The following is a 72,089-nucleotide window of genomic DNA, read 5'->3' as shown; positions in this document are numbered from 1 at the left end:
GGACTGAAATCTCTCCTGTGACAGCTGCAAGGCTCCAACTACCTTACAACATTTTTTTGATTGAAAAAAAAAATCTATGAACAGGGAAATCACATGCTTCAAAAATAATGCTTCTAGAAATGTATGCAAGACAAATGGAAATGTTTGTCCAGACAAGGATATGCATAAATGGTCATAACAGCTTTATTCATAATCAATTGTGAGTCTGTGAGTTTACTTCAAAATCCAAAGTTTAGCTGCGTGTGGGAATGCATGCCTGTAATCCTAGCTCTCAGGAGGCTGAGGAAGGTTGATCAAGAGTTCAAGACCAGTCTGAGCTACATAGCAATACCTTGTCTAAAAACAAGCCATTTCTCTTGGAACTATCTGCAGGTTTCCATATTGGCACTAGGGTGGACTCTTCTGATTAGTATTGGGACAGCTGGTACTCACGAAGGTCTAGGGATGCCCAAAGCACTGCCTGAGCCTGGTGTTTGCAGACAGCTGTATCATCCAGGAGTAGCAAGAGCCTCACCAGAAGGCTCAGCATCAGGTGGTGTTTTCGAATTTTCTGGCCTTAGGTCCAGATCCAGTGTTCATTGTCTGGTTATCAGTGTCAGCTTGCTGATCTCTAGTTCTTCATAGCATATCAACACCATATGTTAAGTGACAGTCTGAACTAACACCAGGAATTGTCTAACAACAGAGCAGGGCCTTGATCTTTGATCTCTCTAAGGCTGGAGAAATGCGGGGGGGGGGGGGGGGGGGCGGCGGGGACAGGAGTAGTGCACCGTAATGGAAGTCTTAGCGCTTCTCTAGAATAGCCACTTGTGGGTACAGTGACACAGCAGTGGTGGCTGTAGAGGCTGCTGGGGAGCAACTGCTTACATCAGACTATGAACAAGTGGAAAACAGGCTAATTAGGCAGGCAAGGAGTTAGCCCCAGCCCTGGTTTCTCCCAGAACGCAATAGCAAAAGGTCACTGCAGCTCACGGGCGCTGGACTCCGCGATGGATGTTCCCAGGCCTGGCTCCGCCGTGGCTGCCGCCAGCCGCTCTCCCCCCACCTCCTGGAGACTCAGCTCTTGCACCTGGAACCAGGACACTTGGAAATCAGACTCAGAGATGCTCAGCGAGCAACTCATTCTCGATCGCATAGCTCTCTGCTGTCAGGAAGTCCTTCCCCGGGCTTCCAGTGCACCACAAAACGGATGTCTCTGATCCCGGGACCGGCGAGGGCCTGCAGACCTCGGACATCCCTGTCTGCCCTCCACCAGTCCTCTCTCCGGCTGCTACGCCCAAGCCGCCTTCTCCAGGGAGAGAAGCAAAGCCACTGAAGGCAGACCGTGAGGACACAGACGGCCGTGTGGCCGGATCGTGCAGCTGCCCCACGCACTGCCGGAGCCGGCAGCGGGGCATCCCGACCCGGCCCTCCGCGGCCGCGCGCGCGGATGCTGACCCCTGGTGGCCACTCTCGGGATCGCAGCGCGCTGTCTGCTCTAAGGAACTGTGGGGACCCCGAGACCCAGACCAGGACTCTGGGGAAGGTCTGGGCTGTCAGAGCAGCACCTGCCCTCCAGACAGTGGGCCTGGAGAGGAGGTGGAAGAAGGCAGGGTCGGAGGCACTGGGCATCAGAGGCCCTGAGCTCCATCCAGTCTTGTCCCCTTAGTCACCCAGAAACAAGGATGGCTGTGCTGGCAAATGCGATCAGCTCCTCCTGTTTCTAGAAAGGAGGTAAGAGCAAAGTAAACGCCCTCGTAGCCCTCGAGAGCCCACCTGAGCCTCCAAAGACTCCCTCCATCAGGCCTCTTCCTCAGCACCAGCGCATCCCAAAGCCGACCTGGAAGCCCCACATGTTGGATTGATGGGGACTGGTTGCCGTAGGCTCATTAGGTAGGGTCTAATCCAGAGAATCAGCGGAGTTCTCCTTAAAATGCAATGCAGGCTGTAGTGCCACTAAATCAAGGGTTGTTAGATGGGGAGAGTATTTCAGAGTATGCAGGTGGGCAGTTCTATATGTAATCACGGCTATCAATCATCAGAGGGAGGCAGAGGCAAAGGATTAACGACAGAGGAGAAACCAAGTCATCTTGCAGGGAGAGAAGAGAGGGAAGGAGAGGGGGTGGGGGGTGGCGGGGATTTTCTCTGTAGCCCCAAATCTCTGTTGACTGTTGTCTGATTTTGGCCCCATGAAACTGATTTCAGACTTCGGATCCCTAGAACTGTTGAGAGAATGTAATAAGTGTTGTTTATAGGCAACAGAGTTTGTGACAATTATTTTGTGTGAATGTTAACTTTGTTTGTTAAGTTCTTTAAAAAATTATCTTTAAGTAATTGAACAAAGGGGTTTCAATGAGTTTTATTTGGCAATAAAAAGGAGCTAATCACTTTGGGGGGGACGTTGTCACAAAAGCAGGTCAAGTGAAGGCAGCCAAATCCAAAAGCCCACATCTTGTATAATTCAATTTATTAAGAAATGGTAAGAGACAAATCTATGGAAATATCACCCACTATCTGGAGCTGGGGATATATGGAATTGGGGGTTGGCTACAATAGATAGGGGAAACCTTTCTGGATTATGATGGTTGCATAATATATTTGAAACAGACAAATTTTGTGATACAGAAATTACACAAGTTTGATTAGGATTTGAATGTCCCGGCATTTTGCACTTTAAGAGTAGTTCTTTTAAAAGATTTTAAAAAACCTCAAGTATGGTAAGTCAGATGACAGACTGGGTTTGGGGACAATTGGCCAATGCTCCTTTGTCCACCACCAGGTCCCCAGCTGTGTCTTGTGCCTTGTATTCAGGGAAGCCAAGAAAACAAAACTGCATGCGGCTCACTTCCGATCTGGGCCAGGGCTCCGAGGCGAAGTCAGTCTGTGCGCCTGATTGCTGCAGTTTGTGCAACAGCAATCTTGGCCCAATCAATGTCTGGAGTTGCTCTAGGCAGACCTGGTTTCCTCACCACCACCATCACCATCACCATCACCACCACCATCACCATCACCATCACCACCACCACCACCCTCCTCCTTCTTCTACCCCTATGGCTCAGTCTGAATAAACCGTTGAGATCTGAGGCCTTGCATGTTTCCCCCAAAAAGGCCCTGCCCCCAGCCCACTGAGCTCTTCCTAGCTGCATCCAGCCAAGATCCTGAGGACCTTTCAGATGAGTTCCCTATCCTCAAGCTGTACTTCACAGGGGGTAAGGAAAGTTCCCCCTACTCCTGGGCATTCACTGAAATGAATGCATCTAGACAGAGTAATGAAGAGGTGACATACAATGTATCCATGTGCACAGAACATCCCACAAAGATGACTGCCCAGGAACCCAGTGAGATTCAGAAACTTCCTGACCCTTCCCTATGGGGGAGGGGGAAGTGGTGGAATGTGGGCAATTCCAAGGGGTTCATGAAGGATTTTCAAGGGAATGGAATAGAGCCAAAGAACAGACAAAAGTGTATAAATTATTGTCTCTACAAGTTGACCAAAGACCAAGCACTAACAACTGTGACAGGGCTGTGTGGTACAGCGATGCTGCTCTGGTGTCCTAATCTTCTCCGGTTAAAGGTATCTATCTCTGGGAGGAGATCAAAGGCAACTGCATTCCTTTCAGCAATACAACTTGAACGTTAGGTAGATAAAGGAAATTCAGAGGAAAGCCTCCCCCATCATCTGCTGATTCCCAAGTGCCTTTAATGTACAAGTCAGCATACCAGGGCATTAGACCTTGGGGTGACATTATTCCCTGGACTCCTTCCATTTCAAGTAAATGAGTTCCTTCTAAGGAACCGGCAGGCCTCCACCTCACACTGTGGATGGGACAGTCCCACTTCCCAAACTTGAGACCCAGGCCACCTGCCTCTCGTTTTTCCTCTCAATCTACTTTACAAATTTCTCCAGCTACAACCTTCATAGGACATAGCACCTGCTCCCTAACTGTATTCATCCCCCACATGCTGAGCACCGTCTAGTAAAAACAAGTGTATCTATCACGGGCTAGAATCGAATTCAGACTCGTGCATCTCATGAAATACCAAGTGAGAGCAGAGGGCAGAGGAGGGATGATCTCACCCACTTGCAAATGGTAAAGGGCCCAGCATTAAGGGCAAGTTTTAAAAGGAAGAGCTACATTTTTTTTTTCTAATACCAAAGGTTTCTTCCACTGAGGGTTAAGCTGTAGGTCTCTCAACAGCAGCCTACCAGAGACTATGGTCAAAAGAGACTCAGAAGATGGAATCTATCCATAAACACTAATTCAAAGTCTAATAAAATACAACTAGGAAGGAAAGAAGGAAGGAAGGAAGGGAGGGAGGGAGGGAGGGAGGATGAGGAATAAGCTTTTCTCACCCTTCACCCAGTGCTAAGTGAAGAAGACTTAAGTGCTGAGGACGGAGACCAGAAGTTTCCTGAGGCATGTTAACAGTTCCTCGGGCTGTCTCATTCTCTCAACTTTGTGAGTTGGTGTCATCTGCTCCCTGCTTCCTGCTCCCCAGGGGAATTCTTGGGGACTGTATTCATGAGTGGATGTGTCAGGGACACAAGACATCTACTGCACCCCATTGCTATGATCCCAGGCTGAGTCCGTGCAAAGCACACAGCCTGCTCCCAGGTGGTCAGGAGCCACACATAGGCCAACCATAGAGGCTGACCCACAGGCTGGGAGTCAATCTTTCTCCTCCTAAATATCCAGTGTCTCCATCACTTGGAGGCACAGTGACTTTGCCACCTCCATCAAGGAACCCTCTGTCCCACCCTCCTTTATAGACGGGCATCCAGGAGGTGGCAGCTCCCACCAGAGCCGCTCATTGCCCCAACCACCCCTGCTATTCTGTGCTTGGATAAACCTTGCAGCACACCTCAGCACGTAGCTGAGATGGGGTCCAAAAGGAAGGAGTTTCTAGAATGTCCAAAAGCAGAGGCTGTCAGCGGGTACTCTGTGGCACTGAATTCTCTCACCAAGCATTTTCATTTCTTTTCTTTTTTTTTTTTTTCCTGGTCCTGGAGTTTGAACTCTGGGCCTAGGTGCTGACCCTGGGCTCCTTTTGCTCAAGGCTAGTGCTCTACTACTTGCACCATAGCACTACTTCCAGCTTTTTCTGTGATTATTTGAAGATAAGAGGCTCACAGACTTTCCTGCCAAGGCTGTCTTTAAACTGTGTTCCTCAGACCTCAGGCTCCTGAGTAGCTAGGGTTACAGACATAAAAGCCAGAGGTACCCAGAAGAATTTGCCTTCTTAATGTAGGCTCTCGTCACAAGCCCCATGAATCTAATAAGTGAGCCTAACATGACACAGAAACTCTACTCCTAGGTCTGGGCAGTTAAAAGATAGCACAGATCCTAAAATACAAGGGCAACCAAGTTGACAGGCTTATGTCTCTTTGCTTAATACGTTTTCTAAAGTTTCTTCAGGGCCAGGTTCCCATGGCTCATAACTGTAATACTAGCTATCCAGGAGTCTAAGATCTGACAATCAAGATTCAAAGCCGGTCCAGGCAGTAAAGTGTATGATATGAGATGCTTATCTCCAATTAGCCACCAAAAAGCCGAAAGTGGAGCTGTGGCTCAAATGGTAGAACACCAGCCTTGAATGAAAGAACTAAAAGGCAGAGACCAGGTCCTGAGTATAAGCAAACACATGCAGAAAAATTTCTTCAGAGAAAGGATACCAGGATAAGGGATAGTGGGGGGAAACAAGAGAAGGTAATGGAGGAGTGAATATGATCAAAGTACATTATATATATACATTAAAATGTCATAATAAACCCATTATTTTGTACAATAAAAAAGCATTTTCAGAGATTAACTCTTATTCCCCTATCCCTAGCGTTTTGTTGTGCTTGTTTTTTTCTTTTTTTGCCAGTCCTGGGTATTGGACTCAAGGCCTGAGCACTGTCCCTGGCTTCTTTTTGCTCAAGGCTAGCACTCTGCCACTTGAGCCGCAGTGCCACTTCTGGCCATTTTCTGTGTATGTGGTGCTGGGGAATTGAACCCAGGGCTTCATGTATACAAGGCAAGCACTCTTGCCATTAGGCCATATCCCCAGCCCCCTGTGCTTGTTTTTCTAAACCTAGGTCTCCTAACTTTTTAAAAAAAGTTTGTTCTTTTAATTTTATTTCTTTTTTGATTATGTAGTGCTGGGGAGTCAAACCCAGAGCTAATGCATGCTAGGCAAGCACTCTACCACTAAGCCACATTCCCAGACCCATGCCTGTTTTTCTTTTAGGAGTGCTTGTTTCTGTTTAAGAGTATAGAAAAATGAACTCACTGTTAACATTTTATCAAAAGCCAAAGCCTGACTTAGGAAAAATGAACCTGAAAATGTAAGGTCTTTTCACCAACTTTTGCCACCTGGTTCCTTCAAAACTCTATTGTTGCACATAGAGGTAACTTTGGAAAATGCCTGGCATCCTTTGGGAGGAAGAATCTGAGTTGTCTAAGACAGTGAATAGAATACTTTAATTTTGTGCATATCAAAAGTAACTATGAAAGTTAAGGCATGTGCTCAAAGGCTAGTTGGGTTCCAGAATATATTTGATTAATAGGTAGCTTACTGCGGATGCAAGTTGTCTGGAAACTATTTTTAAAGCAAAAGCCACAGATGCCAGATTTCTGTAATTTCACAATGACTGCTTCAGGCTTGTTCCACTCTAATTCTTGTAACTGCTTTAATCTGGACATTTGGGAAGGCAAGAGACAGGGGAGAATGTGCAAAAATTATAGACTGTCAGCTTCAAGTAGGCCTCTAACCATAAGAAATTCAATTATTAGCTGGACAAATAACTACAGGTTGATGCCTGTAATCCTAGCTACTCATGAGGCTGAGATCAGAGAATCACAGTTCAAAGCTAGCCTGGGCAGAGAAGTTCACTAGACTTCAGTCTCAAATTAACCAGCAAAACCAGGGTTTGAGGTGTGCTTCAAGTGGCAGAGTACCAGTTGAATGATTAAGCAAGCTGAGCGAGCATGGAGCACTGAATTCACACCCAGTACCATCAAAAAAATTAAAAACTTTAAAAATAATGATAAGTAAGGAGACAAACAAACAACTCACAAATAGCACTGCAAGACCACTTACCTGTTGGAGAGTGAGAGGGAGAGGGCCTGGGAGAGGGAGAGGGAGAGGGAGAGGGAAAAGAAAGGAAGGACGGGAAAGAAGCCAGAGTCATAAAAGCAGCCCAAGGAGACAAGTGGTCAAGATCAATCAGGAGTAGCAGCCTAAAGCTTGCAAAAGAAAAGTCAGTATGATGGCAAATTAGTCCACAATAGACCCCAACCAAGTTCTTAGAGCAGTTATTGGCTTTGGAACTTTGGGCCAGAGGCATCAGAATAAGAGCTTGACCCTGACATACTCAGGGTCCAGGTCTTAGAGGAGATATTCCAGAAACTTAGAAGACCTTGGAGTGGCAGGGCATCCACGTGGCAGGGGGTGGGGTGTGGTCTTCACACTCCTTTAGCAGCCATGGAGCTGGGAGCTCCTATTGTTGACACATGCTGGTCCATCACCACAGAGCTCCAGGCCGGCCTCACATGTATTCCCATCTACAAACAGAACACAGGGAAGCAACATATGCCCATCAACGTCACTTCCCCTGTCCCTCCTCCCACATGACCTTCCAGGCAATTCCAAAGCCAGTTGCCTGCCTTGCTTGTCTCTGTGCTCTTTGCTGAGCACACCAGTTCCCTGCTCAGGGCCTTGGTGCTATCAGGAAGCCTCTTCTCATGGCTCCATGTCTTTTCAATGAGGCCTTCCTTCACCCATTTATATAGACTATACTCATCCCTCACTCAGCAGGTAAATTTCTTTGTTGATTTCTCTCCACAGATCAATTGCTCTATAAATTATCAATCTCAAAAGTCCCTAAGGGAAGCCAAGCACCAGTGGCTTGTATTCATGCCTGTATTCCTAGCTACTCAGGAGGTTGAAATCTGAGGATCAATGTTCAAAACCAGACCCAATAGGAAAAATTGGTGAGCCTCTCAGAGCCATGGACCAGCATTGGGGGACTTTGCCTGCTTTACAAATCCTGGTTGAATTTTGCTTAGTCTTCCAAGATTGGTACGCACCTATGGCCACCAGCAGCCAAGAACCCCATGTGTACCATCCAGAAAGGGGCGTCTCTGCTCCATCTCCAGGTTACCAGGACATCCTTCATGAGGAGGCTTGGCTTGTCAAACAGGGAACCCAGCCCCCTCCTGCAGACATTAAGTGTACCCAGAAATTGTACACGACAGTCATTTTTTTTCTGGAATACTTTAGAAGGGAAGAGAAGAAAATAATCTAAACATGTTAAATCATTTGTAGAGACTCTAAGCCTAGACAATTTAGTTATGAATCTACACTATTGACATAATAATATAGCTGTTTAGATCCAAGTCTCTCCTATCCAGTAATAGATCTCAGTTTGTGTCTGTATAAAAGTAGGGATCTCACATGGAAAGTTCACTCAAGAAGAAGATTTTAAATTGTTTTCTGGCTGGGACATTGGCCACAACTATGGTGTCTTATCAGGTTCTTCCCCTCTATTTGCTGCAAAGGTAGGAAAAATTGTGTGCTTTTGTTTTGTTTTGTTGTTCCAGTCCTGGAAACTCAGGGCCTGGGCATTGTCCCTAAGCTTATTTTTGATTAAGGCTAATGTTCTACCACTTGAGCCATGGCTCCAATTCTGGTTTTTTGGTGGTTAACTGGATATAAGAGTCCCATGGACTTTCTAGCCTGGGCCAGCTTTGAACTGTGATCCTCAGATCACAGCCTCTGGAGCAGCAAGGATTACAGGTGTGATACATATATATGTGTGTATGTGTGTGTACAGACATATATGTATTTATATATAGTTATATGTAATTATATATTTATAGTATATAACAATATAATATTTATATGGTATGTGTGATATGTCAGATATTATATATAATTATATATTATATGTATATTATATAATATGTATTTTATAATATATAATATATTTTTATATATTTAATACTCTAGTTTTATTTTTGTTTTTGCCAGTCCTGGGCCTTGAACTCAGGGCCCGAGCACTGTCCTTGGCTTCTTTTTTTTTTGCTCAAGGCTAGCATTCTGCCACTTGAGCCACAGTACCACTTCTAGCCATTTTCTATATTTGTGGTGCTGGGGAATTGAACCCAGGGCTTCATGTATACGAGGCAGGCACTTTTGCCACTAGGCCATATTCCCAGCCCCAATACTCTAGTTTTAACACTTATGGTTTTGCTTCCTCCTCCTTTTATTTCAGGTCCTTGGATTGTAATATGAATTTAACTTTTTCTTCCCACATGAAATAACCACGTTAATACATTGTGAATAAATCAACCAAACCTCCAGAAAACACACTTTTCCATTCTAGTCAGCCTGTCCTCATCACTTTGTTTTTTTTTTGTTTTTTTTTTTTTTTTTTTTTTTTTTTTGGCCAGTCCTGGGCCTTGGACTCAGGGCCTGAGCACTGTCCCTGGCTTCTTCCCGCTCAAGGCTAGCACTCTGCCACTTGAGCCACAGCGCCGCTTCTGGCCGTTTTCTGTATATGTGGTGCTGGTGAATCGAACCTAGGGCCTCGTGTATCCGAGGCAGGCACTCTTGCCACTAGGCTATATCCCCAGCCCTGTCCTCATCACTTTGAAGGGAGCCGTTTGGTTATGTTGTAAGATCTGCAAGCAAAATCAAAGGTCCCCACTGTGTGTGACTGACTTTGTTCCTATTCTAATTGGTTAAGAATCAACTCACCCCTCACCCAAGATTAGAAGCTCTGGAGAGCACAAAGAATATCGCTAAAATCCACCAAGGAGTCTCAATTTAGGAAGAAAACTGTTTCTTCTCTCTGTTAAGACTGTTTTCTTCTGAACAAAGAATTTCTTCAGGAACAAAAGTTTAAAGTTAACTAATTCCAGGAAAGAACAGAGTGGGCACTTACTTATCAGTGACAAGTCAAGTCAGGTCTTCCTGACAAAAAGCACAAAACTTCATTGTCTTGTTTCTGCTTTCAGCTTTGACTTACTTTGGCATCTGTTGAGAATGTCTTTGTTAGTCATAAAAGAAAAAAAGGAAGGCTACCACCCACACATTCTAGGAGGTCCATCCCACTTTCCACCTGGAGTCATAGTTGCGTACTACTTAATTATTGTTATGTTGTAGGGACATAGGGTTTGTACCTTTGTTTAAAAAGAGTAGCATTTCTACCATCTTTTAGTAATTACAAAGGAGTAAGTGAAGCAGATGATCCTCTAATTTGTTTACTCTTGTTAAGGGTTTGTATTTCTAATTTTTATTACAACCCTGTGGTAAACATGCTTGTATTTGAGTTTCTTAGATATTTCAAAGATCTCTAGAAGTAGACCAACAGCTGGGTGCTGTTGGTCACGCCTATAATCCTAACTACTCATAAGGCAGAGCTCTGAGGATTGAGATTCAAAGCCAGCATTGGCAGGAAAGTCCATGAGACTCTTCTCTCCAATTAACCAGCAGAAAATCGGAAGTGGAGCTGTGGCTCAAAGTGGTAGAGCTTTAGCTTTGAGCAAAAAAGCTCAGGGACAGTACCCAGGACCTGAGTTCAAGCTTCACAACCAAGAAAAAAAATGGGGGGGGGGGATTTAAAAGACATTTGTTTGGAACTTTTAGTATCCCTGGTGTTGCTTTCAAAACATACATGACACTATTAATAACTTATAATAGCTACTTATAACAACTATTTAATAGCTGTATCACATCCATGCCTTGCTCTAAAATCTCATGTCTCCCCCAAGGGAGGGAATTCCCCGTCCCTCCAAGAGTCCACTACTTAGTCTCCAGCAAAAAGATGATAAAAGGATGGATTTATTGGGGAATTAAAAAGCGTCCAGCCAGGGACTTGGGACCAGCCCAGGCTTGGGAGCTGAAACTGCGACCCTGAGCAGCCTTCCTGGCCAGGTTATAAAGGCAAACATCACATGGTCAAACCTGCCACATGCAGGTGGCCAATGAGGTTACAACACTTACAGGGCATGCTAGATCACACGCAAGTGGCCAATGAAGTTACAGTCTGTCTCACAGTTTGTTTGAACCAACCTATCATTCTAGTTAAAATTGGTGCACAGATTTGGCGGGACTCACATGATGCAGGCAGATATGCCTACTCATGGGAGGGCACAGGTTTAACTTTGAACGTTCCTTGAACCTTGAACATTCCACAACTCAGATGGTCAAGCAGTTTACACAATCTTATCACAGTGAAGGGAAACTTCCCTGGATTTTGAGCAGACAGGGCATACTCCCAACCCTGAGGCTCAGGGGCAGGGGAGAGCTTAGTGAAGATGGAGTCAGCTATTGCTCTCTTTAACAGAGATGGAGTCAATCTGACACCCCTCAGCAGCGAATGATGGCCAGATCTGACCTCCATATTACTGAAGTAAAGTGGGGGTTCACTACAATAAAACGGGGTTCCCCCAAGGGAAGGATTCCTGGTTCCCCCAAGAATCCACCACACAGGGTCCAGCTGAAGAGTGAAGGTAAATCCGACTTTGAGGCAGCAGTGACTCCATTTTGAAACTGTAGCCATCTTGTTGTTTATGTTGAACTGTAAGAACTTGACTTGTTTGTGCTGAGACTGCTAAACTGTAAATTCCTTAAACAAAGCTATCTTAAAGCCTGCCAGGCCCAACTCTGTGCCTGTAACCTTAGGCCTGCACAAGCTCTGAGAAATGGCCATGCTAGCCAAAGATAAACAGGCACTGTGAGCCTACCCTGAACGCCAAAATACTCCGTCTAACAGGACAGGTTGTCAGGACCCAGACAACCAGAGACTGTTTTGATAACCTCTGTCCACCCTGGAATGTTGCCCCTGGCCCAGAGCCAATCAGATCTGTAAACACCTGGTTGCTGTACCTTTGTGGTTTTTGCCTTTATAAATCCTGTAAGATTTCAGCTTGGGGTCCTCCTCCCTATCTCCGCTGCGTTGGTGAATGGGACAAGGCCCAAGCTGCAGCCCGCCTGAATAAAGCCTTGCTTTTGCATTTTGGAATGTCTGGCTCTCAGTGGTCTTCTTGGAGGTTGTCTTGTGACATGGGCAAAACACAGCTACAAGATGATAAAAAGATGGATTTATTGGGGAAGTAAAAAGTGAACCGACCAGCCTTGGTCGCAGCCCAGACTCGGGAGCTGGAACTGCTGACCACCTGTGCAGGATCAGGGCCCAGACTCGGGAGCTGGAACCGCCTGCATGTGTGCAGCCCAGACTCGGGAGCTGGAACCGCGTGCCCATGTGGCCTTCCAGCCTAGTTATAAGGCAAACATCACAGCCAAACTTGCCATATGCAGGTGGCCAATGAGGATACAACATTTACAGGGCATGCTAGGCCGCACGCAGGTGGCCAATAGAGTTACAGTCTGTCTCATAGTATCTATTTGAACCAACCTATCATTCTAGTTGGAATTGGCGCATGGATTTGGCGGGGCTCACATGATGCAGGTGGATACGCCTACTCATAGGAGGGCACGGCTTTAACTTTGAATGTTCCTTGAAACCTCCATGCTTCAGGTGGTCAAGCAGTTTACACAATCTTATCACAGCAAAGGGGAACTTCCCTGGACAGGGTGGGGGAGATCTTAGTGAAGATGGAGTTGGCTTCTGCTCTAATCTGACCCGGAGTCAATCTGACACCCCTCCACAGTTAATGATGGCACTGGCCAGATCTGACCTCCCTATTACAATTACATCTCATATCAACTCAGCAATATAGATTCTATTATTATTCCCATTATGACTCCATCCCTAGGAGAGAAACTGGACACACAGAGCAGCTACAAACATTGTGCCAGATGTGTTTACACAAGGAAGAATAGCTCAGGGACCCAGAGTCAGCACAATTACTACTGTCTACTCCAGTGTGAGATTTTATCCTCTGAACTGTGAGGTGAGGAGGAATATGAGGTGTGTGGTCCCCCCATCCAAATGGCCTATGGCCCTTCCCCCAAACAGCTCTTCAACAGTCAGGATCCGGCAATAATGCAGGTGGTAAGAGTTGGGACAGTAATTAAAAAAAAAAATCAGGCCAGGTGCTGGTAGCTCGCACCTGTAATCCTCGCTACTCAGGAGGTTGAGATCTAAGGATCACAGTTAAAGCCATCCCCAGCAGGAAAATTCGCGAGACTCTTACCTCCAATTAACCACCAGGAAACTGGAAGTGTGGCTCAAAGTGGTAGAGCACTAGCTTAGAGCAAAAGAGCTCAGGGATAGGGACAGTGTCCAGTCCCTGGTTCAAGCCCCATGCTGACAAAAAAAATGGCCAAAAGCTATCCAGGCCTCCCAGCCCTGAACCACTGACACGTCGGGAGTGTTGATTTGGAAGCCCTGCCAGGTCAGGGAACATCGGGCTTGAGCCACCTACAGCTGGTTTACGACCAAGAACCACTCAACTTTATTTCCCCTCAACTTCTTGAAGTTTTGGAGTAAAGGTACAAGGCAGTATAGCAGAACAGAAGGCTCTGTCTTGTCTCCGGAGTGTCACAATTTGAATGACTTCCCCCTTGCTCATTTCCTCAAGAGGCCAAAGTTCCAGGTTGTTGGTGACAATGTAGACTTTGTACTCAAACATGCTTGATTGCCCGAGTCCCTCAATGTCACCGCCTCTCCAAGAGTTCCTCTCGCTGAGGTGTTGGCTGACTGCCACCACAGATACCAGTTTCCCAGAGGTCTGAGCCTATTGGAACTACTGGGGTACTACAGACACTGGCCCATGGGGAGATGTGGGGAGAAATGGGAGAACAGGGCTCACTGGAGAAGTAAACAAGATTAAGGGCACAGTGGTTGGTGTGCAGAAGAGTTCAACTTGGTTACTCACTCCTATCTGGGGAGCCTGAGGTGTGGAAGGGATGCACTTCCTGTCAGAAACAGGAAACACTTGTTTTCCTTAGAAGACTGTTCTCATCCCTCATGCCTGCTCTGCCCTCTTCCCCTGGTTTATTTAGAAGCGCATCCCACTACTTCACCCCATTACTGACTGCTTCCAAGTAGCTCTGACACACACTGAAGTACAGTTTGGGGTTTGGGGTTTGAGGCCAACCCCCATACACACAATCAAGGGCCCAGAAAGATGTTATCCATTCTGGGACAATCTTCTTTGCTTGAGGCCCCCCAAGATCCATGCCTGCTCTGAGTTCAAGCCCAACATCAACACAATCAATCAATCAATCAATCAACCAAACCAATGTTCAAAATGGCCTACTGAAATGTCAGGATTTGTGCTTGGGCTGGCAATACCCAAGCATCCCTCTCTAAACCCTTGCCAACACCGCCAGTTCTAGAATAGCCCATCCCCAGACTCCATGTTCCTAAAGATGGCAGCTGACAGTGGCCAACACCATTATAATCCTTGCTGGAGAGTTGGGTGTGGTTGGGCTAGTTCTCGTGTCAGGGAGAATAGGTATAATTCTTTGCCCTGGTTACCAGTGATCCCGTTTAGACAGGTTTCTGTGGCTTCTGATCCAGATGCATTCTGAGGCATTAGCTTCAAGGCAGCAGCAAGCAGCCTTATGCACCAGTCCCCAGGCCCAGGGACAGGCTGGGCTTCACCAGGGCCTTTCCTCACACTCAAGCAGAAAAACACATCCTCTAGGACAAACCTACCTGGGCAAGAGACAGTCTGATAGTCACTGTCAGCTGTGTTGTCCAAGACAGTGTTAAGAGGAACAAGTTCTGCTCTTTTAAGAGATGATTTCCACTTGGATGGTGCCTTGGAAGCCTCTGCCATCAAAAACACACTCAAGTCACACAGCCATCTAATATCCATGGGCAGGGGGTGTGTTCAACACTTGTTTTCTTACACATTATAGTGCTTTATGAGAAAAGACTCGCCCATTACCAAGCTGCCCAGCTCATGTGAGCACTTTTCTCCGATTTCTTACTCTAGGCACTTCTGGCCATCTAAATCAAGGGTTGTGATGGTCCATCCCCTCGGGCACTCTGAGGTCAGCGTTGACATTTGTTGATTCCTAGGCAGCAATCTAATTGGGAGCAATTCTAGGTGTAGGCCTTGGGCTCCCCACCAACCTCCAGGACAACACTAGCCCTGGGAAAATAAGGAAACTGCTCCTGCCTGCTGCTCTCCGAGAAACTTCCCTGATCTGTTTGTGAAGTAGAAAATAAAACAAGCAAAGGGCTGAGCAGGCTTCTCAGAACAAGAACCCACCACTATCCAGGTCTCTATGATGAAGATGAACTTTGAAAGAATAACTTTTCCAAAAACAAAAACAAAAAACCAACTTTTGATGCATGGTGCAAACAGAGATTTGAAGCCTTTTATATGACAGAAGCAAACATAGGAGACCAATGCTGGCCACCATCTGGGGAAAGAAAACTGGATCAGAGAGTATGTGTGTGTGTGTGGGGGGGGGGGGGTCAGATCTCTCAAGTCCCAAGTCAGCTTCTGCAGTTGGAGGATGGGGGACAGGAGCACAATCATCCTAAGTTCAACATGGCCTCCCACAGACTCTGTTAGAGGATTTTGAGCAAAAACAGCTTTGGATGCTAAAGACAGAAGAGGTAAATATCAGTGCTGACCCCTAAGGCTCTAGATGACCTCTTGAGGGTCCTTCCTATAGTTGGATTACTCTGGAGTCAGTCCTCAGATCCACACAACACCTTCCAAAGCCTCTGCACACACCTCCATTTCTCCCCAATATCCTCCAGGCCTACCCTCTCACTTCAGAAATGCTAATAAAAGTTGTGGGAGACTAATTACCCCATCTTAAATGTCTCCATTTTCCTTCCTTCATTGCACGTTTTCTGATATGTGTCTAATATTTGTCTCTCTAGCTAAAATGTAAGGTGCAAGAATGGAAACATGTTTATTTACAGTCTGGTTCCCAGGTTTTAGGACAATGACGGGCATATAATAAAAGCTCAGCAAACATTTGTTGAATAACTGGAAGTTAGGATTGAGTCAACACCAAACAGCAAGTATTTCACTGGGAAAAGTACGGATTCACTCAGAAAGTATGTGGAAGAAGATGCAGAGTATGGAGTAGGAAGGTATTACCTATGGAAGAAACAAGAACCATAGCTGGGTTACATGTATGGATTGGGGCACATAGTTGTAACTCCTCATCTTAGCCACAAGATGGCACTATTAGCAAGGATGCCTCACCAATCCCTCTCCCTCTTCCTATTTGATGAGAGAGAGAGAGAGAGAGAGAGAGAGAGAGAGAGAGAGAGGAGAGAGGAGAGAGGAGAGAGGAGAGAGGAGAGAGGAGAGAGGAGAGAGGAGAGAGGAGAGAGGAGAGAGGAGAGAGGAGAGAGGAGAGAGGAGAGAGGAGAGAGGAGAGAGAGAGAGAGAGAGACAGAGTGTCCCAGGGCTTGAATTTAGGGCATGGGCACTGTGCCTGGGCTTTTTTGCTCAAAGTTAGCATTGCACCACTTGAGCCACAGTTCTACTTCCACCTTTTTTGATAGTTAATTGGAGATAGTCTCACAGACTTTCCCACCCAGGCTAGCTTTGGACTCTGGCCCTCAGATCTCAGCCTCCTGAGTAGCTTGGATTACAGACATGAGCCACTGGCACCTAGCTCCTTTTTAAAACACTGCCTTTCGGATACGCTTGAAAAACACCATAAGCCTTTCACGGAGGTCCGAGAAACAAAAACTCTGAGATTGATATTTCTGACCACACTGAGTGCGGTAGTTTTGCTCAGGAGGCCTGATGAGAAAGGTTGGGTCTACATGCTATGTCTGGGCCAGAGCCCATAGCCCTGCTGTCCCAGGCCTGCCAGGCAGTTTGGGAGACCGTCAGGGACTGTCTGGCTAGTTCTCCACCTCTAAACACAGACACACACTGTGGGACACACCCGCCTGGACACCTTGCATCATTACTAGGCGGTTCTAGCTGGCACCGCCTCTTTTCCCAGCCCTGGGGCCGCCTTCCAAGTCTGGAACTGGAAAGGCAGCTCTAACCAGCCCCACCTCCCAGCCTCAGGCCCTGTGTGCGCCAAGATGGCTGCGGAGGCGGTCCTGAGGTCTGTGATGTAGATGTAGGCCACCCCTTTGGGAGGTCCCTTGGAGCTCCACCCTGACAGACAGGTCAGGTGTCCATTCACAGCCCCTACATAGGTGCACGTATCCCTCCCCTTCCGCTGCACTCCAACCCATGTAAAAGAACAGCTCATTGCTGCCATTAAATGAGTCTTAGCTCTGACTGGCTCCCGGATTGTCTGTGGGTCCTCTGACAAAAGGGGGCTGGGGTGGCAGTTCGACGGCCCTTTCAAGCTTGTCCTGGCCCGCCCGGGTGGGGCGTGTTTTCCCGTCTCTCCTGCAGGACAGGAGAGTCCGGGAGGCTAAAAACCCCCGACAACACACCCTGCATCCTCAAGCCCTACCTGATCCAGCTGTAAGGGCCTGGGCCTGCCTCTAGTGAAACCAATGCACAGGAACCAACGCTAAGCAACGCTTTTGACTCCCTTGAATTTTTAGCCTTAGGAAAAAGCCAGTGTGGTTTTGGAGATGGTTGAGTGGAGCTTGTGATATTTTTCTAGGATTTTTATAGTTAGGATAGGGCAGAGAAGCTGGCTAATTCCAGTTTAGGATTAAAAGTAGGAAAACAGACAAAGGAAATCTCAAAGGTCATCGGGAAGGGGCCTGAGGACGTTAGATCTCAGCCCTCTGGCTTTTAGTTAAACCTTGGGGGTTGCTTTTTCTCAGGCATGATCTGACAGGCCCCTGGAGCTGCTGACTCACCCCCAAGCTTCTAATGTTGAGGGCTGCTGTTCTCTGGCCTGGAGAGCAGAAGCCAATTTTCAATGCCTGCTGAGGCTGGTGCTTGATCATGAATGATGGCTTTGGGAATTACGATGGTGTTCATAGATGGCTGGCCCACTTCCTCCGCAGTCCCAGGCAAACCCTGACACAGCTACTTTGTAGAGAGTGGTGAGAATGACTAATGCTGGAAGGTCACGTGGGTGATAATTAGGACAATTAGTAAATTCTCAGGCCTAAAAGTAACTCATTTGTTTCTGATATGCACAGGGATCAATGGAGAGTATTTATGGCTCCCAAACAAGCCTCCCATTCTCTCCCTTGCTATTAATTATTATTAATAATAAAAGGCTCTCCAGCCTCTCATCCTGTCCATCTTCTCCTCCTTGCTCCTTCCTCTGTCTCAATTGTCCCTCTGCAAAAAGTACAGCTGCTCTCTGTCCCTCTATTCTTCCCCTTCTTTCTGCAAGAACCAATGAACAGTTCAAGCGTCTCTCTCTCTCTCTCTCTCTCTCTCTCTCTCTCTCTGCTGGCTCTGAGAAACTTCACTGCAACTGTACCATAGAGTGTGGAGACCTGGTCCCTTTGTCACCAAGGAAGAACAGCAGCTCTTTCACTGGGAACTTACCATCTTGACTTTGCCTCGTTGTGTTTCTTAGTGCCTGGAAAGGCTGGAACCTGGCTGTCACTTAATTGGTCTGTGATCTTGGGAAGGTTTCTTAATTTTTTAAGTTTCAATTTTCCATTCTGTGAAATACAGATATTAGCATGAAAGGTTGGTTTATGAAACTGAGAAGATAAGGTATGTACAGTACTTAGCTAGTGAGATTGGTGGCTGAAGTGTAAACTGAGTCCTAGTTCTGCTCTGGAAAATACTGAAATGAGGATGTGTGTAGATAGGACCCACGAACCCCATTGTAACTGGGGACAAATGGCAAAAGGGCCTTGGTTGGCCCAAGGATATGTTTGGGGGGCCTAGCTCACAGGTTCTCAAAGGTATCATTGTTGACATGTTGGACCAGAAGGTTCTTTGCTTGACAGCCATTGTCCTGTAGGTGAGAATGACTTGTCTCTGGCTTCTGCTCACTACATGGCAAACACTAGCCTTTTGGTTTGTCAAATAAGGCAAAATCCCCAAAGCCCTCTGTATGCAGAGGTGCCTGAATGTGCACTGAGGTCTACCAGCAGAGGCTCGGTGGGTCCCCTGCCATCTGCACCAGGGGTCAGGACAGCACTCTGAGTCCCTGGGACCACTCTGCACAAAGAAGTTGCTCTTTAGGGAAATATCAGTGCAGAGAAGCTCCAGAACTTCTTTGTGGCAGCCGCTGGAGATTTCTCTAGTTTGAGAGCATGGAACAATATTTTTCCCTTTCCCAATAGAGTAGTGGGGGCTGATGAGTTAACTGAAAATAAATAGCAGAGACCCATTCACCAGGGAAGCACTCGGATGGAGCCAATTGACACATGCAAATATCTATTCTGCAACCTAATAAATGGGTGTGGGGTAGGGCCTTAAAAACTAGAAATCATTTGTTTACCTCCTTTTTTGTACAGATGTTTAAGGCCAGTGATCTCTTTGGCCAGAGACTTTGGGGCAGAGAAAGGCTTGAGGTAAACTCTGCCTCAGTTGAGTAAGGGAAGTTGCAACTTGGGAACTTAAACCAACAAACATATACATTTGTCTTATATATAAGGAAGGATGTACATGATGAGACACTCACTAGATACTATGTTAAAAAAAGCCCATACAACTTGTGGGGGAGGGTGTCAGGAGAGAAAAACTGGGAGAAAACTAGGAATGAGATGACACTGCTAAAAATGTATTTATTCTCTGACTTATGTAACTGTAGCCCCTCTATATATCACCTTTACTATATATATACATATACATACACAGACATATATGTATATATGTACACACACACATATATACATATATATATATATATATATATATATATATATATATATATACTGACATTATCATCTCCAATGGATTCTAAGGATCAAGATCTTGCAAGCTGCTAAGCCAAATGGTTCTGATTTAAGGTATCCCATGAAGTTATAGTTAATATGCTGAACAGGGCTAGCAACATGGAAGGCTTGATAGGGCCCAAGTGTCTGCCATGATGGCTTCTCATGTGGCCATTGGTAGTAGACCTCAGTTACTTACCACATGTACTGTTGGAAGGGTTGCATAGCATCCTCATAACACATCAGCTGTAACTAAGCACGGGGACTCACACTTGTAATCCTAGCCACGTAAAAGGCTGAGATCTTAGAATCACAGTCTGAAGGCAGCCTGAGCAAGAATGTCTATGAGACTCTTATCTCCAATTTACCACCAAAAAAGCTGAAAGTGGGCCTGTGGCTCAAGATGTAGAGTGCTATCCTTGAGCGCAAAAGCTCAAGGACAATGCTCAGTCCCTGAGTGTTCAAGCCCAGGATCAACACACACACACACACACACACACACACACACACACACACACACACACACAATGCTGAATATAACATGTGGCTGATAACATGTGTTCTGTCCTGGCCTTTTTTGTTCCCATAGTGCTTTGGGTGCCTGCTGAAATGCTTCTTCTGGCTCAAATGCTTCTTCCCATAATGCCCTAGGTGTCCACTTAACCAATACAGGGAGTTCAGGCAGTGCATGCAGGAACCATCAAATATTTGGTGCAAAGCCCAAAGGAGGTGGCATGGGAGGCACTGGGACTATAAATACCACCCCCAGAGGACTCCTCCCCACTCCTCTTGGCACCCCTCTCCAGATGGAGCATTTCTCTTTCTTTCATAGCTTTCCTTTTGCTCCCAAATAACTTCCTCTGCTTACCTTCAACATTTTCCTGTATTTATAATTTTCAATGGAGAGAGAAAACAAACCTGCACTTAGTATAGCTAGCATTACAGGTGTGTGCCACCTGCCCCTAGTTTGTCCCTGTCTTCTTACTGTACTACACTCAACCCCTAGAAGCACTCTGATAACACCTGTATGAGAATTTGCTCTGGCAGTCCTAGGGAGCTCGGATCATGCTGAAGGAGGCTCATGTTCATAACAGGTTGAAACCACCACCACCTCAGTGACCATCTCTGTGGGAAAAAATCTCATGACCCAGAAGTTTCTCTGAGAGCACAGCTTCTCTGTGATGAAGCTGAGTCAGAGCAAAGCCAGGGGCTAAGGCCACAGTGGGTTCCCTCAGCCATTTGAGGACAATCACAGTGTATAAGGTTTCAGAAGGCCCCATTTCCCTGGAACTGCCTGAAAGACCTCATCCTCCTACAGTTTCACCCTGTAACCTACCCCAGAGTGACTGTCAGCCACATCTGGGAACAAATTACACCTTGGGGAATTCTCTGGAATTTTCTCTTCTTCCACATGAATTAAATATTAACGCATGTTTTGTTTTGGTGTTTTTTCCCCCCTGCTTGATGAGACCACAAGCATTCAAAATGGATTAGCCTCCTTGGCTCAAGGCATACCGTCTTTATTGATGGTGACGGGATCTACTCATTTGATGATTTTTAAAAACTTCATCACTCCATCCCCAATCTGTATTTCTCACACTCAATTTTGATATTTTGTGGGCATATTTTTTTCATTATTACCTTCCAACAATTGTACAAGAAGGTTTTTTTTTTTTTTTTTCAAATACTTGGCAGTCCTGGAGCTTGAACTCAGGGCCTAGGCAATGTCCATGAGCTTTTATGCTCAAGGCTAGCACTTTGCCACTTTAGCCACAGCTCCACTTCTGACTTTTGATGATGAATTGGAAATAAGAGTCTCACAGACTTTCCTGCCAGGACTGGCTTCAAACTATAATCCTTAAATCTCAGCCTTCTGAGTAGCTACTGCCAAACAGAGAACCATTGGCACCTGTAAAAGGTTTGGATTTAACAGGTCCATTTGTGAGTACATTGTATCTTGATCAGAGTCATCCCTTCCAGCACCACCATGTATCCCAATCTCACTCCTTTCAGTTCCTAGTTCCATTTTCACTTATGGGCATTGAATATGGTGACTGTATTCATTGGGTGCAGTGTATGTGTGTGTTAATAGCTAACAGTTGTTTACCAAGGCCCCTGAGATAATCCCTTTAACATCTTTATAGTGGTTAACCGTCATCCCCTAAATAATCCCTTTAAAACTGTAACAGTGGTTTATGCATGCATAGATAATCCCTTTAACAATTTATCAACTGTATACAATCTTCCCAGATAATCCCTTTAAAAACTTAACTGCTGTTTACAATCGTCCCCAGATAATCCCTTTAACAATTTAACAGCTGTTTACAATCATCCATCAGATAATCCCTTTAACAATTAACAGTTGTTTACCATCAACCCCTAGATAATCCCTTTAAAAACTCATCAGTTGTTTACTTCATCCCCTGAGATAATCCCTTTAACAATTTAATAGCTGTTTACAATCATCCCCTAAATAATCCCTTAAAAAACTTCACAGTTGTTTACCATCATACCCTAGGTAAATCCATTAAAAATTTAACAGTTGTTTACCTCATTCTGGAGGTAATCATTGTAAAAACTTAACAGTTGTTTACCAGTGTCCCTGAGATAATCCCTTTCACAATTTAACAGTTGTTTACCAACATCCCCAGACAATCCTTTTAACAATTTAACAGTTGTTTTCCATCATCCCCTAGGTAAATCCATTAAAAACATAACAGTTGTTTACCTCCTCCACGAAAACATAACCTTGTTTACCTCATCCCTGAGGTAATTCCTTTACAAAGTTAACAGTTATTTACCAAGGTCCCCAAGATAATCCCTGTAACACTTTAACAGTTGTTTCCATCATCCCTAGATAATCCCTTTAATTTGTTTACCTCAGAGATAATCCTTTTAACAATTTAAAAGCTGTTTACACTCATCACGAGTAATCCCTTTACAACTGGTAACAGTCCTTTACCATCATCTCCTAGGTAAATCCTTTAAAAACTTAACAGTTTCTTTTTAACCTCATCCCCGAGATATTCCCTTTAAAAATTTATGGTTGTTTACCATGATCCACGAGGTTATCCCTTTAAAACTTAACAGTTGTTTAACATCATCCCCTAGGTAAATCTTTTAAAAATTAACAGTTGTTTACTTCATTTAAGAGATAATCAATTTAACTTCTCTTTACATCCATGCCCCAGATAATCTCTTTAATACTTAACACTTGTTTAACATCATCCCCTAGGTAAATTTGGTAAAAACTTAACACTTTTTTACCTCATCCCTGAGACGATCCCTTTATCAATTTAATAGCTGTTTACAATCATCCCCCAGATAGTCCCTTTAACAATTAACAGTTGTTTACCATCATCCACTATATAATCTGTTTAAAAATTTAACAGTTGTTTAACTCATCCCTAAGATAATCCCTTTAACAATTTAACAGTTGTTTACCACCATCCCCTAGATATATCCTTTAAAATCTAAAATTGTTTACCACTTCCTGAGATAATCCTTTAAAAAATTTAACTGTTTTTACCATGATCCCCTGGGTAAATCCCTTAGAAATGTAACTGTTTTTTTTTTTTTAACCTTGTCTCTAAACTGAACCCGAAACTAAAGCCCAAACCCAAGCCTGAACCAGAATCCTAACCCGAACCAGAACCCTGGCCTGAACCTGAGCCCAAACCTAAACTGAACGCGAACTGAAACCGAATCCGAAATTGAACCCGAAAGCCAACTCAAAAGGGAAACCAAAATCAAATCCAGGACCGAAACCGGAAAAGGATCCAAACCCAAGCTCACGAAGTGGAGCAGGAACCCAACCCGAACCTGGAACGAGATCGAAAGCAAACCTGGGCCAAGGCCAAAGCCAGCACGAGCCTGAACAAGAACCCCAACTTGAGCCTCAGCCCAAGCCCGAGGATGAACCCAAACCTGAACCCAAAACCGCAGTTGAAACCGAAACCAAACCCAAACCGAAGCTCAAATGCAATCCCGAACCCGAACCCGAATCAGAACCCAAGCCCAGCCCAGCCCGACACCCAACTCCAAGCCAAGCATGAACCCAAGCCTGAAATCTAACCTGAACCCAAACCCGCACCCCAGTCCTAACCCAAGCCCGAATCTGAACCCAAACCCAAACCTGCACCCCAGCCCTAACCCAAGCCCGAACCCGAACTTGGACCTGAACTGAAACCTGAACCCCAACCTGAATCCTAACCCGAAGGCTTACCCGAAATAGAGCCCAAACGTGAAGCTGAATCCCAAAGCAAACCCTTGCTCCTACTCCAGCAGGAACCCAAACCCGTACCTGACCCCAAGCCTGAAACCACAACCGAACTCGAAACACAAATCCAACCACAGCTGAACCCTTCCTCAAACTAGAGCAGGAGTCCAACCCGAAATCCAAACCAAAGCAAGCAAAACACTCAGCTGCACCTGAACCCCGACAGGAGCCGCGCACAAGCCCGGAAAACAACCCAGGCCAGAACCTGAACCCCATCCCAAGCCTGAATCTGAGCCCATACTTGAGCCTGAACTGGAACCCGAGCCCAAGGCCAAACCTGAACCCAAGCCCCAGCACACTCCAAGCCCGAGGCTAAACCCAAACCCGAGGCTAAACCCAAACCCACGCCCCAACACATACTGTGGCTGAGGCCAAACCCGAACCCAAGCCCCAACACAAACCCGAGCCCGAGGCCCAGTGTGAACCCGAACCCAAGCCTGAATGCAAGTCCGAACACGAATGTGAGCCTGAACCTGAACCCGAACCCGAACCTGAACCCGAGACGAATCCGGACACGGACCTGAGCCTGAAGCTGAATCCCAACCCGAACCCTTGCCAGAACCCAGGCCTGAGCCCGAATCCGACCCCGAGCCTCAACCAGAACCCAGGCCCAAGCCTGAACCCAAGTGCAAAACCAAGTCCGAAACCCACACCAGAACTCAAGCCCAAACCTGAACCCGAAGCCAAACCCAAACCCCAAACCAAACCGTCACTCACCTGCAGACAGGAATCCCAATCTGAAACCAAAACCAAAACCGAAACCCAACTGAACCCTAGCATGAACACGAACCCCAACATAAGCCCGAACCCGAACCCGGTCCCAAACCCAAACAGGACCCCGAGCAAGAACCCGGAAGTAAGGGCTAAGGTTAGGGACAGGGTTTAGGTTAGGGATCGGGTTAGGGTTAGCTTTAGGTTTATGGCTAGGGTTAAGGTTAGGGTTAGTGCAAGGGTTAGCTTTAAGGTTAGGTTTGGGCCCAGGGTAAGGGTTAGGGCTAGGGCTAGGTTTAGGGTAAGGTTTAGGTTTAGGCCTAGGATTAGGGATAACTTTAGGTTTAGGGTTGGGCTAGAGTTAGGATTAGGGTTAAGATTCTGTTTATGTTTAGGGCTTGGGTTAGTGTTAGATATGGGGTTAGGGTTTATGTCAGGTTTAGGGTTAGGCCTTGGTTTAAGTTATTGGTAAAGTTAGAGTTAGGGTTTGGGTTAGGATTATGTTCGGGTTGGTTTAATATTATGATTAGGCTTATTAGGTTTATTGCTAGGGTTATGATTAGAGATAGGGTTATGTTTATGGTTAGGGTAGGCCTATGCATAGCGTTAGGGTAAGAGTAGGATTAGGGGTAGGGTTATGGTTATGGTTAGGGTTAAGACTAGTTTTAAGTTTAGGGTTGGGCTTAGTCTAGGAATCGGGTTACCATTAGGGTATTGTTAGTTTTAGTCTAGGGTTATCATTAGGTTTTTGGCTAGGGTTAGAATTTGGGTTAGGGATAACTATAGGTTTAGGGCTAGGTCTAGGTGTTGGGTTACGGTTGGGGATAGAACTATTGCTAGGTTGAGAGTTAGTGATTGTATTAGTGACAGGGTTAGTGTTAGGTGTATTGTTGTTTAGTGGTGGTTCGTGCTAGCATTTGGGTTAGTTTTAGGTCTAGGGTTACTTTTAAGCTAATGGTTATTGCTACTGTTAAGGTTAGTTTTAGTGCTTGCATTAGGGTTAGGCTTAATGTTAGGTCTTTGGTTAGGGTTTGGTTAGTGCTAGGTTTACGGTTAGGTTTTGGATTAGCGCTATCCATGGCGTTATTGTTTAGTTTAGTCTTATGGCTATGGTTAGGGTTCGGTTTATTTCTAAGTTTAGGGCTAGAATCAGGGTTAATTTTAGCGCTAGGCTTTTGGTTAGGTTAATTTTCTGATTAGGGCTAATGTTAATTTTAGTTTTAAGGCTGGCGTTAGTGTTTGGGTTATTCCTAGGATTAGCGATAGAGTTTGGATTAGGAGTAAGGTTAAGGGTAAGGTTAGGGCTGCTGTTAGGGTTCAGGTGAGGGCTAAGTTTAGGATTAGAGTTTCTTAGGTTTAGGTTAAGGGTTTGGGTTAGAGTTAAGGCTGGTGTTTGCATTATGGTTAGTTTTGGGGATAGGATTAATGTTAGGTTTAGGGTAAGGCTTATGTTTAGGGTTAGGTTTTCTGCTAGGTTTAGGATTAGGGTTATTTCTAGAGTTAGGGTTATTTTAGGTTTTGGGTTAGTTCTAGGATTAGGGTTAGGTTTATTGCTATAATTAGGGTTAGGTTTAGTACTAGGGTTATTGTTAGGGCTGGTTAAGTTTAAGGTTAGCATTAAGGTTAGGACTAGAGTTGGCATGTATTTAGGCTTAGGGTTAGGGCTATGGCTATGGCTAGTGGTAGGGGGTAGCACAAAATTTACAGCTAGCGTTTAGGGTTACGTTTCAATTAAATTTTGGTTTACGGTAGGGATAGTTTTAATTTTAGGCTTTTAAGTAGGGTCTTTTTAGGATTACATGATGGCTAGGTTTTGGGTGAGGCTTGGGGTTATATTTCGGGCCATGGTTAGGGTTAATTTTGGTTTAGTTTTAGTTTCTAAGCTAGGGTTAAGGTTACGGTTAAGATTTTGCTAGTTTAAGGGTAGGGGTTATATTTATGCCTAGCGTTATGTTTAGGGTTATTGCTAGCATCAGGGTGAGGATTAGGATTAGTCTAGGACTAACGTTATGTTTAGGGTTATTGCTAGCATCAGGGTTAGGATTAGGATTACTGTAGGTCTAGTATTACTGTGAGGATTGGATAAGGGCTAGCGTTAGTGTTAGGTTGAAGGTTCATGCTAGGTTTAGGGTTAGTGTAAAAGTTAGGGTTAGGGTTTGGTTTAGAGTTTCTGTGAGGTGGAATTCTAGGGTTAGGGTTATAGTTAGGTGTATTGTTAGGGTTATTGTTAAGTTTGGGTTAGGATTAGGGTTAGGTTTATGGTTATGTTTAGGTCTTGGGTTTGGTGTAGGTTTCAGATTAGGGTTAGAGTGGTTACGATAATTGTTAAGTTTATGGCTAGCGTTAGGGAAAGCGTTAGGGATAGGTTTTGGTTTAGGTCTATTATGTTTCGAGTTAAGGTTGGCATGAGGTTTAGCGTTAGGGTTAGGGCTATGATTAGAGTTCAGGCTAGTGTTAAGTTTAGGGTTAAGGTTAGAATTAGTGTTAATATTAGGGTTATGGATAGAGTTAGGATAATGTTATATTTAGGGGTAGGTTTACGGAGCGTGTTAGGTTTAGGATTAGGGTTAGGATTAATCCTGTTAGGGTTAGTGTGAACCTTGATTTAGGTTTAGTTTTAGGGGTATCGGTAGTTTTAGGTTAAGTGTTATGGTTGGGTTAGTATTAACGCTAGTGTTAAGGTTAGAATTAGGATATGGGTAGGGTTTTGTGATAGGTTTAGGGGTATCATTAGTGTTAAGACTATTGCTATGCCTAGCATAAGGATTAGGCTTAGGTTTAGAGCTAGGGATAGGGTGGGGGTCGGGTTTAGGCTAGGGTTAGTTTTAGGGTGAGGGTTAAATTTAGGTTAAGGGTTAGGTGTTTGTGTTTAGAGATTGTATCAGTGTTAGAATTATGGCTTGAGTTAAGGTTAGGGTTAGGTTTTGTGTTAGTGCTAACGTTAGGTTTCCCATTAGGTTTAGTGCTAGAGTTAGGGATATGAGTATTGTTAGGGTTACTGTGAGGCCAGGGTTTAGGGTAGTGTTAGAGTTTGGGTTATGGCTATTCTTACGGTTAGTGTTAAGGTTATATTTAAGGGTAAGGCTTGGGATAGTGCTGTTGCTAAGATTTTGGTTTGGTTTAGGGGTAGGGTTTAAGTCTAGGGTTAGTGTTAGGGTTAGGGCTAGGGTTATGTTTATGGCTTAGGTTAGTGTTATTGTTAAGTTTAGGATTAGAGTTAGGATCTGGGTTAGGGTTTGTGTTGGGCTAGGGTTAGATTTAGGGCTGGGATTAGGATTAGGGCTAGATTTATGGTTATGGTAAATCTTAATGCTAGGGGTAGGTTTAGGGTTAAATTTATGGTTAGTGCTAGGCCTAGGGTTAGGGTTAGGGTTAGGGTTAGTGTTAGGGTACAGTTTGTGTTATGCTTAATTTAGGGGTATGGTCAGGGTTAGTCTTAAGTTTAGGGTTATGTTAAGTTTAGGCCAGTGTTAGGGTAGGTTTATGGTCATGTTAATCTTGGTTTATGTCTAGTTTTAAGTGTATGGTTTGGTTTAGGGTAGGGCTGGGTTCGGGTTTTGGTTAGTGTTTCTGTAATGTTGAGTTCTTGGTTTGGGTTAGGATTTTTGTTACAGTTTGGTTTCTTTTATGGTTAGGGTTATTGTTTATTTTGGTTTGTGTTAGGGGTACAGTTAGGGCTATTGTTATGTTTAGGGTTAGTGTTAGGTTTAGGTTTAGGGTTAGGTCTGGTATTAGGGTTAGGTTTAGATGTAGAGTTATGATTAGTGTTAGGTTTTGTGTAGTTAAGGTAATTATTATTTTTAGGGCTACTGTTAGGGAAAGTTTTTATGTTAGTTTTAGGTTTATTACTCTTATGTGTCTGGCTAGGGTAAGGGTGAGGGTTAGTATTTGCTTATGTCTAGGGTTAGAGTTCAGGCTAGTGTTAAGTTTAAAGTTAAGGTTATAGTTTGAATAAGGCTTAGTGTTATTGTTAGGTTTAGTCCTTGGATTAAGGAAATTGAGGCTTAGTTTTAGGGTTGGTGTTCTGTCAGGTTGCTCTCTAGGATTAGTGTTTGGTTTTGGTTTTATCTTTGGACTAGGGTTAGGTTTAGTGCTATTGTTAGTTTTAGGGCATAGATTAGAGTTAGATTTAGGGTCAAGATTAGGCCTATATTTAGGGTTCAGTTTTGGGTTAGTTTTAGGGCTTGGGAAAAGATTTGGATTAGATTTAGTGTTAGCGTTAAGTTTAGGGTTAGGGCAAGGGTTTTGGGATAGCATTATGGTTAGGTTTAGGGCTAGAGTTAGGGACAAGGTAATCACTAATGTTAGGTTTAGTATTAGGATTGGGGCTTGGTTTAGGGTTATTGCTAGTTCTGTTAGGATTAGGTTAGGGTTTGGGATATGGTTAAGTTTAGGGTTAGTGTTAGCTTTAGGGTTATGAATAGTTTCATTGTTAGGGCTTGGTCTAGAGTTAGTTTTAGGTTTAGGGATAGGATTAGCGCTAGAGTTAGGGTTAGGGTTAGAGGTTGGTTTAAGTTTATTCCTAGGATTAGGGTGTTTAGGGTTAGTGTTAGGTCTTGTGTTAAAGTTAGGGTTAGGTTTAGGCCTATGGTTCCATTGGGGTTTAGGGTTATTGCTATGGTTAGGGTTAAGTTTAGGTTCAGGGTTACAGCTAACGTTAGAGTTTGGTTTAGGGCTACAATTTGGGCTAAGTTTAGAGTTAGGTTTAGAGAGACGGTTAGTTTCAGGTGTTTGCTAAGGGAAAGTTTAGGTTTTGTTAGGGCCACGGTTAGTTTTAGACTGACAAAATGCTGCTTAATACAATCAATCCCTGAAGATCAGTAGAAAATGTGGGAAAATTAAATTTTCAAATTCTTTGGAGGATATTAAATAGGTAACAAATAGTGGAGTAAATGACTGTGTAATTATTCATAGGGTGTTGAAATATGTCGAGGGCAGAGGGAAACCTATTGGTCGGAGAAAAGAAAAAGCTATACTTTTAACATCTTTCCAAGCCTGGGGTATGGAAAGTTGAGTAAACCCCAAAGGTAATACACTATGATCTATAACAACATGGAGTTCTTAAACAGAAGGAAAATTTCATATTTGTTTTATTTCTGCACCGATGGAGGTCAAGCTAGGACATCATGTTGACTACGTACTATATCACTGAGCTACAATTCTAGCTTTTCTGATCTGAATTCATATTAGAGCTAATATGTTGTTGTAATTATATAGAAACAAAGGATATTCTCTTTGGAAGACAATAACCTCCTTGATCCTCAAAAGTTTCCTCTTGTTTACGACATAATTTCTTAGCAAAGTATCAAAATATCTTACTTAATGTAAATATTATCTACCAAAACCAAAACACTAAAGGAGAAGAAGAAGACAGAGGAGGAGGATAAAGGAGGAGATAGGAGAAAGGCTTCTGGAATAAGCCATACCTTTCAAAGGCATGACTCTTTACCTACTTCTACCATGGCCCATTTCAGCTGTGAACTCATCCATGATTAAATTAGCACAGCCATGATCTAATCCTGGTCTAATAGTACCATTGACTAGGAATCAAGCTTTTAACAAACACACGAGACCTCTGGTTTTGCTTTGTAATCTTTTCACAATCATAATTTTCTTGAACTTCCTTTAAACTATAGTTTGGCAGCTGAAGTTTTCCTAAATCTCTTAAACACTGTAGTTTGTTTATTTGTTTGCTTACTTTTTATGTCAGGATCTGATATCACACATAAAACTTATTATTAGGTCAACTATTGCTTGATAAATGGGTTCATGGATGGATGAATGACTGGGCAAGTTATCTAAATGTCAACAGATATCTATTGCAGAATCACTAATGCATAGTACTTGATAGGATTAGTTATTATTCTTATATTCTTATTATGTGTATCTTATATTATATACCTTATTCTTATATTATTATTAGTCATGGGTATCCTGGAAAGTTCATAGGGTCAAAGGAATACATTTCTCATGTTAGAATGAATATTTATATGGGGATTGTAGAACACATCCACAATTACTCAATATTCCAAATTTCTCGGTCCATTTGTAGTACTGTAACAGAATATGAGTACTTTATAACAGATGGAGCATTTTATAACAGAAAGTCTAACTTATAAAGATCAATTTTTTGTCACCATTCTGATTATTGAGAAATCTAACATCAAAGTACTGTCCCATTCAGTTGTCTCATGAGGGCTGGTTCTCTAATCTGAGATGGTTAAAGGCTCCTGGCCTCTCATCAGACCTTCTGGCCTCCAGGATCAGATGAAAGTCAACACATATCCATAAAGAGCTTTTCATAGGATTGCCTTGAGCCAATAATGAGAATAGAGCTTTTATGGCCTAAATATCTCCCAATAGGACTCACCTCTCAATTCTGTTGTATTGGGAGTTATCTTTTATCACACTAATTTTTCAGGGGAAAGATACATTACAACTATTATCATCAGACTTCAAGGAGTGTAATTAGACTGAAAAGGTAGCTCAAGTGGTAGAATACTTGCATACCAATACAAGTCTCTGAATTCAATCTCAATTTTTGGCAAAAAAAATAGAAGTGGGGTTTAATTTTCCTCTCAAATGGGTCTTCATTATTTAAGTTCTTCTAAATAATGGGATGAAATGAAAGTAAAATTACTAAGTTATGATACAGGGCCATAGAGACTATGTGGCTTCTTTATGGTTCTCTCTTGGGGCATGTGCTCTTGCAGGCCAGAACTGTCATGAAAGAAGGCAACAACCCTAAAGACACCACGCTGAAAGACCACACAGAGAGACTCCTGAAGTGTCACACCTGGTGTAGCCTACATATACTTGCATGTGTGAACGAGCTTCCAAATAACTCAGCCCCTGGACAAGAGCTGCCTAACTGCTCTTAGTCATTCCCAAGAACTTCTAAATGTACCATAATAACCAATCACTGGTGTTTTTGCATGGATTGTTTTTCAATAACAGACATCCAAATCAGTCTCTTTGAGAAGCAGTGAAATATCTGTGGCCAGAACATTTATGAGTACAGTCATAAACAAGATTGCTAACGTACAGAGGACTCTCTAGTTAACCAGCATGTTAATTCTCATTTCTTCGGCTTGACTGCACATATGAGAGCTCATTATAGTAATTCACTTTTCAACAGGAAAGTCTAAACTGATGATAAAATCCAGACACTCCATTAAGCACAGGTCTTTGTTTCCCATGGCAACCTCCATTGACAGAAAAGCTATTTTCTCTATTGCTTGAAGGAGCTTCATACAAGAAAGGTACAGGAAAACTAAGCACATTCTTATTTAAAAAAATTGCCCACTACAAGGCCATGCAACCTGAGAAGCTGAAGATGGTCTAATATTGGACACAACAGTGAAGCCCACTAGGCACTAGGATGGAAATGAACTATACTACTTGGGAGGGAGGGAAAAACAGGGAGAAAATGAGGGAGAGAGTGACACTGTTCAAAAGGAAATGTACTCATTATTGGACTTATGTATGTCTAACCCCTCTGCACATCACCTTTAAGATATTTTTAATTAAAAAGGAAGAAATAGACCATATCTATGTAAAAGGATGGCGTAAGGAAACTACTGAAAGCTATTGAACAATGATAGGATGGGAGAACATGGAAAGAGAGAGAAATGGAGTTAACCTGATTAATGTATAAGACATATACATGTAAGACACCATGGTGAAATCACTTATTATAGCTAACATACATTAAATTAAATGAATGAGAGAATGTATAACATATTCTTCTGGAGAGTGGGTACTAATGGGATGGGGAAGGTGAATAGACACGATGAAGATATTCAGTATGGTTGCAGCACTTTATATGCATGTGTGAAAACAGGACAAGGTGATATGCTGAAATTATTTTAAGAAGAGGGAAGGGGAATAAAGGAGAGAGACCAAGTGGCTGAGTCTCTTCAGGGTACATTTTGCACATATATAGAACCATCACAGTGGAATTCCTTCATATGATCAATATATGTTCATAAAAATGGCTAAACAATGAAATGATTTGTTTGAAGTCCCTCTCTATATTTATTACAGAAGGCATTGAGTGCTAGGCTTTCCCCCCATTTTACTACCATTCAACAGCCAATGTTCAGTAGTCACAACGAGTTGAAGCTAACAAAAATTTAAAATTTAATTAAAAAATGTTTCAACATGAAAATGGCATAAGAGTGGCACATAACCTCTACCCCTCTATCAGTATTTCTTCTCTTTTTTATGCATTCAATAACCAAAAGTTGTGTGTATTTCTAGAACCAAGCACCCCAGATATGGGTAATTCACCACAAAGGTACCTACCTGTTCACTGGAACTTGAAGAACACCTAGTGCTGAGCATGAACAATTCATTCTATTGTCTAATACAAAATCCCTGCAAGGCACTTTAATTTAAGTATATTGAGAAGAAACCTCTCTGGAAAGCTAAAGGCTCCAGCACATTCCTTGAAGTGACTTCACATGAAGATAAAAGGGGGAGTGTGGGATAGTCCTCAGGAAAATGTGATGCATCTCACTGAAAATGTTAGAAAACAAAGCATTAAAGGAAAGTGAGATGAGGTCAATTCAAACCACCCTGGAAGGCCATTCTAGTCACAGGTTTTTCAATTATATTGCTTGTTACTGTATATAGTTGACTAAGCTGTAGGATATTTTGTTTTTGTTTGTTGTTTCCTTTTGATTAGTGTTATTTTTTGGATATGCTAAGAGTATGACTTGCTAGGCTGGTACTCTATCTCTTGAATCACATGTCAGCCAATTCTACTTTCATATTTTTTTTCCCCAAATAATGTTTTGTGTTTATCCCAGGGATGGATGACACCACAATGCTCCAAAGTAAGAATACATTCTTCTTCTTTTTTTGTTGCTGTTGTTTCTTTATTGTCAAGGTGATGTGCAGAGTGATTACAGTTTCATAAGTAAGGCAGTGAGTACATTTCTTATCCATCTTGTTATCTCCTCCTACATTACCCCCTCACCCTTCCCCCCCGCTTCATCCCCCCCCATGAATTATACAGTTGGATTAGAACATATAGTTTTCTAAGTATTGCTGTTGCATTGGTTTGTCATTTTATCCTTTGTCTCTTGATATTGGTATTCCCTTTCTCTTCCCTAGTCCCAATACATGTATATACAGACACAGTGATATCAGGGGTAAAAACACGGGGAGGGACTATGAAAAGAAAAGAAAAAAGAAGGGCACAGCTTCACATGGCATGTTGAAAATAACTACAACAGTGATATGCCACTTGTTTCCATAACTTGAAATTCATTTTGCTTAGCATCATCTTAGGTATTCATATGGGCATAGCTCTTGAGCTATTGTGATCTTCTGTTAGGATTATCCTAGAGATGTACTAATTATTCCCTATGAGGGAAACCATAGAGTCCATGTTTTATTGGGTCGGGCTCACTTCACTTAGTATAATTTTCCCCAAATCCTTCCATTTCCTTATGAATGGGGCAGTGTTATTCTTTCTGATAGAGGCATAGAATTATGAGAATGGCCAAAAGACACATGAAGAAGTGTTCCTCATCACTGGCCATAAAAGAAATGCAAATCAAAGCAACACTGAGATTCCACCTCACCGCAGTAAGAATGTCCATTATCAGGAAAACTAATAATAATAAATTCTGGAGGAGATGTGGCCAAAAGGGAACCCCACTACATTGTTGGTGGGAATGTAAACTTGTTCAACCACTTTGGAAAGTGGCATGGAGTTTCATCAGAAGGCTAAGCATAGAGCTCCCCTATGACCCAGCAGCCCTACTTTGGGGCATCTACCCACAACTTTACAAGCAAGACCACACTAAAGCCACCAGCACAACTATGTTCATCGCAGCACAATTTGTCATTGCTAAAATATGGAACCAACCCAGGTGCCCCTCGGTAGTTGAGTTGATCAAGAAAATGTGGTACATATATACAGTAGAATATGTTATTCTTAAATAAAGTTTAGCAAAAATGGGTTTCCAACATAGCTTGAATAACAAGTGCTCATCTCATATCTTTCTTGTGATTGTTTAAGACTGGGTCTCATGAACTGTGTGGACTGTCTGTCTTTGAATTATGATCATCCCAATCTTTGCCTCTCAACTGGCTAAGATTACAAGCTTGAATCATTTTGCCAGGCTAGTTACTTCTAAATCTTCTATTCTGTTCCACTGGTCTATGTGTCTGTTTTTGTAACAGTATCATGTTATTTTCCATACTATATTTTTGGAGCATAATTTAAAGTCAGGGATTCACTCCAGCATTGCCCTTTGACTCAAGATTGCTATGGCTCTTAGAGGCCTTTTGTGCTTTCATAAAATTTTTGGAACTATTTTTTTCTATTTCTAAGATTTCATCAATAAAAGCCTTAGACCTAATGAATATACTTCCAGTTAAGTAGCAAGGTACAAAATTAATATTAAAATAGCAGCATTTCTTTCTTTCTTTCTTTTTTTTTTTGGCCAGTCATGGGCCGTGAACTCAGGGCCTGAGCACTGTGCCTGGTTTCTTTTTTGCTCAAGGCTAGCACTCTGCCACTTGAGCCACAGAGCCACTTCTGGCCATTTTCTGTATATGTAGTGCTGAGGAATCGAACCCAGGGCCTCATGTATACGAGGCAAGCACTCTTGCCACTAGGCCATATTCCCAGCCCCAAAATAGCAGCATTTCTATACACCATTAGTGAACAGACTGAAACAAAGATTAATGAAACCACCCTGTTTCTAATAGTCTCAAAAATTTAAATCTTTAGGTATGAACCAAAGGACACAAAATATTTCTGCAGTGAAAAGAGTAGAGAATTTCTTTATTCGGAGCAACTCAACTCACTAGCTGCCAGCTATTTATACTACAAACTGCCCAAATGATGCCACTCGCCTGCCATGCTTAGTTTGACTTAAAAATACCCAGATTGATCTGAATGTTTTGTTTCCTCACTTCTCTATACACTTGGGAGAGCACACCTATGGAAGGGAGGTCTCCAGAGAAATATCAGATCAACTCAGAGAAAGAAATAAACTCTATTTAACTCAATTTCTTTTGTACATTTTAACCCCATGAGTATATCTGCATCTGTAAGCATCACATGAAGCCTGTGAGGATTTAGGTCTTATAGAAGTGCTCAGTGTGGTATTCCCAAGGGGTGATTTCCCTTATTCCTCAGTTTTTTTCCCCTTTAGCACCAATCTCAGTGTGTCCTTAAGGTCTTTTCATCTTGCTTTTCAGAAGTGGGAAATGAACCATTGTGACTTTCTCACTTCAATCTTTATTTTCTGCCCACAGTTACCAGAACCTCAAGAGCCTCTGCTTCTAATTTTTATCTACAGAGGATTTTCCAAATGTAAAATAAAAGCAAAATTCAAAACTGAAAGTGTGCAATGCTCTTGTAAGAGTACATGTAAACATACAATAATTGAACGAATAATCTTCAATAATTCAATAATCTTTGAACTTGATTTACCTAAGAAGAAATATATAATTTAAACAAACAAAAAGCCACTATTCATTCTCTCTTCTGTTTCTAGTAAATATTCATTTTCTACAAGTAATTGTAGCATTGTCACTGTGTGTGAAAGTCCCTATCATTCTGATAGGTAGAGTAGATATCAATCTACAGCTACAGATCATAGATTCTACTTGGGTATACATAAGGGTCCAAAGATGATGGAGACAACTAGAAGGATTTGGGGGGAAAAAGCCTCTGATACCCATAGCTACCCACATAACTAACCAGAGTTAAATGCCTGTTACATAGCAATAAATTTGTGACAAAAGCTTGTCTACCCTAGTTTTACCTACTTCTTAAAGGTCACCTCTTCAACCCCAAAGACTGGTACAGAGCGCAAAATGCTTAATGGAAGGAGAAAAGGGCATTGTTTGTTCATTGAAGGGCCATTTGTATATTGACTTTAATAAAAGTTTCTGCCATGATTTAGGCACCATCCAGTAATAGTCTCTTCTCTTGTCTCTCCCCATTTTAGAGAGAGAAAATGAAATTTCACAGAATAAAAAAAAGGCAGGAGGGCTGATCCCAGCCAAGTCCACCAGCTTTTCTTGAGCAAGCTGCTTGCTGTATCCTGGTATGCCCTCACTTTTCTGAAGACAGGAAGTGTCAGGGCTTGGAGCAAAATCACCCACCAGAGGTGGAACATTCCTTCTTAATCCAGGCACTCAATCCTTTGTGATTTCTAGATGATCTCTATAAAAGTTGAGCAAGGAATGTTTGTGTGTTAAGAGGTAATTATCAGAGACACAGAAGAGGCTTGTTCAGAATATTTCCAACAATGTGAAATATTTTCTACTTGCTTCCTCTGTCTAAAAGAAGAATCACACTCCTGAGGCTGAAGCCAGATAGCACCATAGGTGGAAGCTAGAGACCTCCCTTGCTGTTCTTTGCTGATCTTGACAGGAGAAATTGACAGCAGAAAATAAAATCCTGTATTATTTCACCATTCATAATTATCCACCATTAATGATGTTTATTTGTCTGAAGACATGTATATGCATATAGTACAAAATGGACAGATTTGAAATTTTGGTACAAAATTATTGATTTTGAATTGTATTACATATTCATATCCATGTGTACATATCCTTGTATTTATGTGTATAATATATACAGTGTTATATTGTGTATTATGTACAATTATATTAGATATACATATATGTGTATATCTATCTTTCACTTTCCCTTTTGAGGTCTTCAAAACTATATCATGAGCATTACCTGACATTCTAAAAAATGTAGTATTTTAATGATGATGCAACAATCCATTATATATTTACATTATAATCCAGATGACAAGTTTTTCACTGCTAAATATTTACTTTTCCTCTTTATTCAGTGTTACAAATTTGTGCTAGATTTGAAGTAATTACTCAGAATTGGGTCAGTGGGAAACACAGGCTATTAGAATTTATAATTCAGACTTTATAGGAAAAATGATTAGATCTGATGCGATAGAAGAATTGAGGCTCACTGAAATTTTCACACTTTTTAACAGAAAAAAATCAAGAGAAAAATTTGTAAATGGAAAAATTACCCCATGTTGTTCAGGAGAAAATTTAATATCTATTTAACATATGACTATTGGATTATTTTGTCAGTGCCGGGGTTTCACTCTTGCCAGGCAGGCAATCTGTCATGTGAGCCATAACCTAGCTCTTTTTTGCTTTAGATCTTTTAAAGAAAAGTTCTTCCTCATTCGTATATTGGTGAGTATCCCTGCCCCCCTCCCCCTAAAGAAACACACACACACACACACACACACCCACACACACACACACACACACACACAATGCTCTTGCTTTTACCTAGGAGCGTGGATAGCAGTCCTACCGATGCCCCAATTGTTTAGCTGGAGTCATAAGCATCTATCATCAATCCCAGACCTACTGAATTTTTGGTGTGTGACTGATGCAAATGAGAAATTACATTTTTTCATCTTACTGAATTTTAATAGACTTAGTAGCCTTATGTGATTAATGACTACCTGTGGTTAATCTGGTACTTGAGCCTCTAGTTTCTTGAAGGATTTGCTTACATGAAGAAATATCTCCATCTTGTGGCCTTTTACAATATTGCCTCAATTTATTTGAAGTCAAGAAGAGTTTGAAGCTTTGAGCACTATTTACACTCATGACTTCATGCTGCTCATGGATCAGAAAAGGTCAACCAGCTTCCTGATATGTGGTTGTTGAGGGGAGTAGGGGGAGAAGAGTAGAGATCATGTCTATAAAATAATAAACTTCTTTTCAAATGGCATTTCCACATGTTTTGGTCAGCAACTCTGTATCATGTCTCTAAAACCAAACAATTACTAAATAAACATAAAAAGTTCTAAGCTATACCTGTCAGAGGAGCACAACAGCTCAACAGCTATGTACATATGATTATACAAGCTGACACTAAGCAAAATGAACTCCAAGAGATGGAAACAAGATGATTTTATTGTTGTCGTTATGTTTAATGTACTAGGTGAATTTCCTTTGACATACTCCCTGTGGTCACTGTATATGATTTTGGTACACTGGATACTGTATATATGCTTATCTGAGCCACAGAAGGGAAAGAAAAATGTGGGAGGGTGTAAGAAACATGACAATAAATGTACTCACTACCTTATTATGTAACTGTACACCCTCTGTACATCATCTTGTCAATAAAAAAACAAGAAAAGGTCAACCAGTAGTTAATTGAAAATAATTGCCCATGTGAAAATTGGTATTACCAAAACACAGCCAGGGTGAATGCACGTGCAGGGGGCAGTAAATGCTTGGACAAATGCTCCGAATGAGTATGTTGGCTTTGCCACTTGCTGTAGAGTGATTCTTGGTGATCTTAAAAAAAGCATCAACTACTGATACCTAAACCAAGCTCTTCTTTGTTCTACTATTTCAAATGGCCCTGATTTAAAGTATCTTCTAAAACTTTTACATCCCTAGCATTTCCTCTGTCTGGCTATGTCTACAGACATATCTCTGAAGGTCTAGTCAGTATTTTTCCTACAAAGTCTACATTGTAAATTTCAATGGTCTGTGTTTCCCATTGACCCAATTCTGAGTCATTTCTTCAAATCTAGCACAAAATTCTTGAAAGTGCCTCACACGCACACACACACACACACACACTGTTCTCCCTATATATATCAACATATACTATATGTGTACATACTTTATTATCTTACTATGACTTGTCAGTAATTCTGGGAGAAATTGAATAATTCCCTCTTCATCTTAAGTAACTTAGAACTAATTCAGAAATAAGCAAGAGCAGGAGGCAGATGAAGAAAAAAATCATGAGCTTTATTACTAACAGATCAGACAAAGAATGTGGGCTTGTGGTACTGCAATAACAATATTCTAGTATTGAATCTCAGAATTTGATTTTTCTACCAATTTCCAATCTGCTTTGGAATGCCATAGGCCTCCCTTTATGCAATGAATGCCTTGAAAATGACAAGATAGCTGGGTATGGTGATACAGACTTTAATCCCATCACTTGGAAAACTCTAGTGGGAAGATAGGAAGTTCAAATCCAGCCTTGGTCTCAAAAACCTAACAGAACAAAATGATTATCATAATAGATAGAAGGACACCAGAGGCACATACTGTGGGCGGCTAGCTCCATAAAGTGACAGATGAAGAATGTGAAGATGGTGTGATACCTTGAGTCTACAATACTGAATGGGGTGGGAATCTCACAGTCCCTAAAGCATTTCTCCTTTGATAGAAATAATGAAAGCTTGGTTGGGTTGTTTAGCAAAAAATCCTTTTGCACAGAAACTGTAAGATTGAGAGAAATATTCATATACATCAAAATACATAAGTGATTTTATCCTACAACATTTATGAAATTCCAGCATATTGACAAAGAAAGTTAGACTTCTTCTAATAGCCATGAAAAAGAAAAATAGCGCCAGGAGCTGGTGACACTGTCTGTAACCCCAACTACTCAGGAAACTGAGATCTGAGGCTTGTGGTATGGAGCTCTCCTCAACAAACAATTCTGAGAGATTTTCATACCAATTAACCAATAAGAAGCTGGAAACGAAAAAGTATGGGTAAAATAGTAAAGCACCGACCTTGAGCCAAAAAGCCAAGTGAAATAAGGAATCAATGTGTAAAAGCTGCATTACTGACACCTTAATAAACAAACAATCTTCCTGAACCCTCTTTAAACAGCACTTACTTACTTTTACAGATCTGTGCTTAATGATTAATCTTTCCCAAGAAAAAGAATGATAGATTACTTAAGTGGTAATGAATGATTCTAATAAAACAATAAATACTGACAGTGCACTCTTCTTCAAAATGCTTGCTTTGATATGTCTGATGTGTCTTATTTATGTAACTGTAACTCCCCTGTACATCACCTTGATAATAAAATTAAATTCAAAAAAGTAATATGTTATGAAACTATGAGGCAGGTAGATAATTACATAAATTTATTGTAGCAGTAATAAGATATGAAGTACAATTAAAACATTTCATTCACAATAACAATAACAATGTAAAAATTCTCAGCTGTAAGAACTTTCCCTAAGGGTATCCACGTGTCTGTACATAAGCATTACTATAGGATATTCACCACAGAGTGTTTATAATCATCTTCATACACTGAAGATCATAGGAGATTGTTTACACTTTCAACCTTGACAAAATAAAAAAAAAATTGCAAACCCTGTAGTGTTCCCAGCACCAAAGACTCACTAGGCTTTGGAACAATATATCTGTGTTTGATCTACTAGTATTTCACTCAAGGATTTAGTGTTGGAGGTGACAGTTTTATCTGTGGGAATTGTGGGTAATTCATCCAAAGGTCATCTTGTGCAGTAAGAAAAGATGTCACAAAATTTGCATTGATTTGAGTTACTGAAAGAGTGTCCCATGACCAACATCCCAGAGCCTTAGTTACCTGGGGACATTCATATTCATGTAGGAGTACAGTATAGGAGGCACAGTACAGGCTTTGTGGCTCTAATGTGTTGTTTTTTAGGAAATGATTTATTCAGGCATTCTCTCTATCAACAGACTAAACAGAAAAGCTGCCCAGCCCCTGGCAGGAATTTTTTGGAGAGAGAGGGGGAAATGGTGCTCAACTGAAAGACAGAATCCTGAGACCTGGTTGTGTATCACCTGAAAAATTGGGAGTCAGGTGTATCTGTGGTTAATTCTAGCTCCAGGGTCAGAATTGCAAGCACAAATGCCTTCAGTTACCAAATGGCTATATCAAGGTCCATATCAAGCTGAGTGCAGAACAGAGACAGAAATATTCCCCCGTGAAAAATGTGTTTCAAATATAACACTTCTGGAAGCCAGGCTTAGCCAAAAAAGAGACTATTGATGGACATAGTTAATCCTTTTTCAATGACTGTAGGAATCAGGCCCAGACAAACTCATTCTTTCTATGTAGGGCATTCAGATTTATTGTGCAGTACTAGGCCAATACTATGTGACAGTGCAGAGGTGGTCACGGCCACATCCAACTCTTCCCTAGATATTCTAGTTTCCTGCTAAAAAGAGCAGATAGTTAACTAGAGAAATGAAATAGGAAACAGTACTTGTACAAACTTGTGTGTTGGGTGTGGCGCTGTGGCTCAAGTGGCAGAGTGCTAGCCTTGAGCAAAAAGAAGCCAGGGACAGTGCTCAGGCCCTGAGTTCAAGCTCCAGCACTGGCACAAAACCAAAAAACCACATACTTGTGTTGGAACACTATCGTCAGTTTCAAGGTCTTCTTTTCCTTTCCTTTTACATCTGCTCCCCTCCCCACCCTCTCCTCTCTTTTCAGCTTTCCTCCATCCCTTTCTTTCCCTTTCCTTTCCTTCTTTCTCTCTTTCATTTCTTTCCCTTCCTTTCTCCCTTCCTCTCTTTCTCTGGCCTCTCCATGTAATGATTTGAATATGTGTATTTCTTGAGAATTGTTGATATCCTAATCTCCAAAGTGAAGATATGAGGAAGTGGCCCTTTTGGGAGAAGATTCAGTCATGAAAGTGGAATCTTCACAACTGTGATTGATGCTCTTATAAAAAGGCATCAGAATGGTCCCTTCGTGTCTACTGTAATGCAAAGACACATGAAGAGATTACAGTTTTCAATTGAGAAGAAGGTTTTCAACAGAACTTAACACGATGGAACCTTATCTTGGATTCCCAGCCTTCAAAAATGTGGGAATAAATGCCTGTATTTAAAGTAGGCACTTTGTTATAGCAACCAGAAGAGAATACATCAGTCCATTTCCTAGCTCCTCATCCAATTAGTTTATGGATTCTCTTGGACTACATTATGAGATATCACTTGTCAGCAGAAACGTAACAGTATGAAGATTATATATCCTTAATCCTTCCACATAGCTACATAGCTCTACAATTTAATCTCTATCACTAGTCTAATGGCTTCAAATAGGTACAAATTTTCTTCTCCCGAGTCTCACTTGTGCATTTCACTGTGCCTCCTTACCTGGGATATGACTACATCACTGTTGACTACTAAGCCAGGCTGACTGTTGGTGGCACTGCTTCTCAACCAAATTCTTAATTCATAAGCATGGGAGATCTATCCCTTTATTTACCACAAGAGGTTGTCTAAGCTCTAAGGATATGAGAATACTGTACAAACAGATTTGGACCCAAGCCCTGAAAGACTAATTGTAGAGTGAGTTTTGATACTTGTGTGTGTGTGTGTGTGTGTGTGTGTGTGTGAGATGTGTGTGTGCCTGTCCTGGGACATGGACTCAGGACCTAGGCACTGTCCCTGAGCTTTTGTTCTCAAGTTTAATGCTCTACCATTTGAGCCACAGCTCCACTTCTAGCTTATTTTAGTGCATAATTAATGATAATGGTTTCAAGGAATTTCTTGCCCAGGCTGGCTTTGAGCCACAGTCCTCAGATCTCAGCCTCCTAAGTAGCCAAGATTAAAGGTGCAAGATACAGTACCCAGCTAATATTTCAGTTTAAATTAACATTCTAGATATTTCCAGTTCAAACAAGACTGTAATTACGACTGTAATTCTGGTACAATGACACAGAATGACAGGGCTTTGAACATGAGAATAAGTTGAGATGAAAACTTACTTTATATGCATTTTTTGATCTGAGAGGTTTAATTAAATATTTCATAAAAATTATGTCTACATTTGCTCTTTGAATTTGTATTAGCTTTTGAGATATGTGTACATGCATAAATATATATTAGAGTATAAAATATTATGTCTACTGTCAGATGCTCAAACTCTGAATAATTTATTTCTTATTCATGAATAAGATCAACACAAATCTTTGAATGCATATAGACTTAATGCCTTTGTGTCCAAAATTTTGTCATTGACACTTACAATCTCATTGAAAACTGAATGAATGTTGAATAACAGTGAATAATGAAATATAACACTTAGGCTCTACAATTGACATTTTATTCTTGTTTCATCAGTTTGTACCTCATTTCAGCCTGCTATTGTTGGCCAATAGCTATCACGATTTCATAAAATTTGGTATAAGTTGAAGGCATTCATAAAAGACATTACTGAGTGAATAAAAATGCAATAAAATAAGCATTCAGATATTTATTTTTATTTTATTTTATTTTTTGCCAGTCCTGGGCCTTGGACTCAGGGCCTGAGCACTGTCCCTGGCTTCTTTTTGCTCAAGGCTAGCACTCTGCCACTTGAGCCACAGCGCTACTTCTGGCCCTTTTCTGTATATGTGGTGCTGGGGAATCGAACCCAGGGCTTTATATATAGGAGGCAAGCACTCTTGCCACTCGGCCATATTCCCAGCCCTCTGGACATTTATGTTTATTTCTAACTATATATCAGAACAATCACTAGGTCACAACATAAAGGCATGTTCACATTTATTTTAAAATTGTCAGAATTTTAAATTTTTATAAAACAACTGAAATATGTAAACAAATTTGTATGTCTGTCGATAATATTTCACTAGTTCCAAGTCCTTATTAATATATAGTATTTCTGGTCTTCTTAACTCAGCCTAGGTATGCATATAGTGATAGCTGAGGTTTTAACTGATCAGGTTATCAGCAATTCTTGTGGCTGATTCTTATAATCAGAGTCATTTGTAAATAAGCCTTAAGTTATATTTCAAGATACACTATTATTCTTAGAATTACTAAAAGATAGATGAAAGATGAGATAAAATACAAGTGGACCTTAAGGTGCTTATATTTTTAACATTTGTAATATAAGCTAACTAAGTATAAGGTCTATGTGACTCAGTCTGAGTCAAGATGCCACAAGATTTGAACAAAGATGGCCCAGAGTGTACTACCAGAGAAATTGAACTAGAATTTGAAAAATTAGTGGTATTTGAGGTGTAGAATAAACAATGAATTATATTGGAGTAAACTGGGAAGATTAAAAACTCAAGACAAGCTGTAACACATAAACAAAGAAGAAATTTCTCCCGCAGATGCATTTGAAACACTAAAGTATTCACAGATGAAAAACAATACTATTAGGTCCCGTGGAAAAATTCATGTTCTTAAGTTAATTTAATTTAATTTTATTTTAAGGGTGATGTCAGAGGGATTACAGTTATATAAATAAGTTAATGAGGACATTTCTTGTCAAACATTGTTACTCCCTCCCTTGTTTTCTCCCACTTTCCCTCCTCCTCAGCTCTCTCTCTCTGCCCCAAGTTGTAAAGTTCATTTCCAACATAACGTCTCGTGGTCTTATGAGTATCGCTGTTTCACTGATACACCCTTTGTCCTTTGTCTCACCATTTTGGCTGTTTCTCTTATTGCTTCTTTACACCTAAATTATTTCTTATTTTAATATTCTACCTCAAAATTCAAGCCAGTACCTTTTCTACTGGTAAAAATAGAGAAGATGTGTTCTATAAGAGAAATCAATGGAATGCCAACTCAAATATGGTTTCTGTTATTTTGAATTTTTAAGCACCATGGACAGTTCTCTCCGTCTGTGAAGGTGGGAAGCAGCATTCTAAGGGGCAACCACTTCTTTATTCCTCTAAAACTAGGCCTGACTCTTCCTTCCACCAACTTTCACACAGTTTTGGATGGTTATATGATATAGCTTTTGAGAAGATAAACTTTACAACCAGTTAGACACACTTGACCTTATTGTCTGGTTCATGAGTGGCTTCACTGAAATTTAGCAAATGTGGAAATAATAATAGAACCCACCAAATTGACATTCTGAAACTTAGCAAATGAATGCATATAAAGTCTGCTTAGTCGTTTTTCTGATGCTATGACATAATTTGTAGGATGGATTATTTTTAAAGAAAAGATGTTTTGAGGAATGGAAACCCAGGAACATGGTGTGGAAGTCTTCTTGGCTTCTGGTGACAGTCTCATGAAGGTAGGAATGCAGACAAGAACATGAAGATGTCAAACAAGAGAAGAGGATGATGTTTCATAACCACCCATTGCTGTAGTAAGTAAGCCAGCCCCTATGGGAGCAAGAACTCACATGAGGAAACCATTAAGCCATTCCTGAGAACTCATGACCACTTCCTTCTATGTCCAGTTAAGAAACTGAGCCTTGACATGGGTTCTGGTGGGAATAAACCATATTCACATTCCAGCTTATACTTAGCACAGACTCAGGTTTGTAAGTGTTTTTAATGACATCAGTTGTGTTGGGTACAATGTGATCAAATGAGCCACCTGAAAGCACTCACTGTGTTCCTTCTACACTGTAAGTGTTAAATATGCAAGCACTTACAGTAAAAGTAACAGGCTCTGTGCTCAGGTGTCTCAGTTTGCTAATTTTTGAGATATCTTTCATTATGGTTCAAATAATATTATATACATCTCTTTTAATTTCTCTTCTGTAAGACATAGTTCATTTATTTGGAATTTTTCACTATAAAATAAACAAATCCAGTTTTCTTATTACCAGGCTAATAAGATTCAGAATTCATTCATGGAAGGAATATTGAATTTGAGAATGCAAATATTGAGTAAATGGAATCCATTTGGAAAGGATCATGTGAAAGGATCATGGGAACTTTCCTGAGTTACAGATAACTGTATCCTAGCAACAAACTCATATGCAACATGAATTCATATGAAAAGTATTGCTATGCATTTTTGTTTAAGTAGTTCTAGAATCATTCATCTGCTCAGATGGAGCTTTCTAAGTGACTCCCCTAAACAATATGAAGTTTCTGCCATGTTGCTGATTCTACTGAATTCTACTGAATTCTAAGTGAAAATGTGTGTGGCTCAGATAGGAAATGACTCCCTTAAAACACATGTAGTGAAGGGAGCCATGTGCCCAAATTAGGCAATTGGGACATGATAGCATCATGAGAACTCTGACCTCATGATTGTATTAATCTACTTATGGATTCATGACTATTTTAATGGCTTAATAGGTTGTGGTGGAACTTGGAGGGATGTAGGACCTTGTTGAAGGAAATGGATTGTTTATGGACTTCCCTTGAAAGTCATATCTAGCCCCCAGTACCCAGTACCTTCCTCCCCATGCTTCTATCTTTGCTTTTTTTCCTGGTACCATAAGGTTTGTTTTCATTTCTTTGTTGTCAAAGTGATGTACATAGGGGTTACAGTTTCATATATAAGGCAGTGAGTACATTTCTTATCCAACTTGTGACCTCCTTCCTCATTTTCCCTGACTCCCCCTCTCCACTTCCCTCTCCCCTCTATGAGTTGTACAGTTGGTTTACACCATATAGTTTTGTAAGTATTGCTGTTGCATTGGTTTGTCTATTTATCCTTTATCTCTCAATTTTGGTATTCCCTTTCCCTTCCTTAGTTCCAATACATGTATATACAATATCCAGGGTACTAAAAGCAGTTACAGTAATGTCAGGGGTATTGTTAGATGAGCAACTTTGTTCCACCACATGCTTTCTACCACAACATTCTCCCTCACCACAGGCCCAAGTGACCATGAACTGAGACCTCTAATACCATAAGACAAACTCAAATCATTCCTCCTATTAAGTGAATTTTCTTAAGCATTTTGTCATAGCTTTGGGAAGCTGCTTAACACAAAAGAAAACAAAACTAGGAGAGATGATACATTCAGCAGTCTCGCTTCAGTCTCTCTTCAGACTCTAGAATTCAACAGCTGGGTTTTCCTCAACACTAAGTCCACGAGCTTGGGGGATATTGCCAAAAAATAAAAAAATAAAAAGAAAGAAAAGAACCTTGAGGTGTTGGTCTATTCATAGACAGGACAAAAAAGTGCTTTATTATGGACACAGTAAGCATCACAGTAAAATTGGTGCAAAGAAACTGTAAATAAAACTAGAAAGGAGAGGATAAAGATGAAATCTTGTACTTTTTACATCTATGTAGTCTTAGCAAGCCTTCAAATTAATGGAACATGTGTATTCTTCCCTACACAATTTTATGTTCTAACTTAGAATTAAATCAGATAGTATGTAGGATGGGCTTCTGGACCCGAAATACCATATAAAATAATTTTATTCTTTTATGATTTTTTTTTACCAGTCCTGGGGCTTGGACTCAGGGCCTGAGCACTGTCCCTGGCTTCTTTTGCTCAAGGCCAGCACTCTACCACTTGAGCCATTGTGCCACTTTTGGCCTTTTCTGTTTATGTGGCACTGTAGAATTGAACCCAGGGCTTCATGCATGCTAGGCAAGCACTCTACCACTAAGCCACATTCCCAGCCACTCTTTTTATGATTTTTGCTAATGTAGAACCAAAGAGAGAAAAATCTTTATTACTTTAATTATATTTTTATTATCTTTATGTAGTTTATTGGAAAATGGCAATAGACAAGCATAAGAAAAATTGTTCATGAAGTAATCATTTGACTTACCTTAAGGCATATCATTTTAAGATCATCAGGTTTATAAGATCTGATTTTAAATCACCTTTCCACTTAGGCAGGGCAGGCATTTCTCATGCTCTTTCCCAGATGAGGTCATAGGAATTGTTGTCACACGAAAGCCATCCTTTGCAATATCTTTCTCTGTGTGCATACTGTTGTCTGAATACAGTGAGTGAAGCCGAGAAACTGTAGCTTAAAGCCAACTACAAAAGAAAAAAAGTACTTTTAAATGATTGGGGAAAAAGAAAAATGGGGGATGTATTTGTTAGCTGGAGCTTCCAGAAGAAGTATTGGCACAATGTGGTTAGAAAATACAACCCACTAACCCATTGGGCTTCTGTGATCCCCACTGGAAAGAGCTGGAGCAAGGAGGCCATGATACATGTGCAGTGAGATACTACAAAGGAGGCCTTAGATTCCCTGAAAGACTTTAAAAGTTATGGCCCAGAAAACAATAACACATTCTGAAACTAGCTACTAAATAGAAATGATTGTATAAGCAAAATCTTACAAAATCCCTTGAGGTTGACTAAGTACAGCAGTATTTCATGAAAAACTGAGAGAGATTTAACTTTATCATTTATAAAAATAGTTAATCTTACCGAACATTTACAGGTAAACAAATGAATAATGCCAGTCAGAAATGGTGTGACTGATGTGCTTTACTCAGCCCACCAGTGCAAAAGCTAACATCTTCTTGGAACAACTTTGACGATATACCCAGAAATAATTTTACTTACTATCGGGGTAACTGAAATGAAACATAAAGTTAATCATCAGATGCATGCTCAAACTTATATTCCTTTCCAATGTTGGTAAAATTGAAAACCTGAGTGTAAAGGGTTCTCTATTTCTATGAATAATTGTAATTAATTATGAAACATAAATGTTCATTCATGGAAAACATACTTGAAGTCAAATGGGAGAAGGGAAGTGTGGGAACCATTCCTTTTAACCTTTGAGTTTCACTAACCCCAGACACTCTGAAAATAACTTCCTAACCTTCTAATATGTATTTTCTTATATTTAGCACTCAGAATCGCCAGAAAAGAGAGTCTCTTCAAAACTGTAATAGTACATAAAATCACCAAAATCATTACAATAAACTAAAACCAGCTAACATACAACCTATATTCAAATTTCTACTAGTGTATTTTTGGAGCTGTTCAAACTTGATTCTAAGCTGTATTTTTGATAAAACCAGGAATGATATCAAATATAGAAATATAATAGTATGCCTTCTTTTCTTATTCACTACTTTTTGTGACAACAGAACTCTCAGTGAAAAGATATGGGTAGAATAGATATCTGCAATCATTGGTTTGGAACATAGTCAATAAGCAGAAAACATCTGAAGGCTAAATCTAGTCAAGTAAGCTATCCTAAAGTGGGTTGTAGTTGCAAAGGAAAAACTTTGCCTTTGCAAGAGGGAAACAATTAAATCTTTGGTGAAATTTCTAAGTGAGAATTGATTCTATACAGGTAGAATAAATAGTATGGAGAAGGGAAGCTATGGATTTATGGTCCTATTTTTGTAAAATTCTGGCAGTATTCTCCAAATACAGGCACTGAATGTGTCTTCCCTTTGCCCATGCTGTATCTAAGATTTCTTGGGTTATCCACTTTAAAGAACAATGTTTGTTGATTCCATTCCATGTATTTAGTTCTTGGGTTAATGGGAATGAAATAGAGACAAGGTTCTTCCTGATATTCAAGTTTACTAATAGACATAATTGCATAACTCTAACCACAATTCATTATTTGGAGGAGAAATATGGTACTCTATAGATGCCTTTAACCAAGATTTAATGGGATTCAGTTAAATTTTCCTGAAGAAGGACCTTTAAGCCAAACCCAGAAAATTAGGATTAATCTGGAAGATAGTAGGGACAGAGAACTGAACAGTAAATGCTGGCAGGCCAGGGTGGCCCTTGCCTCTACCCTAGCTATTTCAGAGAATAAAATCAAGAGGACTGTGGTTTGAGATTAGCCTCGGAAAAAAGTTTATGAAACCTCATCTCAACAGAAAGATCTGGGTATTGTAGCAAATGCTTGCCATCTAAGCAAGAAAAAAGGAAAGAAGGAAGGAAGGAAGAGAGAGAGGAAGGGAGGAGGGAGGGGGGAAGAAAGAAGGAAGAAAGGAAGAAAGGAAAGCAAGCAAGCAGAAAACTCGTAAGGTGAGAACAGAAGTTTAATAAACAAACAATAAATTTCCCATGTTAAAATACTTGCCTTCCTACATGGGAAAATTGTTTCTACCTTCCTTTATTTTGTAGGCTGTGTTCTCATTTTTCCTTTCCTCCTTCCCTCCCTCCCTCCCTCCCTCCCTCCCTCCCTCCCTCCCTCCTTCCCTTCTTTTCCCTCTTTATTTATTTTTGCAATACTGGGGTTTAAACTGAGAGTCTTACACTTACCAGGCTAGCGTTTTATCAATTGAGCTGCACCCACAGACCTTTTATGCTTTAATTTTGAAATAAAGCACTGCTTTATGCCCCAGGCTAGCTTCAACTCTAACTTTTATTTTGCCCTCCCTCCCTCCCTCCCTCCCTCCCTCCCTCCCTCCCTCCCTCCCTCCCTCCCTCCCTCCCTCCCTTCCTCCCTCCCTTCCCTCCTTCCTTCCCTCCTTCTTTCCCTCCCTCCCTCCCTCCCTCCCTCCCTCCCTCCCTCCCTCCCTCCCTCCCTCCCTCCCTCTCTCTCCCTCTCTCTCTCCCCCTCTCCTTTCTCTTTCTCTCTCTGTCTTGTCTCTCTTATTTCTTGCTTTTGTAGTTGCCATCCAAATTAACTCTATTCATTGTGTCTGAAGTCTTAGACCAAGAACAAGATCAGAAAGCAAGGTTTGTTATTTTTCGAATGTCTCCATCTGGCCTGACTTGCAGGCCTTATACCCATTAGGCTGATGTGCTCCCTTAGGTCCTTCTTCAATGCAAGAAATCACTATTACTGTGCCTTATCTTTTGGAGACTTTCTCTACTTTTAGATTGTCAATAGTAGAAATGATTTAGTGCAAGTTATATGTTTCCCCATTTATTTCTCCTTGCACCCACAATTTGTAATGTTACCTCTTTGTATTCTTCAGCATTTTGTATTCTATTTTGGGGGGATGGCTTAGGTAGGTGCATAGTATAAACAACTGCTTTGTGCAGCATTTGCTGCAACATAACCATCTTCCCTTGAGTGCTATTTACATATTCAAATTATTTACTTGCTTTCTACTTAATTTTAGTTTATATTATATGTTTTGGCTTTTATTATGTTTAGGCATAGGTACCAGTGGGTGGAAATTCATAATAAGGATATTTGTGTAGCTGCATAGCTCATATGAGCCCTGTAAATAAAGTACAGTAATTGGAGATATTCAATTTGTAAACTCCCTTATAGGCAAAATTTAATGGATGTTGTTTACCTCTATTTCATAAAGACATAACAGCACTTATACTATTTCTTATTAGATTTTTGTTAAGTAACATGGATAAATTGCTGCTACCAAAGTTAGAGACAGCTTTCTGAAGAGAAGTTAGTATGAAAAGCATGTAGGATATATTCTCTACAAATATATCAGATACTACCATACGTTATCAGTTTACAATGGTCATGTGAACTCTGCATATTCCGAAGGATGGCCTGGGGTTCATACCTCCCCAGCAGTCTACTCTGGGAATCACTCAAAAAAAAAATCACTTGTGAAGGTCAGATCCAAAGTTTTCCAACACTGCCTACGAAATTTGGGCCCACTTTTTCTTTCAATCCCCTTGCTTTGTGTCACTGAAAATGTTGTGGGAATGAGTGGGTATTTGGCATTTTTGACATGTACTATAGATACTACGGCATTGGCCGGTCCTAGTTTCAAATGCCTTTCCTAATAATTTAGACTTCAAGTTTGCTGAAGTTCTGATACCGTTTGAGTACAGACCTGAAAGTTCATGTTTGCCAGCTTGGTCTTCAAAGTGACAGTGGACCTTTAAGACCTAGTGCTTAGCACCAAGGAGTTGATCCTTGGAGGGCTTGACATAGGTCCCTTGAGACCCTAGTATGACCTCTTTTCACTATCTGGTTTTCTGTCTCTCTGTGTAAACCACACTTCTGCACATGCTCCATACATGATACCATCCAGCATAGACCTATACTATAAGTTGCACATACAAGAATGTCCAATCTTTCACTTTCAACCTCCAAAATTACTACATTAACTTAATAAACCTCTTTCTTTTTTAAAGTATCCATCCTGAGGATGAAAGCAAAGGAAAATAAACCAAGACAAGGTGCAAACTTGAATAATCAAGCCCTGTTTCTTTCCTCTGCAGTGAAGATGAAGGGAAAACCCCACCTGCCAACACCTGTGTTCTCCATACGGTACATGTCAACAGATTTCACCAATCACACCTGCTTCTTCTTGATGCTGGGACACACACTCCAAGCCAGGATCCCTCTGAGCGGTTATCATTATGCTAAACAGTTTTATTGATGCTCCATAGAAATGACTACTTCTCTCTACTTTTTAATATCTCTGAAATTAAATTCCAGTATTAGAGTAAAATCATAAGACCAGAAAATATGAATCAAGCTGTAAATTACTGAAATGAGTCTTTTACTACTGTCAAGTCTCCTTTCCCTACTTGCTTGAGGATGGAGACAAGAAATCCTTTAAAGTTTCTTCCAATCCCATTCTTTACAGTCCTATATGGGTGCTACTACATTTGTTTTATTGCTAGGAACTCCCATTGGTGTTACTTAATTTTATTTCCATCCTGAATCCCTTTCATATTCTGTAATTTACAAATGAGACTCTATGCTAAGCATTGTTTGAATGACATATTTTCTTTTCCTTACCACCTGCCAAAACACCATACAAAGCATCAGACATGAACTGTCAGTGCTACTCTTGCTTCTATTCATATTTCTAGCATCAGAAGTGGGAATTCAGATGACATGAAAAGGGTAAAAAAGAAAGGCATAGGAAAAATGTAATAATTACAAAACGTATGGCATATTTCCTGCTGAGGTCCTGGGTGTTCTAAGGGCAAGATTGTTCCATTGCCCAGCAATGCTCCTGTTTTAGTCAGCTTTCAATTGCTATAAAAATATCTGACAGAAATGGTGAGGATAAAAGGGGTAAATGCAGATGAGAATAAAATATATATCCTGCCAAATTAAGAAGAGTAAGGGAATGGTTGGTTATAGAGGGATGGGTGAGAAAGTTTGAAAGGGGTGACATTGATCAGGATATATTGTATTCCTAAACTTCTTTGTCAAACTGCAACTCCATTGTACAACAATTTAAATATAATAACAGAGCAACTATAAAATAAAAAATAAGGAAATGCTCCTTGAGACATTTGAAATTTTGTCTCCAGTAGGATATGTGTAGACATTGTCCCTCTGCAATTATAAAAATGAAAACAACCACCTCAGACCCATAGTTTCAATAAAAAATCAGTTTATTTAGCAGGGGGGACATGGTTTACTCTGAGATCAGAGTACCATGTCTATGGGACAGTGATTAAAATCATGTACTGGTTAAAATCAAATTCTGTTTGATGGCATAACCAACCACAGTTCAGCTCCCCTCAGGTTTTTGGCAGTGCTGCCTAGGTCCCAGATGCCAGTTTCTGAGATGAAGTCAAGTAGAGGAACACTGAGATTGTTTTTATGATTGTGTTATTTGTGAAATTCAGAGGCAGTGTGCATCCAATCAGAGTTTACACCAGTTACTTATCTATGGTTGAAAAGTCTAGTTTTGAAGCTCCAGGGTCTGCCTAACCTATCTGGGCATGTAAGAACATGCCCTGGAACAGGAGTAGCAAGGGAGATGGCATTCAGGTGACAGCAATTATGGTAGACAACCTCTAAGATGACCCAACTGATTCCCCTTGGAATGGATTCCATTCTGTAATTCCTTCCCATCATATAGAGACCCGATTTAACAACTCTATTCTAACCCAGAATGTAAAGCAGAGTGATGGAATGCCATTTTAACAATTATCTTTAACAGAAACTGAGGTTCAATTTTCATTCTTCTTCCATTTGAATTCCCCCTGGCTCTGGAGGAAGATAGCTTCCACATTGTAATCCATGTTATATCCAAGTGGTAAAGTACTGATGGAAATCAATACTTCTGCCAACTAGTATATAAGCTCTGTAGTCAAAGTACATTGCCTGGGTCATCGGTATAGTTGTCACCTTTGGCTGACATGTTGATTATTGCCTGTTGGAGACACTGAGCCAATGGACTTGTCTAAGCTATGACTTGCTTTCTGATGCACAAAAACTCTGATATGATTAAGGCACTGTTTGGGAATGATGTGCCATTCAGTTGTACATACTAAAACATGCCTGGGCACATATAAGAAATATGAGGAATACAACAAAAGTGATCAGGAACTGAAATAAATCTTGATGGGTTAGGTCTCCTTTCAGAAGCCAGAGGAAATATCAGGACCTTAACTCTGATCAAACTTACCAAGTAAGGGATCTGCACAGGTACAGAGCAGATCTTACCTTTTCTGTGTAGTTTGGCTACTCTCTTCACATCATCCTTATGCCTAGGTAGCCTTCAGACACACCTGCAAGAACACAGCTTGAGTGTGAACATAAAAAGTAATATTTCTTCAAAAAGATGTGCTTACTGCTGATCATGGTTGAAATTGGCCCCCAAGGTACTACCTCCTGTTTGGAAGAATTTTTTAATACAGTAGCTTCAGTTTCTCTGCAATAAAAACTCTTATTTACTTTGTTAACTTGTCTGATAATGTCGTGTTTGGTTATTCTCCACATTCAGAGTTTGTCTACATTTTCAGTTAAATTTAAATCTTTAGTATAAAATTATTGATATAACAACAATTTCTAAAGTAAACTATGTGTTATATATAATCTATTTTTTTCTGACTAAATCAATTGTTCAGAAAAAAATCTTTCCTTCCCTTCCTTCCTTCCTTCTTTTCTTTCTTTCTTTCCTTTTCTCTTTCTTTCTTTCTTTTTCTTTCTTTCTTTCTTTCTTTCTTTCTTTCTTTCTTTCTTTCTTTCTTTCTTTCTTTTCTTTTCTTTCTTTCTTTCTTCTCTATCTTTCTTTTCTTTCCTTCTCGCTCTCCTTCCTTCCTTCCTTCCTTCCTTCCTTCCTTCCTTCCTTCCTTCCTTCCTTCCTTCCTTCCTTCCTTCCTTCCTTCTTTCTTTCCTTCCTTCCTTCCTCCCTCCCTCCCTCCCTCCTTCCCTTCCTCCTATCCTCCCTCCAAGCTTTTCAAGGTCTTGCTTGACTCCTTCACTCAAGGCTGTTGCGTGACTGCTTGTTCCAAAGCTCCACTTCAGGCTTTTTTGCAGATTAACTGGAAATAAGAGTCTCAAGCACTTTCCTACCCGGGCTGCTTTCAAACCATGACTCATATCTCAGACTCCTAAATAGCTAGGATTATAGCTCCGAGCTTACCAATTCCTGCTCTAGAATCATTGTCCAACTCTTTTGGCATTTTTCTGGAACATTTTTATTATCACATATAAAGTTAGTAAGTCATTCCTTTAAGTTTGACTGCATTTGATTTTCTTGTTTTTGATAAACTGACTAGGGATTCTGGATTCAACACCACTCTTTTTCTATTATTGCAATGTCATCATAAGTATGTAATAGATTTTATAATTGCTATGTCAATGTGCCCCCATATAACTCCTATTTTTTGTTTTTTTCTCTCCTTATAAATAGACTTTAATTTGGTTGAGAACGGGCAGTGAAATCCAGGTCACTGTGACTGAAAAATCTCATGTATCTCATCATTGCACAATATTAACAGTGACTTCAAGATTTCTTTTTTCAGCTTTTATGAAGCGAAAGTAAAGGAGGAGCATGTTTATGTTTGCACAGGCATTTATAAAGCCTACCTGAGTATCATTATCAGAGGGATACTCTTATTTGGTTATTTTGGAAAGCCAGGCTCCAACAATGCTGGATCAATGCTGTCACAGGTCTTCAATCCATAAACTGACATGGTTGGTCAGAGGATTGGGAAGTTTCTTCAAAGTTCTGTTGCATTTTGTAATTCAACATGCCCACAAATAGAATTTAGAGAGACAGTGTGCTTCAGTGTTTGGCCTGGTCAAAGGTGGAGAGTTAATCCATGTACTGTGAAGGAATATGTACTGAAGCTAATGAGAAATGAGTTTGAATACATTTTATAACACACAGAATTTTTATGTATTTATGCAAATTCTACAAATTAGCATGGGCAAACAAGAAATAGATGTCCAGGGAAAAGCTGACGTTTTCTCTCAGTGGTGAATGCTAATGATAAAATAAGATTTGCAAATAAGCCTGTATCTCTTTTCCAAGGTTAATATTTTAATTTGGCTTATTTTCAAACAGCTTGACTTGTATTATTGTGTTGGCAAGCTGTCAGGAACTCCAAACCAGCTGAGCAGTGTCTAGTGATTTCAGATCTGAATGTAGACATTAGTTACACAAGGAGTTCATTCTAATGCCACTCCTATACCTTTATGTTGTACATTTTCACTTTCCTCACATTCATTTGTAAAATTTCTCAAACCAATTGTGATGTCTGCCTTTTATTGGTAATTTAACTGAAATCTCTGATTATTTTGGTATTTGTTTTACTAGGAAAAAAGAATGTGTGTATTATTGGCGTTAAAGTCTATGACTGAGATTAGCAGTCATCTATCACCTCATATAGTTATAGTATGTGCCTCCCTTGGAGGTAAATGACCGAGACCAAAATATAAAACTTTCCAAAGAGCTAGTTAACTTAACCTAAAGGGAGAGCTTTTATTACTAAAAATATGCCTAACTTGGAACAGTCAATTCCAGATTTATTTAAATAAGATTAAGCATAATAGGTGAGTACTAGTTAAAAATGCAAAATGACATTCCATAATTGCCCCTTTTAACTGAGGACTGATGTAATCCTGTTGTCTGTAGCAGATATTGAATTATACCAGTGCTAATTCTATTATACATATATCAATGACCTAGCTCATAGGAGAATATAGAAGAAAGTTCTATAGCAGAGAGACCAGTGGACGCACTCATGAATTGGTACTTTATTGTGGTTTTAGTTACAAGTGATTTATCTGTGTTATGTATGGTATTATATCTTTATTAAAGCTCATATGGTCCATAAATTGGAAGAACATTGTCAAAGTTTCACACTTATGGGAAAGACTTATGAACCCAGAGAAACAAGTATAGGGTAAGCCAGGATGATACATTAAACCAGAAATGGAACACAGTAGTCGATAGGTTGGACAAATCATTCCAAAAGAATCTAAGACTTTACCAATATGTATTAGAAAGTTATTTTCTAAGTGAAATATAACCAATTTCAGGAATCTTTGTATTGGTTGGCCTTAAATTTTCCTTACGGGCTTAAATTCTAGATAATTTTAAGTAGAGAAAAACATTTACAGTTCATACAGATGGTATTTTACTATAGAATCCTAATTTAACACACCCTTTCCTATCAGTAATGCCTACTCTTCAGCTAACTATCATTGTAATTCATAAGCGAAGACTTTTCTTCAGAGTTGTTTAGTTTACCCAACCATGCATACTCATTATACCTCAGAATCTAATGAATGCTGTGAGACTCTGTCTCAGAATTCCCAACTCTACTGCTAAGTAGAATGTAAATTACAGATGACATACTAATGATTAGCTCTTGATTGTAAAAAAAAAAAAAAAAGAGGCATTGTCCTTCCCTTTCTGTACCTTTGGTTCAGATAAATATGTTATAGCAGAGTTAGAGATGAGGCATATTTATACTGGCTACTGGCACAAAGATAAGGTAGGATCACAACTGGGGTACTGGTCAGGGACCAAATGGGAGAACTATATATTAAAAGAGCAGGAGCATAGCAAAAGAAACGAGGCAGAAAGGCTAATTCTGAAATGAGGAATTCCAGGGAGAAGTTAGAATAGCTTGGTTCATACATGAGCCTCTGAAGTAGCCTATCTGTTCTAACATCTGCACAAATGTATTTGAATTCACTTCTTGTTGCTTAAAATCAGACATACATAAATGCCATGGGATCTGACAGTTGATAATGTCCGTATAATTGGATGAGGAGAATTTCTTAGCTTCATTCCACATTCTGCTAGCAGGTTTGGGAACTAACACTGCTCAAAGTAAAGAGCAAATTAATTTTCCAGACAAGTGTTTTGTATTGGCTGAGATGGAGGGCTCTGAAGACAAACTGCTGAGCCTAGAATTTTATTGAACTGTATCTCTGTAAGATTCATAAGCCCCAAACTAAGGATAATAGTCACAGTTCTTTTTGGATATTATTATACAGATTAAGTAAATTCATGTCAGGTGCCATATCAGCTTCCAGTACTATTTGCCAGTATTTTGAAGAGGAGACAAATTGGAAGTGAACAACCATTACCCTATATTGGATAATCCAGGAATGTTGAGGGAGGAAGACACATATATCATCAGTTCTATTAGACATTTTCCAAACACTTCACCCTCCCACTTTAAGAAGGACATCATTGTGTGCTCAATGGAAGGTCATTGGCAAGTTTTATATGAAAACTGAACTCACTTCATCCAAATCAGTTACTACCCTTTATATTTGTATCCCGGTGCTATACTCATAATTAATAAAAGAATAAATTAAGGAATACATTAAGGACTACAGAAATGAATGAAAACCAAGTGATCTATGATCACTGCATCATGATCATCAGCATTGGTAAACTAATAAATCACTAATTTCTTTGAATAATTTTTTGTTGTGTTATAATCCTTTTGACTGAAAGTAATACTGAAATAAATCAGTATATATTCTATCTATACTGACTAAAGAAACTTATCTGTCAGAATTGCTTTTGGAATAGTTGAGCTAAATCTTTTCTATAGTGGTCTAGAAGGAATCCATCCTGAGAATCAGCACCTGGGCTCTGGAAATACCATCACTGTATAAATGGCCAAGCTGGATAAGCAGTCAGCTCTTCCAATTTATGAAATGAAAATGATAATAGAAACAGTGAGTCATTCATAAAGTTTGAGAATTAAATGACACAATACCAGTGCCTGGTACAGAGGGCATGCTCAGATACTAGTAGCTGATATTATATTATTTTATGCTGTCTATATCTTTGAATTAAACAGTTCAAAACAATGAGAAAATTTGTGGGAAATAATGCATCTAAGAACTATCTACAAAGTTGATAAAATAATAACTGTTTTTCTTAGGTTTTGTGATGATACCATGTTTATGTCTTTATAAGAAATCCCATCCTGGATCGAGGCAAAAACGGATGCATTTACTGATTCCATATGCTATCTGATATCTACTTCAAAATAATATCTCTTGGGAGAGCAGGTTAAGGTAATAGAAAAGTGTCAATATATTAAAAATTGTTTAAACAACTCATAAACTTTATTACTTACCCTCTGTGCTTTTGTATGTCTTAGAAATTTTCACAGTAAAAGTTAGACAAATCAATGTAACACCCATCTTCAGAAACAAAAATAGTACTCATAGTTTCCTAGTAAATCAACCGCATTTAGCTAGACTTGGTTCATACTACTTTGTACCAGGATGGGCTTGATCAACCCTCCTGGACAGAGAGGTCTCACAGAAAATACTTCCAAGATCATACGAGGTTTTGCTTGCTTACTTTCCAGTTTCTTTGGTGAAAGCAGGAAAAACACAAGTGTTATTTTGAATTCAGTTCTGATTTAATAGTCTATAATGCTTTGATTATGGTGCAAGTGATAAGCAAAGACAGAAGAGTGGAGAGGCAGGTTAAGGCTTTTATGAGGAAAATTAAATAAGATATTGAAAAATGGGTAGGATTTCAAAAGAAGTCATGAAAAAAGAAAAGTGAGAAAAGTGAACTCAAACCACTCCAAGAATACATCAAAGAAGCCTGCATCAAAAGGTAAAAAGAGATTTAAGAAGATTAAAAGGGACAACTTAGAAGAGGAGAAAGGACAGGAAGTGATTACAGGGATTCTAAAAGTTCATATGGAAGAATATGCTGCTGATACTCATTTCTTAGGCTGCAGAAACAGCTTATCACAGTCTTTAAATTACAGAAATGAGTTATTTCAAAAGTTTGGTAACAAAAAGCCCCCAATCAAGTGTCAGTGGGCCATTCTCCCTTTGAAATCTTGCAGAAAAGCATCCTTGCCTCTGTCTACCTTCAGATGGTTTTCTGGGTTTCTGGGTTTTCTGGTTTTCTTCAGAATCCCTTGGTTTACAGATGTGGATTAGAAATATCAGTTTCTCTTTTTGCTGCACATTTTTTTTTCTTATAAGAAAAACAATCATATGTCTGAGTGAACCACCATAACCTGTAACATCATCATAATTTAAATGCACAGTTACAACAATCCCTACTACCAAATAAGATCACATTCCCAGGTTTGGGGATTGGAACATCAATCTTCATTTAGACACAGAGGTACCATAATTCAACCTTCAACAACGCCAAAGCAGAATTACTTCCAAAGGGAAGAGAGTGAGGAACAGACTGATATTATAGAACTAAGTTTCTTGAAGCAACTGGAATATGTAGGTTTACGTTTGATTTGGCCAGTTCTTTTTTGTTGTTGTTGTTATATTATAGCAAACTGAAAACATTTATTTAAGCAAGTATGCAGCTCAAAGCTAGAGACAATACATAGTAAACATATGAAAAACCATTTTCATGAGCAAATTCCATATTAAGAATCATGGGATAATAAATGTAAAAGACAAACAGCATACATTGATCAAGAATGCTATAAATTATTATGCATTCAATTCAAGTTTCTGGATTGTGGGGGGGCGTGGCATTGGTGCTTAAAAAGAGAAATGCTCATGCCAATAAAAATGACTGAGACTATGAAGCAATTGTTTTATTTCTATGATGCCATAATGTCTAATATCCATATCTAATACATTTGTATAGTAGAATATATGATATAACTTTTGTTAATGACCATTGTAAAATTATTTTAAATTAGTGAGAATTTAGAAATGGCACAAGTTTATAGTTTAAGGTGGATTAATTTCTGTTTAAAACCATAAAATATTTGTGGTTTAAATAATTACCAGAAATGGCACACTTAGTCAGGAACCCTAATATTTAAAAATATAGTCTTATCTACAAAAATTTTCATGAATATGTATTTTTAAAATTAAATATATGTTTAAAAATAATGGTGATATATAGAATGCACTCCAGGTAATTAAAGGATATATTATTTAAATATTTGTTGGTTTGAGTTGCTATTCTTGTATTTTTTTATGCTTGGTTATTAAATGTAACACCTGACTAGCTATAATCACTGTATTTTCATCTAAATTCATTAATCTCTGTTATATCACAGTTGTAACTACTTTCAACGTCCCATGTGTATCTGTAGCTTCTATTATTGATGATGTTCTTGTATCACCTTCCTCTGGTTGTACCTACACTATCTCTTTAATCTTATCTGAGTATATTGGAAACCATGTATACTGGTATTAGAACTAGGAAATTGAAAGGGAATACCAAAATTGAGAGACACAGGGTAAAAAAAGAAAAACAACTACAAAAGCAATACTTGCAAAACTGTTTGGTGTAAGTGATCTGAACACCTCATGGGGGGAAAGGGAAAGGGGGAGGAGTGAGGGGGGTATGAGGGACAAGGTAACAAACAGTACAAGTAATGTATCCAATGCCTAACGTATGAAACTGTAACCTCTCTGTACATCAGTTTGATAATAAAAATTTGAAAAAAAATTCATTACTCTCTTAAATAATGATCACAAATAGTTGATAGTATTGTCTAGTGATTTAAGTGGTTTTTTTGTTAAATAATCAGAGTACTTTCTTTTAACGATAACTTATTACTTAAAAAACTAAACAACATATATTCATAGGTCAACTTCAGAATTACGTTTGTTAGGTTTGCATCGTCATTAATATTGACTGTAATTAGCACATTTTGGTCATTAACACTAAGTATAAGTAACACAAATGCTTCTAATAAACTATAGTTTATGACTGTCTCACTTAAGTAGAAAAGAGCTATCAGAAACAAAATTAAATATAGTCCAAATATCCAAAAGGAATAAAATTTATCATTTAATTGTGTCATGAATTATGGTCTTAAATTGGCCAGTTCTTATCCAGGTAATATTGGGCACTTCCTCTCATGTTTCTTAATCTGTTTAACAGAGTTACCTATTCGATATAACTGAAGGAATTTTTGGATAATGAAAAAACATGGAGGTTTACTAGCACTTATAAAATATCAGAGCTATGGACATGAGCTCTCTAAATTTCTATCATTGATTTTTCTATCCACTCATTGGCCTAGCAGAAATACATTCCATTTGTTTTGGGTTTCCTAAAGGATGGGAAGTAGCCTATACTTTAATCTATTTTTCTTGCCTTCCTATAATTTACAGGTATGAAATGCATGACTCTGTATTAGTCAGCTTTGTGTTGCTACAACAAAATACCTGTGACTGTTAACTTCTTAAGAGAAAATGTTTACTGAGCTTATAGTTTTAGAGGTTTGATCCCAGAGCATCTGCATCAATTCAGGTCAATGTCATCCCTTCTACTTTAATATCACCACAAAGATGCATGTATGAGGAAGAGTTTATATGATGAAACAGGAAGTCAGAGACATGGTCCCAATGACTCAGGTCTTTGTATTAGACTTCAGGTTTAACAAATTCTGCCACCTCCCAACAATATCACCCTGGAGCCATTACTTTCACTATAGTGCATCTTTGGGAAGCCCTCAGACCCTCACAGCTTAGTGGGCAACTGATGACCCACAGCTATCCAGCTATCTAAACTGAGAGTATCTTAGCTTGAGAATTGGGGAAATTCTCAAATACCCGTGACTAAGGAGTCAGCTATATCAGGGAGTTCTGCATTCTTTTCAGCTATTCTGGCCAGATTTAAACCTAATGCATGGGTCCCTCTTGGAAACATGTTTTCTGTGCTTTTCTATTGTCTAGACTCCTCATAAAAGTGGAGGTACATAGAAACCTGCTTCTCTCTTCACTTCCTTTCTACTCATGCCTGTTTCTTCAACTTCCCACTAATAAAGACTGATCTGAGTTTTAAGTTGACTATATTCCTCAAATATCTTGTGTTGGAAACTTAATCTCCAAATGGATATTTTAATGGAATTCAGAAATAAGACTTATGGGAAGTTATTGAATCATAAAGTCTTTAGTAGATTGATTCATCCTTGCATTAACAAATTAGAAAATTAATTCATTGTCCAGAAAGTTACTTTGTTATAAAAACTACTGTGTTTTTAGATTTCCCACTCTTCAAAACTGTAAATTGAATAAATATCTATCTTTTTCAAGCAACCCAGTCTCTAATACTCAGTTGAAGATAGTTATATTACCACCAGTGCTTTGGAGTCTGAAGGAGATCAGATATGGGACAAGGCTGGTTATGACTGGAAGTCACCAAAGCAGAGGGCAAATGTCTAGAAATGTATGAAGGTGTCTGTATTCATGTCTTCTAGCTCACTGGTTGTCAAGGTGCCAGGTGAGGACTTCCATTAGGCCTGTGGAAGAAGATTGAGAAGGGTATGATAAGGTGTAAAAGGAAATCTTCAAAATCTTCTGGGATTCTGGGATCAGCTGCAGCATGTTTGTATTGTAGCTTTAACAAATAGGTAAGTGATGGTGCTTTAAGTATGTTTATGTGATCAAATCAGGAGCAAGAAACTATTGCATAAGATTGGATATATTGGGATGGGCGAGGAAGATGGTGGAAGAGCAGCAGATCCCTATCTAGGCTCTCTCTGAGAACCCAGTTTTACTACTTCAGAGAAACTTCTAATCATAGAAAGTTAGTGCAAGTAAGGTATCACAGTATAGAGATCCAAACAAGAGGGAAAAAAAACCCCAGCAGGTTTACAAAAGCAGATTTGAGCCCTGGGTGGTGGCACCGCCAGCCCCGCAGCCCAAATGCACACCCACCCTCTGCACACACCTGTGAGGAGGAGAGAAATCTGCAAGACGGGCAGCAGTTCCCAAGAAGATCGTGGACGGTCCAAAAAGCCAGAGGAAGTATGACTACATCATAAAATACAGTCTCACTCATGCTCACACCCACAGAACAGCATTTGGAAAGTAGCCCTCCTCCCCCCCAGTGAAACACCATCTTTGACTCTGGCAAAGACAGGGCCAGAACAGACCAGAAATAAAGTGTGGCAGGGAAAGTGAGGTCAAAGGGGCCATCTTTGAAAAGGGCAAAGGAAACAGAAGTCAGCTTTGCTCAGGGGAAGGTCTCGCCACATAGGAGGGAGGAATCTCCCTCAGGGCACAGGGCCACCAGCCACAGGTAAACTCAGCCAGAGAAGCCCAGCACTATAGCCACTGCCGCAGCTGGTGCCTGCAGTGTCGCAGCAAGCACCATCACCACCACCGCTGCCACCCTCTCCACCTACATCTGCAAAATGAACATCTCTCAAACCAGCCAAGCTTCAGGAAAACAGACCGTAGACCATCTCAAGGAACCAAAACCTGAAAAGAGGTCACAAGACAGAGGCAAAATCACACACACAAGGAAGACCTCGTTTCTCCCTATTCGTTTGATAGGTATTGAAGTTTTTTTTAATCTTCTATTTTATTTTTATTGTTTTTATTTTTTAAATGTTTATTTTTTTTCTCTCTATATTTTTTCTCTTATAAATCACTTACTTTTGATTATTACCGTTACTGTTTTCTCCTCAGCTGTATTTCATTTAAATTCTGCTTTTCCTTCTTATTTCACAATCCACTTTTTCATTTCACTTAAACCAAAGTCTTCACCTTACACTCCTTTTATTCCCTTCCCTTCCCTTTTCCCAACTTCCCCTCCTAAATATACTGCTAGGACCTCCAGACTCCATTGATCCCTGGTTATTGGCAGGCTAGATAGAGAGCATCTTTGGTCAATTTGAGTGAGTCAAAGGGTTTCTTAGAACAATCATATCAGACCCCAAATAACTAAAAGCAAGAACAAACTCGTTCATGATTGAAACTGTATATAATATAGCTACTGAATACAGGGCTCAGTCTTGGTTTTTACTTTCAAATTGTAATCTGTGGGAACTCTAAATATGCTGCTATATACAAAACAAGAGAGGGAATTTACCTGTCTATGACTGGGAATCTCTAAGATTGGTACAACAGGACTTGGTAAGGTTTGGTTCAAGTCCTATACAGTGCCAAGGGGGATAGTAGACAGCATTCCCAATTTAAATGGGCAGAAGAAACAGAAGGAATATGCCAAGACAGGGAATCTCATCTCCCACTAAAATAAGCAGGAAACAGATCATTCAATCAAAGTCCTAGAGGAGAGCCCTCAAAATGCTCTATAAACTCTGCTGATAAAAATGATAAATGAAAAGTTTGAGCCTCTTCATACAAGTAATCTAGAGCACAAGGAGGTGAGCCAAAGAATAATACGGGAACATGATGAAGTCAATGGTAAGTTGACTCTATTAAGGAATTTTTGGCTTCCACAAACAGAGAGATAAATGAACTCCAACAGAAGAAAAATGGGGTCTATGAAAAGGTAGCTGCTCAACTAAAAGAGTTGAGAGACAGCATTCAGAGCCAAATTAATGAAGTAAAGAAGTCCATACAGGACTTAAGAGAATGATAGCAGAGACATGGAAGCCCTTAAGACCAATCAGAAGGAAGGGAGACAAGAAACCAAGTTGTAAGCCTAGGGAACAGACTGGATGATGCAGAGGATCAAATCTCAGGAATTGAGGACCTCCTAGATTTTTTAGAGAAAGAATAAAAAGCAACAAAAATCAATCCAAAAAGCAAGACAGATTGCTTCAGGAGTTCCAAGATACAACCAGGAAGCCCAATATAAGGCTTATAGGTATTGAGAAAAACCTAGAGAAGGAAGTTAATGGAATAGGCAATTTGTTTAACAGAATACTAGCAGAGAATTCCCCAAATATCTATAAAGATAGGCCCATCCAGATACAAGAAGCATTTAGGACCCCAAACAGACCAGACCAGAATAGGACATCACATCAACACATTGTAATCAGAACAGGATCAATAGAGACCAAGAAAAGAATCCTTAAAGGTACTAGGGAGAAGAGAACAATCACATATAAAGGAAAAGCAATCAGAATTATCCCAGAGTTTTCAGTGGAGACTATGAACGCAAGGAAAGCCTGGAATAAGGTATGTCACACCCTGAAGAAAAATAACTAACAACCAAGAATACTGTACCCAGCTAACCTCTTATTCATAGCTGAAGGTCAAATAAAAGTCTTCCATAATAAAGAAAAATTGAAACAATGTATCTCCACCAAATCAGCATTACAGAATATCCTCAAAAATGTCTTATACATTGAAAATCACCAAGCTCTTGATCAAGACAGAGAAAAGATCCCTAAATAGAACCCCAGCTTATTAGAGCAAAAAATGGGAAGAAACAGCCCCTATAAAGATAGACATAATGAAAGAACAATCACCTCTCAATCCCAGCTTTCAATATTAATGGACTTAACTCTCCAATTAAATGACATAGATTGACAAGTTGGATCAAAAAACAAGATCCATCTTTCTGCTGCCTCCAAGAGACACATCTTGCCAGCAATAGCAAGCATATTCTGAAAGTGAATGTCTGGAATAAAATCTATCAAGTAAACTGCTCCCATAAGCAAGCCGGAGTTGCAATCTTAGTATCAGATAAAATTGACTTCAAATTAAAAGCAGTAAGTAGGGGCAAAGAAGGTTATACATACTAATAAAGGGATCTCTCCTACAGGAGGATATCACCATCCTAAACATCTATACACCAAATACAGGAGCACCCAACTTCATTAAACAAACACTACTGACTCTAAACACACTCATAGATCCCAATACATTGATTGTTGGAGACTTTAACACACCATGGTCACCTCTGGACAAATCAACATGCCAAAAACTGAGCAAAGTAACCTCAGAACTAAACAACTGCATAGACCATCTAGACTTAACTGACTTCTACAGAATATTCCATCCAGCAACACCAGAATATATATTCTTCTCGGCAGCACATGGAACATTTACTGAAATAGATCATATTTTAGGGCACAATGCAAATGTGTACAAATTCAGAAACATTGAAATAATTCCTTGCATTCTCTCAGACCACAATGGAATAAAACTAGAGCTCAACACAAAAAGCCACCACAGAAAACCCTACAACTCAAGAGTGAACAATACACTGCTGAACCACCAATGGGTCATCTAGGAAATCAGAACAGAGTTTCAAATGTTTATGGAATTAAACCAAGATGAACACACAAATTACCGGCTCCTCTGGGACACAGCAAAAACAATACTCAGAGGAAAAATTTAGCTCTGAGTGCCTACATCAACAAATTGGAGAAATCTCAATTCAACAACTCAAGGAAGCACCTTAAGCTCCTTGAAAGAGAGCAACAAGGCAAACCCCATGCCAACAGATGGAAGCAAATAGTTAAAATTAAATCAGAATTAAATGACTTAGAGTAAAAAAAAGCCATAGAAAGAATCAGCAAAACAAAGAGTTGGTTCTTTGAAAAAATTAACAAGATAGACAGACCCCTAGCAAATCTGACCGAAAAACCAAGACAACACACCCAAATAAGCAAAATCAGAGATGAAAATGGAAACATCACCACAGGGACAACTAAGATCCAGAATATAATAAGGGACTATTTTGCAAACCTATATGCTAATAAATTTGAGAACCTGGAAAAAATGGACAAATTCCTAGCTAAAATTGATATGCCCAAACTTAACCAAGAAGATTTAAAGGGTCTGGGGATATAGCCTAGTGTCGAGTGCTTGCCTTGTATACATGAAGCCCTGGGTTCAAATCCCCAGCACCACATATACAGAAAATGGCCAGAAGTGGCGCTGTGGCTCAAGTGACAGAGTGCTAGCCTTGAACAAAAAGAAGCCAGGGACAGTGCTCAGGCCCTGAGTCCAAGGCCCAGGACTGGCAAAAAAAAAAAAAAAAAAAAAAAAAAAGAAGAAGATTTAAGCCTACTAAATAGACCCATATCCAGCAACAAAATAGAAACTGCAATAAGTGTTCTCCCATCCAAGAAAAGCCCATGTCCAGATGGATTCACAGTGGAATTCTAGAAGGCCTTCAAAACATATCTCATACCAACACTCCTCATTCTCTTCAGTGAAATAGAGAGTAAAAGTTTGCTACCAAACACATTGTTTGATGCTAGTATAATCCTCATCCCAAAACCAGATAGGGACTCATCAGGAAAGAGAACTTTAGACCCATTTATTTGATGAACATCAACAAAAAACTTCTCAACACAATTCTGGCCAATCGATTTCAGCAAGTCATCAAAAAATTATACACTATGATCAAACTGGATTCATTGCAGGGATGCAAAGCTGGTTCAATATATGCAAGTCCATTAACGTAATCCACCACATCAACAAGAACAAGGTCAAGAATCACATGATTATTTCTCTAGATGTGGAAAAAGCTTTGATAAAATCTAGCACCCATTCATGATAAAAGCCTTGGAGAAACTAGGATTCCAGGGAGAATTCCTGAATATAATAAAGGCTGTTTATGAAAAACCCACAGTGAGCATTATACTTAATGGTGAAAAGCTAAAGGATTTCCATTAAAATCAGAAGCAAGACAAGGTTGTCCGCTTTCTCCTCTTCTCTTCAACATAGTACTAGAATTTCTACCCAGGACAATAAGGCAAGAGGAAGACATAAAGGGGATCCAAATAGGAAATGATGATGTTAAACTTTCTCTCTTTGCAGATGACATGATCCGGTATCTAACGAACCCCATAGATTCTATACCCAAGTTACTTGAGCGGATCTAAAACTTTGGCGAAGTAGCAGGATATAAACTAAATCCAACAAACTGAAGAGCAAGGCTGAAATCAGGAAAGCAACACCTTTTGCAGTAGCCTCAAAAAAACCCATAAAACTCCTAAGAATAACCTTAACCAAAGAAGTGAAATACCTCTATGATGAGAACTTTAATAATTAACCTGAAAAAAGAAATTAAGGCAAAACTAAGGAAATGGAAAAAAACTCCCATGCTTCTGTATTGGGAGGAGTAACACTGTGAAAATGGCAATATTGCCAAAGGCTATCTACAAATTCAATGCAATACCTATCAATATCCCAACACCATTCTTTAATGAAATAGAGGAAGCAATCCAGAAATGAATATGGAATAATAAAAGACCTGGAATAGCAAAAACAATCCTAAGTAGGGAGAAAGTGCTGGAGGAATTTCAATATCAAACTTCAAGCAATATTATAAAGTTATAGTAATAAAAAAGCTTGGTATTGGCACAAGATCAGGCCAGAGGACCAATGGAACAGAACTGAAGACCCAGAAATGAACCTGCAGAACGATGGATACTTAATATTTGATAAAGGAGCTAAAAAGTAGGATGGAAGAAAGACAGCCTCTTCAAAATGGTGCTGGCAAAACAGATTCAACACCTGCAACAAACTAAAACTATATCCTTATATATCACCCTGCACCAAAGCAAATTCCAAATGTATCAAAGATCTTGAAGTAAACAGATACCCTGATGACACTACAAGAGAGAATAGGAGATACACTTGGGCTCCTTGGCACGGGATGAAACTTCCTTAACAAAGGCCCAGAAATGCAGCAAATCAAAGAAAGAATGGACAAATGGAACTGCATCAAACTGCCGAGCTTCTTCTGCAAGGCAAAGGACATAACTTGCAAAATAAACAGAAAGCCCACAGATTGAAAGAAGATCTTTACCAGCTTTACAATGGACAAAAGCCTTATATCTAAAATATATGCAGAACTAAAAAAATCAAATTCCTCCAAAAAAAGTCCTCAAAGAACCAATAGCCCCCTTAACAAGTGGGCTAAAGACCTAAAAAGAGACTTTTCTGAAGAGGAAATGAGAGAGGCCAAGAAACACATGAAGAAGTGCTCTACATCACTGGCCATAAAAGAAATGCAAATCAAAACAACACCAAGATTCCACCTCACCCCAGTAAGAATGTCCATTATCAGGAAAACTAATAATAACAAATGCTGGAGGGGATTTGGCTAAAAGGGAATCCTACTTCATTGTTGGTGGGAATGCAAACTTGTTCAACCACTCTGGAAAGCAATGTGGAGGTTCCTCAGAAGGCTAAACATAGAGCTCCCCTATGACCCAGCACTCCCACTTTTGGGCATCTACCCAAGAAAAACCACACTAAAGCCACCAGCACAATGTTCATCACAGCACAATTTGTAATTGCTAAACTCTGGAACCAACCCAGATGCCCCTTGGTAGACGAGTGGATCAGGAAAATGTGGTACAGATACACAATGAAATTCTATGCATCTATCAGAAAAAATGATACTGCCCCATTCATAAGGAAATGGAAGGACTTGGAAAAAAATCATACAAAGTGAAGTGATCCAGACTCAAAGAAACATGAACTCTATGGTTTCTCTCATAGGGAATAATTAGTACGTTTAGTCATAGCAGAAGATCACAATAGCTCAATAGCTATGCCCGCATGAACACATAAGATAATGCTAAGCAAAATGCACTCCATGTTATGGAAATAAATGGTATACCATTGTTGTAATTAATTTCAACATATCATGTGAAACCATACCTTTTTTAAACTTTGTATTCTGCTTCTGTGGTTTTACTCCTGCTATTACTGTAACTGATCTTAGTACCCTGGATACTGTATAGACATGTATTGGAACTAGGGAAGGGGAAGGGAGCACCAAAATTGAGAGACAAAGGATAAAAAGACAAACCATGGCAATAGCGATACTTGAAAAACCAATTGGTGTAAACCAACCATACAACTCATGGGGGGGGGGGGAGGGACCAGGGGAGGGTAGAGAGGGGGAGAAATAAGGGAGGAGGTAATAAGTTGGATAAGAAATGTACTTGCCTTGCATATGAAACTGTAACCCTTCTGTACTTCACTTTGACAATAAAAAAGAGAAGAAAAAAGATTGGATATATTTTGGGAATTGAGAAAAACAGGAATAAATGATCTCTGTTAGATTTTTCCACTTAGTCATTTCTTCTAACTGAATCTTCCCAGAACCAATGAGAAAACAAGGAAAAAATCCATTATCAGGGCCTCTCTTCTACAGGAGGTGGCATGCTGGCCATGAGTGTTAGGTGGGAAGTACTCTGAATGTGACTATTGCTGAATCTGGCAGCCAAGATAGGCATCACCCACCTTCCTTATTCCTGTCAGCTGGAGGAAATGTTTTCTCATGTGTCCCTCCCACTTGTTCCTCACTTCTTCCTTCCACAATAGAAAGCAAATCTGTTCCTTGTCTGGGCAAGACAAGAATACAGGAGCCACTTGCGAAGGGAGTGGGCATTGTCTTAGCAAAGCAAATTCTTCTGGGTATGCATCTAGTTAACTAGAATTACTCAGGGAACTGGATTTTCTCTGCGGCCATGATTTACTTTTCCTGTTATTAGTTATTTAAGTCTGGTGAGTTGAGAGGAGTATTTCAACCTCTAATAATAGTAATGTGATGACAGTTTTTAAGAAATTTCAGATGATTTTAGAGTTACATAGTGCTGAAGAAATTTTGAATTTTTTTGTGTTTTAGTTTGTTTATAACTGAGCACTGTATTTGTTGCTGTTTAAGCCTAGAAGTTTGCCCAGAGTGTCTTACATTCTACAAACTAATCTGAAGCAGTTTCCTATGTTTTGTGTTTAGACTTGAAGGATTTGAGTTTAATTTATTAATGACATGCACTGATAACCAATACCAGCCAAAAACTGACACAAATCCAATGACAGGATGACCTCTGGTCCTAACCTTACTGTAACAACTAAGCTGTCAACACATTTTAGGCTGAATTCAAAACCAAGTACCAAGAAGAAAAGAAGACATTCACATTATAAAGGTAATTGTTTTACATATGCCTAATTCATGTTCCCCATATTTTCCCTGTAATGCTTTGTGAAGAGTTGTCAGGAAGCAATGATCCTATTGAAAATATGAATTTGTGGCAGAAGAAAATTACTACAACCACATAGTTGTAAGGAAATTGAGCAGTGGACTATATATAAGGACCTATTAGTGTAAACATAAGAACAGCAGCAGAAGAATTTTGTCCAACCTGCTTAATGC

The sequence above is a fragment of the Perognathus longimembris genome, chromosome 8 (genome assembly GCF_023159225.1).
Source record: "Perognathus longimembris pacificus isolate PPM17 chromosome 8, ASM2315922v1, whole genome shotgun sequence".
NCBI classification, from domain to species: Eukaryota; Metazoa; Chordata; class Mammalia; order Rodentia; family Heteromyidae; genus Perognathus; species Perognathus longimembris.
The sequence above is the reverse complement of the archived record's forward strand: the minus strand, read 5'-3'. Positions refer to the sequence as shown.